General features: G+C 44.0%; 1 long non-coding RNA gene across 1 annotated transcript; it reads left to right on the forward strand.

Annotated features, from left to right (window-relative positions):
- Window positions 1–44,633: 44,633 nt before the first annotated feature.
- On the forward strand, window positions 44,634–52,906 carry LOC134474806 (uncharacterized). Its single transcript, XR_010045659.1, has 4 exons — window positions 44,634–44,744; window positions 45,889–46,518; window positions 51,412–51,463; window positions 52,110–52,906. It is a non-coding gene; the product is annotated as an uncharacterized LOC134474806 (long non-coding RNA).
- The last annotated feature ends 11,247 nt before the right edge of the window (window positions 52,907–64,153 follow it).

The raw sequence follows: 64,153 nt of genomic DNA on the forward strand, positions 1-64,153 counted from the left end.
TCAGAGGAAGAAGAAAATTAAGAATTCCAGCTTCTCCCTGTGCCTCACACTGAACCTTTGCAAACTTTGTCTGACTCACAAGCAAGGTATCAGGGAGAAGATGAGGGTTATAGAGTGCTACACGGCAATCAAGCAGGAAATTTCTTGTCATTAAGAGAAATGTTCCTGAGTGTCCACGGAAAAACATAGCTCAAAGGTGTTTAAATTCAAACTAGTCCTGAAGGAGAGAGATCTATGCGACCTCATTTTGAATTTGACACTAAAGTAAGATGTTCTGGAAGATTTGGGACTAGGTTGGAAAGTCTGAACTAGAGCACTGCTGATGGTCTGAGCTGCATGGACTCCGCATCATGGCCCATCTGAAGGGCGTCAGCGCCACCCCTCAAAGTGCAAATCACACTTACGGGTAATTTGGGTGTTTTATAAATGATAAAGTTGGCGGTGCAAGGTATTGGATCTGATAAAGATTATTTTATAAATTTTGCTCAGAAGATTGGCAGCCTTTGTGAAAAACTTAAATCCCTCCTTGTTCTTTACATCAAAATGAGTCCAAAGGCATCACAGGAAGGGAAGCCACAGGTAGTGCGCAATTCATCTGTGCAGATAAAAACTTAGATTGCTGAAGACAGCACTAAGCATGGCATCAAAAACCCCAAATTTAAATACAAAATTGAATCAGTGATGACTTAAATCACTAAAAGCACCATTAAAAAGTCAAAAGGCGAATGACAAATGGAAAACTAATGTGGACCTTGGATGATAAAACATTAACATAGTAAGCACAACATATTAACATTACAAGAATACTGTGTGAATTATTACAAAACTGTTACAAAACCAAGCATTGGGATATATTTTGCCAATCCTGCTGCTGGCAGCAATAGAAGAAATTTCTCAATTTGAAAAGTGGCTTTTTGCTAATAAGAGTCTCTGCTCCTCTAAGTCAGAGTCTGCCTCTTTCAGCATCTGAAAGATTTTTCTGCACCAGGTGACATTCAAAATGGAGCTGTCCTGTCACCAAACTAGGCAGGGTGAGTTGATGTATCTGTCTCACGAGGCGTCATCAGCCAGAGAGACAGGTACATACAAATCAGCACATACTAAGAACACACATGGAAAGTCCTAACCAGGAATCTCTAATCATCATTTCTATGATGTATTAAAGTATGAACAATTGAGTCATTGTTGCCAATCTGAACAAATGTTTCTGAATCTCAGATTTGGAGATTCTTAAAAATGACATGCTCAAGCATTTGAAAATACTAGAGTCTTGAGGACTTGTTCATATGCAGCTATAGAGCACCACACATTAGAAACATTGCGCTGAAATCTCCATGACTTGTATCGCACTGAATGGTGCTCTGAACTTGGAATCAGATACATGCATATTGCTTATAGAATGAAAATAAGACAAAAGGACAAGTTTTTAAATTCATAAAACTACTTTGCAATCTGTACAGCTCTGAACAGAGCACTGGCAGTAGGGGGCTCAGGAAGGGTAAGAGCCATCAGTGTACCCGAGGCAATGAACATTCTTTGGATTCGTGGGTTTGTTATCGGGCCTGTAAGGTGTGGGAGACGGGCGACAGCACCTCCTATTCTCCCATTTCTAAGCGATGACAGGTAAAAGAAGACTGCTCCTCACAAAACATTGCAGGGCAGTGCTGACAACTTCCAGGTTCTGTGCCTCGCCATCACGAGGCATGGAGTCCTGGAGGAGAAAATCAGACCACTCACCTCCCACAGTGCCAGTTCACAAACAAAGGAAGTGATGCGGGTGACTGTCTGCTCCGCTTTCTCTAGGGAGGTATGAGGAGCACAATGCACCTGGATGCCCCAGGGTGCTGGCCTGGGAGGCGGGGAGGCGTGGGGATAGGCTGCGTGGGGAATGCAGAGTGAGCTCCTGAATTACTCTGTCCTTCGTGTAAGAAAGCCTACATTTCCTTCTCGATCAAGGGAGTTGGATGTGGGGTTTTCTGAAATTTATGGCTGCAGGCAATTTAACTGTGAACCTTGCCCAACTTTTCATCTGCTGCTTCATGGACAGGTAAAGGCAGCTGAGGTAAAATCAGCAAGTACTTAGCATCAGTAATAGTGTTTGATATCTGTAAAGTTATGAATCATAAGTCAACAGCAAGCTCATTTTAGAAGAGCATTAATTGGTTAGTTTAACTAAGATCCTGAGATTTTATTTGTCATTTGGAAAAGCAAAACTGGCTTAATCCTAAGCCCTCTCAGGGTGAATAAACTTATCATTTAATGATTTAGTAAGTAGCTGTGAGGATAATTCGGTTCCTACCATTGCTGAGGACAGAACTGTAGAATCACCTCTGCCCACACATTTGCCAATGGTCCTTTACAAGTGCCCAGAGTATGGCGCTGGGGATTTAGTTCAGCGGCATAAGCGCCTGCCTTGCAAGCGGGCAGTTGTGAGTTTGATCCCTGGTACCGCCCAGGGTGGTGTAAGTTGTCTAAGGTGGGCCAGTCCTCTGGCGAGGGCAGGGATAAAGCTTTCTCAGAGCGATGTCTCTCTTGCCTTCTGCTGGTGACAGGAAACAGTTTCTTGAGAACCGGCACAGGGCTGGGTAGATTCTTTGGTAGAATTCTTGCAAAGATATTTTTAAAAGAAGTGTTCATTTGTCATTTCCTTCCCTTCATTTTCATTCTTCTTGTCATTATCATTCTTAATTCATGCTTCTGAGATGTAGTGTTTACGTTCATTCCGGGTATTCCGTACCTATCCATAACACATCCAAAGACAGGGGGAGGAAGGCAGGTGGGAGGGGAAGAGGCTCAAAAAGAATTAAGCTTGTTATGGATGTGCCTCTTCTCCCTGAGGTGACAGTAAACTCCATGTGCTGCAAACATATGTTAATAAAATAAAATAAAATTAATAATTGGCAGCACATAGTGCTGATTTAACTGTACTAGGTCAGCTATAGTATTACTCCATTTTATAAATCCACAATGTATTTCAAGGAATTCCAATAAAATTAAATGTACAAATAGAGCTATATGTACAGAAGGATTTTGTTGCGATTTACTAATGTTTTTGCATTTTTCAATCTGTCAGTCTGTCGTCTTCAAAGTGAAAGCTGAAGTGTCATTGCATCATGAAACGGTGTAAGGACCCGGAGAGTGACAGTGCCGCAGCCCCCACCCCCTCCTACCTGGTCTGGCATTTTCAGTATCAGTCAGTGCAGCGTTCAAGGATGGCTCACAGCCTCCTGGAAAACGAAGACAAGCCTGAACGTGTTCACTCGAATACAAGCTTATGTCATGGAAATCCGTGTTTGCCTGGCTGCTTGCAGTATGGGTACAGGCCACAGCTGAGGAAGAGTGGGATAGCCAGTGCCTTCCTGTTATCTCTGCAGAATTATGAGCTCGTGGCTGAGCTGACAACGGATGACTCCGCAGTGGTCACTGGGTAATGAATGACACATTGCCCAAGGCGAGGCTGGCCACCACAAAGTTTGAATTAAAGATCTGGTTTCATTGCTGCTACTGAGAATGTTGCCTAGTCCCCCTCATCACCTAGAGACAGCATCATAAGAATTCTCCCATTTTCCATTTTCCACAAGAACATTTTTAGGGGACCTAATCACCTACAGCATCAGGCAGCCTGCCACGTGGAGAGCACTGTGCAAGATGCCTTGGTGTGCACAGTTCTGAGATGAACGGCACCATGTGCCAGGCCGGCTAATGAATTTCTAGGACACAAAAAGACACCAGGGCGGTGGAAGCTGTGGGTGAGCACAGAGCCTGTCCTTGGGAGCAGTTCTTCCTGGGAGGCCTTGTGGGAGTTGGGTAGACGAATTCCTGAACCAGCCCTGAGTATTACTTCACACATCGCCCTTCCTATCCAAGGTCTTGCCGAAGTCCCATCCTGTGAATTTATGCAAGAAAAGAAAAAACTCAGATTGGAAGAAAAGGGAAGTTGTTTTTATTCACATATGACATGAGCATCTATGTGGAACGTGCAATGAAATAGACCAAAAAAAAAATATGGAGGACCACCTGGAAACCCCCCTTGAACAAAGAGCAGTCCCCCGACTTTGGCTAAACCCAGCCCCATCTCCACGTACTGATGTGCGCACAACTGGCTAGGTTACTGCCTTTTCCCTTCATTGGGCTCCAAGCAATGTAAACAGGGCCGGCTGAGGTCTCCCTAAATGTGGTAGAGCAGGTGGAAAGGCAGGGCCACCACCCCAGTGCCGTCAGCTGGGTTCAGCCTTAGATAAGAGGCTATGGCTTCCCGGGCACGGAGGTTTACACATCAGAAGCGGAAGCACCAGCCCACGAGACATTAAATGCTCTCTCCATTGTGTTAGGCAGCTTGGCCTTTCTGCACATCATCCTCTCCGCACACTGCAGAGGTGCTTTCGGGACTCCTACGTAGCCCAGCTCATAGCACTTTGTAATTTCCACCATTCTCAGTCGCTCATCCTCTAAACACTGCCCTCTTCATGAATTGATAAACTCTGGGGTAGGCCCTAGGTCGAGGTCTTTGTTCCAAGAACCTTCATCCGGGCCACACTCAGGATCCCTGAGTGTGATCCTGACCCCCCATAAATACAAATACGCATTAGTGCCTTTATTCTTGTCCTGGGTTGTGCTTCCAGTGTCAGGTAGCAACTAACTTGCTAGAATTTCAATAACTTCTCCATGAGATCACAAATATAAACTTTCTAAACCGCGATGAGGGCAGGAAAAGAGAGGTCTATACTCATAGAATGAGTTAATTAAACTTTAGGACTAAAACTCAATATATAAAACATGCTGGACTTTGTACACAAACACTGAAATATCAAAATCCTAAATAAAACTTAAATACTATCACCAAAACTGTAATCGAATATACATTTGACAAACGGCATAGAAACTCTGTATGCTGGTAACTTCAGAACACCACTGGGAGCTCTTTTAACAAAACTGTACAGGTGCAGATTTATTTATATTTATAATTTGAAAACTAAATAATGTAAAAACATAATGTTTTACAAATAAATTCATAGGATCAATACAATTTCAATGAAACACACGGTAGGATTTTTATTTAATAGAAACGGAACGGCTGATGCTACAATTCTGACAGGAATGCAGAGGCCCTGCGAGAGCACGTCAGTTCTCAGAAGGACTGAACCCTATTTCATTTGAAATCTTACTATAAAACTAAAACGGTGAAGGCAGCTGATATTTATGCACAGACAGAAGCGTTACCAGAATGGAAGAGAAGGTCCAGAGATAGACCCACGCGTATCTGGGTAACTTTTTTTCCATGAAGGTACAAAGGCAGTTCATGGGGAAACAGTTTCTTTTCCCAAGAAATCTTAAAACTAGGAGGGAAAAAATTTCAATCTGTATATATCATTATGTACAAAAATTAATTCGAAATGGATTTTGCATCTTAATTTATAAACTAAAACCAAACTTTTAGATGAAGACAAAGAAGAAAACACTGCATTCTGCACATCACCATTGTCACACATTATACCAAATCGGGTTTCATAAAAGGAAACGCAGCAGGTCCAGGCCAATGCAGAGGCCCACCCGTGCCCTGTGCCCAAAGGGGCAGGAGCTGGCGCCCACCCCGGCCTCTGGGGTCTCCACAGTTCGGAGGATAGAGGAGACAGCTTCCTGATGGAAGAAGAGACCAGCAGTGGGGAGCAGAGTCTCACCTGAAGTGATCCCTTTCACAGAGGTCGCAGACAGCCTTGGGTGACAGTGAGGAGGCACGGAGTTAACAGGGGACGCCTGGACCCCAGGCTCAAACCAGGATCCTGGGCCTGTATCCTCAGAGGAACCGTGGGTTCAGGGGGAGTAATGGTGAGAGGCGGTGGTCCTGAGGAAGGAGGCTTTTAGTCCACTGGTGCGACTGAACCCCAGCACGGCTCTCTACGTCCAGCAGAGGCCAGCCTTCTGGACTATTATAGGTCACCGTGAGGGTGGCCTGTGCTCTGAGACCACAGTCCACTTGAATTGGATAGGGACTGGACGTAAGCAGTTCCCAGGGTTTGTCAGTACCCACCTGACAGTTCATGTCATTGTTGCTGCTGAATTTACTGCAGACAAGGTAACATTTCAGTGACAGACAACAGTTTTTCTTGGAGAAAAACTTAATATCTGGAGAGCCTGGGGAGTTACAAACAACATCGCAGCACTCTATCAAAGAGTGGGGCACCAGGCCAAAGAGTTTACAAGTGCCAGCACAAAAAAAACAACCAAACAAACGTGAAAATACAAGGTAACAAAATGCCTCCAGAATTTCCCAACTTCTGCAAAACTGGTTGAGGTGGAGGAAATGAACTGTAAGCTACACAACGGGTATGCCTGGAAGGTAAGAGCAGAGACAAAATAGCTCAGCAAGAGGGCTGGCTAATTTAAAGAATATATAACTAACCAGATAATGACTCTAATGGGACGGATCATCAGCGAGTCCGGACAAGACACTGTAACAGCTAGTGGAGCTAAAGAAAGAGACACACACTGAACATCCAGCACAGGGAAGAGGGGGACTCCACAGGAGAGTTCCAAGCAGAAATCCAGGAGACTAAAACGTGAGTTGAAGAATAGGTAACAGACTGACCCATCTAAGACAGGGTCAGACCTGGAGGGCAGGCTGTAATCAGTGATCAATTGATGAGAGGTAAAAGCAGCAAGGGACCATGAACCCAGCAGCTCCTGGGTGACTTAAAGAGGATTAATAAGAGAAAAATTGGAATTAGTGAAAAATTAGAAGGCAACACAATAGCAGAAAACTTGGTAGGCATAGAAAAAGGCAAAAATAGCGGAAAACTTTGTAGGCATAGAAAAAGAATTCAACACACAGATAAGAGAAAATAGGTATAGAAGATCTTCACTTTGATATGACAAAAGCTGTTTATAATCACCCTGATGCCAATCACATAATACAAGTGAAAAAACATTAATTGTTTTTCTAAAATCAGGACCAAGAAGAGGATGTCCATTATCAGCTCTCCCGTTCAACAGAGTCCTTGAGATATCAGCCAGATATCAGCCAGATATCAATCAGGAGAGAAAAAACAAAAGAATACACACAGGAAAGGACAGTCAAAGTATTATTATTGGCAGGTGACATGGTCATTTACTTTAAAAATCCAAAAATTTCCTCCAGAAGACTCCTCTAGCTGGTAACCAGATTCAGCAGCGTAGCAGGACACAAAATAAGTACACAAAATCAATAGCATTCCTACACACTAATGACGAATTCACTGGAAAAGGTACTATAAAAACAATACCACCTACAGTAGCATCGAAATAATTGAATACTTAGGCATTAACCTAAGGAAATGCAATGGAATGAGGTCACTCTGGGAAAGAACATTGCGGAAGACATCGGAAAATGGAAGCTTAGCCCTGTTCTTGGATAGGCAGAACCAACACGGTCGAAAGGGCTTGCTTCCAAAATTAATTTACAGATTTAATGCAATCCAATCAAAATATCAACATCATTTCTCACAGAACTAGCAAAAACAATCCTAAAATCTACATGGAGCCAGAAGAGATCCAAATAGCAAAAGCAATCCAGGGGACCAAAGCAACAAGTGCCATCACATCCCGGGCTTGAAGTCACACAGCTACACTGTTGAGATCCCCAAAGAGGCACACACATGAGTGGACCTGAGTGGATGGGCAGAAACAACCCCAGGCCCACGCAGCTGTTTGATCTTTCACAGCAGCCAGAAACGTATGCTGGAGGAAAGGCAGCTTCTTCACTAAACTACTCTGGGAAATGTGGGCAGCCACAGGCAAGAGATGGCGTCCAGATCCTTTTACCTCCCCACATTCCACACTGTGACATTGGCACAGTGATGCCTGATCAGCGCGCCTGGCCAGGTTTCTGTTTGTTCATATCCTAACTCAGAGTCCCCTAAATACAAGCTCAGTCTGGAGAGGAACCAGGCCCAAGCTGAGGTCCTCCTGCCTGTTTAATTTAGTACAAACATCCCGTGTTAATTAATTACAATCCAAGACTGAAGGCTTCGATTTTCAAAAACAAGGCATAAAGCACAGCGGAGCTAACAAGGACTTTGAAACTGCAGAACCCAAAGCACAATCTCCAGGTGAAACCGTGCAGACACTATGAGTTCAGATGACTTGGCACAGCACCAGCAATCTAGTTCTTGGGTTGTAACAACATCTCCATGCCCTTGCTGGGTCTGACTTACAGAAGTGGCTGAAAGTCCTTTGTGACCTTCAGGGCCTAGCGGGGATAACAGTGCCCTTCCTGCGCTGACCTGCTCAGTTCCAGCAGCAGTGTTGGCCCTCTCCCTCCTAAGCTCAGTGCTGGCGCTCAGTGGCGATCTCCACTGTCTGGTCCCGCTCATGGAGAGAGCAGTACTTGGTGAGGTGCACAGTTACAAACTGTGATGGCCTCAGAAGGGAGAACCTGGGGCCGTGGTTAGGAGGTAAGAGAGCCTGAGGACTGTCCACTGTTTCTACATGTGTAAGCTGGAACTCGTAGCCGCAGGCCGAAGAAATCTACCCCAGCATCACCCAGGACAGAAGGACCCTAGCACAGGACAGAGGGACACAGTTTAGAGAGAGCACAGCCACGGCAGCCAGGTGGAGCGTGCAGGGCCGACAGCCCTGATCTTTGTGTTCGCCACGCTCCGCTGGCATTCTGTGTGCCAACTCCTCATCCTTCTGCCACAGGACCCCATTTCCCTTCTGGTACCTTCCAGACTGTCTGGTGATCTCACCAGCTGTGCAGGACCGTGGCCTGCCTGGGTAGCTCTGCCTTCTCAACAGAAAAGCCTTCCTGAGGGCTTTCTCATGGAAGCTTCACCTCCCAGGGACCCAGGGCAGGATGGATTGGCACCACCAGGAGCGCAGCAGCCCGCTGCAGGAAGGGCCAGGCAGGAACCATGCTGGTCGCCCCAAGGAGCGGCTGTGTGCCCCGCATGTGCTGTGCACAGGCTCTTCCAGCCCGCGGAGAAGGGTGTTTCCAGCTCCGCACTTGGGAGTGAACGGGCCTGGGGCTCTTTAAAAATTTTCCTCCGTATAACATTTAAAGTCTTCTGATTCTCCGAGGATTGGCCAAGGAGGCCTTTCCTGTTTTTTCAAGCTGCCCCGCAGAACACATTATACTGTCCAGGAGTGATATTAAAGTTTCCACAGCTTCTGGTTCCCTGGGCCACATCACCTTGCAGTTGCCCCCAAATTGTTTCTGAATCACGTTTCCTCTGGCACAAAGCAGGAGCCCTCGCTTCCCATTACGCCTTACAATGCACAGCACTCTCACCCCGCTGCAGAGGCGCTTTAATGTCAGAATGAAAAATGATAAAGCATAAATAAAATCGCAACCACATGTTCCCTGCAGTGTGGCCCTGGTCTGCAGGGCCTTTCAAGGCGGAGAGGAGTCATCTTTGCAGCACTCCGGGACTGAGAGGGGCCTGCTGGGAGGGGAGGCCATGCTTTCTGGGTCCCCAGCCTGGGGTGATCTGGGGACATGAGGAATGCCCAGCGGGCCCGAGTCACAGCAGGAGAGGCCACCATGTGCGTGGCTGCATGTGAGAGGAGAGGAGGCAGGAGAGGGTGAGAGGTCCGAGCCTGGCTCGAGCTTTCCGTACGAACTCCAGTGGATCCTGAGCTCCGGTGACCAGAGGCTTCTCCTGCTTCCGTCCTCTGCTTCAGGTTCTCAGCTGGGTTCCTGCAGAAGCCTGCTGACTGCCTTTCACTACAAGTTCTATGGCTTTTGAATCTGTCCACACATCTCCAGGCAAAGTAACAGATTTTTAACCATGCGAACCAAAACATAAAACTCCTCTATGTTCCGCTGTGATAATGGGAGACCGGACTTCCCGGCACAATCTAAGAGTTCCTTTATGGTTTTCCATCCCCAGAGACTATCCCTGACACAGCACCCGTTACATTTTCCGGGACTCGAAGTGGGTTCCGCGTGCCCAGCCGTGCCCAGCCATGCAGCCCGCACCCCACGCTGGTGGCCAAGGTTACTACTCAGTCTTCAAGGCGCAGCTGAGATAGTCTTCCACTAGACATGGATCCGTAAGCTGCTCTGGGAAAATCAGTGTTTTCCTCTTAGATCTCCAGATACATAAGTGTTTATCGAAAGATACAATGAATATTTATAATTTTTTAAAGTATCTCAGTGGAAGACACAGTGCCAAGAACAACGGGAAAAGTGAGCTCAGAGCAAGGTGGAATATTTACAGGGAGGTTAACGGCAACATAGCTTTTACTGTAATGCTTTTGACTTAAACCTTTACCATATTTCAGGTTCATTCTTCTTGATCACAATTTGAGTGGCAATTTCTGTCAAACAAAAACCTGACCATGTGTCTCCATCTCCTTCTTCACCTGACCTGGAAGCTTGTGACCTCCGGTTCCGCCAGAGCCAAAACTACAAAACCACCTGAAAGGTAAATACTTTCATCAATGCAGCCGTAAAAGTGTAACTGAAGACAGCCGGGGAGGCGGACTTCCAGAGCCACTGCAGAAAGGGCATGATAAGATGAGCGTATTTGTGACGGGGGAGGGTGACCCCGAAGGGATCCATGGAAATGTATCTTTCAGTGAATATTTTTTTAAAAGGCAAATTTTCCTGTACTGTTTTATTACACCTGTTACATTTTTTTTTTTTTTTTGGTACCAGGATTGACTTCACGACCTCACACTTGCCATGCATACACTTATGCCATTGAACTAAACCTCCAGTCCAACACCTGTTACCTTTATAGCACTGTTAATCTAATTTTCTACTGTAAACAATTATTTTCATGCCATTGTGACACTCACTGTAACACTATGGGCTAATCAAACACAGGGACCTTGTTTTCGCTATACCTTGTTTTGAAGTGGAGGTTGAGGACCAGTTTTACACTTCTCTGCTGACCACGAATGCAGGGGCATCACAACAGTGGTTAGAACCCAGTCATGGTGAGCTGATTGTACTATCCATACAGGCAAACATCACAAATAGAGTCCCTCCCAATGCTATGTACCCGCACATCTTGCTTATGTGCATTCCTAGACCTTAGTGAAGATTCCAGAATGCAGTTTCCACAAATGAGCAGAACGCACAGACGCATGAGTGAATCCATGGTACCACTTCTAAGTTTGCACCACTCTCTAATGACTTGCACTGTAGATTTTCATCTAGAAGAAGAGGGCGTTCTAACCACACAGTATTGATAAAGACAGGAAAGTGTCAAAATGCATAAATCACCTCATGTGCAAATCACAAGGTGTTCACATCTGTTTCTTAATACCAGAACCTGCCTACAAATGTTGGAGAAAGGGAGTGATTAGTGCTGGGCAGAAGGGCAGTCCAGGGGCCACAGATGCTCCTTCTTCCTGTGCATAAATGTCAGGAGCTCTTCCCGGCAATGCCACATCCCTCCACTGAGATGCATCTAATTGTGGAACAAGCCGTATCCACCTCCAATGACTGAGCACCCACTAGGGCATGCTGTCATGTCCGGTCTGAAGTGTCCTCTGGTAGTCGGTCATGAACCCTATTTCTCACTGTTTGCCAGCCCTGATTTTGATGCACTACCTCCAACAATTTTCACTTGCACATTGACTTCAAAAGCTAGGACTGATGCTTAACCTGTTACCAAAGTCTGCAAGGAGCTGGGCTTGCTTTGGGCCTACAAGTGGCTTTCAGGAGACTGTTTTGCATCTCTGCTATGTTTCTGAACCACACTGAGTTTGCTGACTTGAAAAGAGTAAAATGATTTTTTGTTCTGTCACTAGTACTTGCAACTTGGTACAACTTGGTACAAAAATGGAATCTCTGGATAATACGGGCACTGTCCCTTTACAGTGATAGCTATTTTTTTACCCCAACAGATCCTTTCTACTTCTCCATCACCATCGTTGGAAGTTTTCTCCAAAATCATCTGGAGATTGCAATTACATTCATACAGTCAGTACTGAACCTACAGACTGTGGAAGTGTGGAGATCTAAACACAAATAAAGCCTGCAAGTGGGGATTCTACATATACAGAGAGTTTAATTGATTTTTTAAAAAAAATATTTTAAAAGAAAGAACGGAAGGAAATGTCATAGCTTAACAACATTCTGAGCAGAATTACTGCTTTCTTCTTTAAACTTTCATTTCACAGTTTCTCTCATGGTTGATATGTAAGTTGCATTCTTTGAACTTGGGAAACAGACGCTGGTAACTGAGATGTGGGAGGAGATTCTGGTAGATCCGGCAGGGGAGGGCTTACCGTTGTCCATCACCCTGGAGAGGAGTTCTGGGCTGATCTTCACAGTAGAGAGAAGCCGTGGCTGCCTTTCAAGAGCAGGAAGCTCACTTCTCAGCGAGCCTTCAGGGGACCCAGCTCACCCCGGAAAAGCTTGCGGCTGAGCAACCTCAGTCTCTCAGCCTCCAGGATGTGTGGTTCCCAGACGAGTGAAGAAGAAGCCAGCTGCCCCAGAGGCCTTGAGCTAACACCCTGGTCCAGCATGGATCCATCTGTGTGCTCAAAGCAGGCACAGGGTTGCGTAGGTCAAAGGAATCTGCCGTGTGATAAGCAGCACAGACACTGTCAAGCATTTTTTCCTAAGGTAAAAGAAGGTGTCAGAGTCTGTCCTTTAATACAGCACGAAGCACACTTCTAGGCATCTGGTAGTTCCAAAATCAAGACACAAAAATTTATGTTCTGTTGCGTTAAGAGCGAACAGACTAAAGTCTGGGTGTGCCACTTTGGCACTCCTGGGATTTATGAGCTGAAGGATTCAGTGAGCCACATTGCCCGGGCTGGACCTGTGAGCAGCAGGCTGGGTGCCTGGTGGGAAAGTCCCGTCCTGACTACACCCACTACAGCATGGACAGGCAACCTGGACTCAGCCCGTTCACCCAAGACCAGGGCCAGCATGGATGGCCTCGGCTGGTGACTGTCAGTGACGTTCTTGGCCTTGTCACTAGTAAAAAATGCTATTAACATTCTAACGAGGGAAGAAAGTTCTATCATTTTGCAGGAAAGCTATTAGCTCTGACTAACCAGACAGGCGGGCAGATAGGTGGGCAGATGTACTTCCTTACCTCTTGCTCCATTTGATCCCTGGCTCTAGTGTCCTGCTCAGAGAATCTGTGATGCATGTATTCGAAGTTGGCATTTACACCTAGCGCCTCAGAGTGGATGACAATACGCATTTCTATGACACAGCTCTGCTCTCATGAGATTCTGTGTGGGGCTAGACCTGACAGTCCTTCCAAGTGTATTCTGGGACTGAACATTCCCAGACTATGTGCTGGGGTGTTCCAGAATTCTGTATCATATGCATGTGGGTGCTGCGAGCTTTGAAAATATTTTCAACTATAAGATGTCAGCAGCAGCACAGCTCCGCTGGACATCTGTCCTGCTTCACATGAAGGGCCCCAAAGTAGGGTGCAGTGTGCGTGTCGGATTGCATCAAATTTCCACCAAAATTGATTTCTGTGACGGTGGATACAGGGGAAGAGCCACCTCAAAACCCACATGGGACACAGAGTGAGAGGGACAGCGTGCCATCTGACTGCAGACTGTGAGAAGTCTCGCGGGACTCACCAACTAGGCAGGCTACCTCAGTGAGCAATAGAGATTCTTAAAGAATGCAGTGGAAGTGCCATTCCTCCTAAATTGTGTACCAAATGCAATTTTTCTTTAAATGTCTACTGAATTGCTAACTGAAGTTTAGGGAAAGAATAGAACCATTGAAAGGTAAGGTGATTCATGGAAATTTGGGACTCTGTCCTAGGCTACCCTGTCTAGTAATCCTACAGAGGGCCACATTTGGGGTTTGTATTCCAGTTTGGCACTCATTAGCCTGGGGTCATGGAGGACGTAACACCTCCTGATCACACCAACATTTGTTGGCAAGTATTTTCCCCAAGCACTTTTTTGGAGCCCGACATGAATTAAAGAAATTTCAGTTCAACACATCATACAATTCTTCCAACTCTGAAAACATTGTTTTACAGATGAAGAAACCAAGATTCAGAGAGACTAAGTAAGTTACCCAAGACACACGGATTATAAATGTCATGGGGACACAAAATCGTTCGGCTCACAGCAGCAAGTGCTCTGTGCCTGACACTGCGCTCTTCCCAGGGAAACGAAGGCTGGGCAGAGACCAAAGGCCCAGGCTTCCCGAATAGACTGGGCAGGGAGCAAACTCCCGCACAGTGGGGCTTGCAGGGAACTGGCCAGCATGTTCGCTTAGAAGAAATTACACTTCTCAGTGTTTGTTCTCTGGAGCACAAGAAAAACCAGCCTCAGAAGCCTGCTGCACACACACCCAGTTCGGCAGAGTTTTCTCTTCCTTAGCTCTTCTGAAGCCCCCTATACCTCTGCTCTCTGTTACCCCACAGTTAAGTCTGAAGGCCTAAGTAAAGTCCCAGGCTTCTCCCAGTTCAAAGAGGACAATCCCTGCAGCTCTGCGGCAGCTTCGCCCAGCTAATGTGCCCACAAACCACCAGTCGGAATACTTGGGATGTCTGAGATATTTCTGACTCAATCAGGCACATCTATTTGCATAAAATATTTAGATATTACATTTCTAAAGCTTTTAAAGAGAAAAAACTGTGGAGGATAAATATGTCTCTCTTAACCTCGGGTTTTTAATGAAAGAGAATGAGAAAGAAAAGAAATACGTCATGTTTTACATGGCAAACCTCGCTAAATAGTTTAATGGTTTAGACATTCGTTTTCACAAGTTTTCTTTAATTTTCTTAAATTCATTCCTTTTGAACTGGCTCAACCTTCTTGTTTAATCCTTGGAGCTTTCAAGGAACAGCTCACGGAAAGTTATAAACATAAATGTAACAAGCATTTCACAGAGGGCAAAGCGTCCTGCAGAGCACAGGAGAACCCTGACCACGGCTGCCGGAGTCAGTGTAATAGCTCTGAACGGTTCTGGCTGGAAGGTTAAGAGCATCTTATGACAGTAAGCAGGCTTTGTGTATAATGTCAACAGTCCTATTGCAACATGTCCAGTTTTAATTTATTATTTTTCATTTGTGTAAGACAAATAATATAATTATGGATGTCTGGTTCCTGACATTCAGTTTAAAAAGTCCCAAATCAATCATGTTTTTAAGAAATAACAACTTAGGAACCTCTGGCCTATATGTCTTGTAATAGCTACAATTTGGGCTAATCAAGGTAACGTGCTTCCAGTCTGTGCATTAATTTTATTCAGATGAGTGTTGCATTGGGTCTTGAGCATGCGTGTGCATGACGCAACTTTCTCCTCCATTTCTTTTGGAGAGGGTGTCACAACAGATACTGGGCCTGGGATGAGAGAGGTACGCGCAAGGACATTGCTCCCGCCCCTGAGTGCACAGGAGAGGTGCCTCAGGCAGAGCAGAGAGGGGTTCACATACACACACTTATGTGCAAAGAACAGACGGATGCACACACGTCTGATTTGGTGAGCAATGCCTTTTGTCTTTTACTGCATACGATGCCGGGTCCAGAACCCAGGCTCTGCAAAAGGAGGCCGAGCTCCACAAGGATGACACAGCTGACAGAGGTGCTGGCCAGGTGGCCATGTGTGATGCAGACAGGGCGGGGCAAGCACTGGGGATGTGTCTCCTTTCTAGAATGCACAGAGAGCAGGGAGCGGTGGCACATGCCTGCAATCTCAGCACTCGGGGAGGCTCAGGCAGGGGGATTGCAAGCATGGGAGTGGCCTGGGCAATTTAAAAAGACCAAAAAACAAAACAAAACAAAACAACATTTTTTAAAAAAGGCTGAAGATACAGATGTGTGTGAAGGAATGGCTTCGTCACTAGTACTTGAAGAATAGAAGAGGAAGAGGAGGACATAAGTCAACAGCAAATGTCTCAGCAGGCGGCACAGGTGTCCGGGTCTAACGCCACCCTTTATGTAAGGGTCCCCAGCCTTGTCTGCACACTTGGGAGGGTTGTGCAGTAGACGTGGTTTCTGCATGCAATGCCTGGGTTTAGTGAGAGACCGATCAAGCTTGCTCCTCCTGAGAGAGTGCTGGCCCCGGTGTTATTCTCCAAGAAATTTCCACAGTTAAAGTAACAATAACCCTATTCCCTCACTGATTTCTCTCTACTCCACAGCCCCCTGAAATCAAATCTTATTATCTCTCATTTTCATGTAAAAATTGAATTAACGAATTTTCCTAAATGCAAGGCTACATGGGGCTGACACTCAGATTTTTCCCCTTAAAGAATTTACAGCAATCCTCTACCTTCCTTTCCAGCAAGAAAGTGCTGGAGATCAGATCTGTGGGCTGGCTCTCGGTGGCATGATACTTTTCTTGGCCACAGTGGCCTGCTATGGGCACAAGAACTCACTTTCCCTCATGACTTTCCTTGGTGACCTTTTAGGTGGGATTTACAAGTATCTCCATTGGTTAAGCCTCAAACATTTGCACATTGCTAATTCATAGCAGGTACCTTTCAGTTAATTAAGCCCCAACCACACGGGAGCACACATGCACAATGAACACACACACACACGCACGCACGCACGCACGCACGCACGCACCATGGGCCAGCCTGTGGTAAATCCCAGAATCTCTCTTCCTAAGCTCTGATACTCATTTCCCATTTGGTCCAAGACTTCTGGCTTGCCGTGCTGTGGTTTTAGCTTTTACTCCAGATAACTAACAAATAGCAGTCCGAACCTTATACCCGAAGTCTGCAGTGAAATATCTTGCTTTTTAATAATTTTTGCCTCACTCTAGTACATCAGTTGTCTTTGGAAGCAAAAACACCATTTTATCTGTAGCATTTTGTCTTTAGTAATTGTGTTTCCGCTTATACATTATGGTGATTCTCTGGCCAACAACTCATGAAATGTGCCACACCTGTCTGGATGGGAACTTGGATAGATGAGTGAATGTCAGTCCTGAACACCAGGAGAAACTCAGACACTGGACCACTCCATCGCCTCGATGGACTGAAAAGGACCCTGAAACCCGGGGGCTGATCAAGGGGGTAGTTTATGCCCAGGTTCAGAACTGAGAGAGTAAATGCGAATCCACACACTCCTGGAAGTGATGGGGAGAAGGAAGGGGGTGCACCGAGAGTGCCCCTCCGTGGGACCAGGATTGGTCGTCCGAGCACCACATCTCAGGGCCGGGGAGCAGGACCCTTGTGGCCCAGTCGAACCCTGTTACGCATCTCCTGCTCCCATTTTTATTTAGGTAAAAATGATGTATAAGCCACTTCGGCTTTGCAGAAACTGGTTTACTGTGGTTTGTATTTCCCCAGCAAAGATGAGAAAGAGAACATCTACAGATCAGAATTGAGATGTGTAGTCTGTCTGCTTCTGCCACACCGAGAGACTGCCGTGGGCCAGGGGCTTCCTTTATGGTCCTTACTTTGTAAGGGTCCGATCATTTCTTTCCTCTGCATATGCGGTTCTAGCACAGGCCCGACACCTGCCAAATATTTCCTATAAGCATAGCGAGTGAGCAAAGGTCACACTTAAGAGACTCCCTATCCTGGAGCGTTGTGTCAGCTCTCTGCATGGCCTGCAGCTGCCTGCACTATCTTGCACTGCAGGGTCTCACCAAGTCTGCCTTTCTCCCGCCTCACAGCCCAGGGACAGAGTGGGTCTCTGCAGAGCATGCTGCATCCAGGAGAGACATTCTGGGGCAGGGTGGTGTGAGTGCCATGGCACCCTGACACTCGGTTATTGGTTCGTGTGCGTCTCTACCCCTCGATGGCCAAGATCAGCATGACGAAGAAAGTGTGTGGGAGACGGTGTCCGAACGCCTCTCTCCAACGTGTGCTGGCTTCCTGGTAGACACACCACCCGTGTCAGCTATTTGAAGATACATAGTAGTATGAAAACCCACAAAAGACCCACAAGTTTCTCCCTGAGCCGGATGGCTGAGGAGGTGCACAGAGATGGTTCGGTGCGTGGGTGCAGGGGACGGTTCCCTTGCTGGAGACCTTGCACCCCTCTGGGAAGCACCACACTGGCTGAGGTGCGAGGGTCACCCCGGAGGAGGCTGTGAGACGTGTGTGCACTCAGCTGTGAGCAGGCAGCTGGTACATGGGCTAGCCTGCCTCTCCCCGGAAGCTTTCTCACCAGGTTCCCCTCGGCTGCAGAGCTGAGTGTGGGCTCCAGAGCAGGCACGTCACAGCCCACAGAGTGTGCAATGCCAGGCTGTGCGAGCCCCTGACAAAAACGGAGGGAAGTTGTGTGAGTAGTCAGGAGCGTGGTCTCTGGAGTTGGACCATCATGAGTGAGAGTCCCAGAAATTTTAGATGCTTTGTGAAAGTGTATCCTAATAATGTTTGTTGACTGCATCATTTCCTGGAAGACCTAAATCCCATGGGTGACACATTCCTCTGGGGACAGTCATGGTGTAACGCATTGCTAGGAAATTGCCATCCTGCAGCTCCTCCCATTACCTTACTGCCAGAGGCCGTCAAAGCCTCAGGCAGTGTGTGACTCCTTCAGGATACCCAGAAGGGAAGGCGGGATTTTGCCTCTGTGCAGATTCTACACCTGTGTCTATCTTTCCAAGTTCTCTCAAGTGTGGTCTTGTATTTCTGACGACCTAACTGATGATTAATGTTATACTTACCAGGTCACACACTCACTACTGGTGGCTGCTATGGCGCGTGGTCATTTGTCCCCCCTGTTTGTACACTTGGAGGCTCAGTCTCCAGGGTGCTGGCATCGGGTGGTGGGGGGACCCATAGGGGCCAGGGCTCCAGCAGGCCTCTGTCACCTGAAGGCATTGCTCTTGGGAAAGAACTAGAGCGGCTCTTGTGGGACCACTTAGCACCCCTGCACGGAGTCCGGGCTCCACCCTGCCGTCGCCCTTCTTGTCTGGCAAAGTGAGCACTCTTCTCTCTGTGCTGCGGCCACCACCAGCCACCACAGGGAGCTGGGAGGACCCTCACAAAAGCCAAGCCGACACAGGCTCAGTGTCCTGGCCCTCAGCACTATGGATTAAGTGAGCGCTCTTTCCGTGTAAGTAGCTCGTCTCAGCTATCTAACTACACCCTGAAAAGCTGAATAGTACAACTGCATGCTACCATCAGATTTAAAAACAAAACAAATCAGAAGACAAAGTTCAAATATATGGAAGTAACAGAAAAAACTAAAAATCATATTTAACGTGTAACCTACTTTCCGGGACCCCTTCTGTCCCTCTCAATAAATTCTTCCTACCCTTAAAAAAATAAATTTATATCATGTTTTTCTAAGTAGTATCATCAGTTCAACCTTTAAGCTATTCAATATATTGAGATAAAATTATATAGCATAAAATGTAACATCTTTGCATAAGATAAAATGGATTCACAAATATTTTGCAACTGTTAAATAAAATTATGCCTGAGAGAGAGAGAGAGAGAGAGAGAGAGAGAGAGAGAGAGAGAGATTTGAGACAGAGTCTCACTTTCTAGTTCAGGGGGCCTTGAACTCACTATGTACCTAGGCTGGCCTTGAATTTATAGGAACCCTCCTAACTCAGCATCCTGATTGCTGGGGATTATAGGCATGCACCACCATGCCTGGTTTGCCAAGTATATTTTTAAAGGACTCCACTGCGTGTCAAATTGTGAGTTATTAAGTTCCAATGGACAAGATTCCTTTGCTGACTAAACGCCTAATGTTCAAATTTTATCATATGCTGTCAATTACATTTTTTGCATGATCTAAATTTATGAAGAAACGTTTTAGAACATCGCCAGAAAATATATGAGAGTATAAAAACGTTGTGACAATTTATAAACATTCAAAGGCATTAAAACAGTTCAGAGACACTGCTGTTGACGCAGTTTTGCATTTGGACTTTGGGGCTTCAAGGCACTCTGCCTGTTCTAGGCAGATTTTCACATCTCACAACTCACCGACACCACCACAGTCCCTTGAAATGGAACCGCTCCTTTTCACACCCATTAATGTGCTGGTCAGTGAGCTTCCTGAGCACAAAAGTGGCCAACGAGGGTCTCAGTGTTGCTTTAATACCCTTTCCTTGTGAAGATAGGTGTGTGTTCACAAAGAGAATGGAAGAGAAACCGTAAAGGAAAGCCAGGGGCGGGGCCCTCAGCCCCACACCCTCCCTCCATGCTTGGCTGGTTGTCTTTTTTTTTTTTTTAAAGAGAAAAAAAAAACCAATAAAAACAAAGATACAGAATTTCACAACAGTATAATAGGGAATTAACAGTGGTTAATATGTTGTCTATTTTATCTTCAAAGTACTTGCTCAGATTACAAGAGAGAGGCATGCAAAATTGATCAGACATTAAGCATACACCATTCTCTTCAAGAGAAATTAATAGTATAAAATTAATAGTATAATTAGCTGTTTTATATATTTTTCCCTTCTTTCTTTTCTCCTTTCTCCCATCCCAATTGCTATTTCCTTTTGAGCAGTTTCTTTCCCTTTCACAAAAATCTATTGAAATTTTGGATCTTATTTATTTCAGTTTTGACACCATGGAGACAATATGTTGTTTACACATGTGAGTCTGATTTATTTCACTTATGATGATGGTCTCAAATTGCATTCATTTACCTGTAAAAGCCTTGAGTTTATCCTTCTTTATAGTAGAGTAGGACTCCATTGAAAAAAAATACCATATCTTTTTTACTCATTCCTTGATTGATGGACATGTGACTTGTTTCCAAGATTTAGCTGTCACAAACTGTGCTGCTATAAACATAGGTGTGCGTCTATCGCTGTGGTGTGATGCTTTTAACTGTCCTGCGAAAATACCCAGGAAGGAATAGCTGGGTTGAATGGGACTCCTAATCCTGGTTTTCTGAGGAGTCTCCACACTTATTTCCACAGTGATTGTACCAGTCTACACTCCCACCAACAGTGGAGAAGAGTTCCTTTACCGATGTGGCCCTGCCAGCCTTTGTTATTGGTTGATTTCTTGATGATAGCCATTACTTCTGGGGTGAAATGGGATCTCCTATACTCTTAATTTGTATTTCTCAAAGAACTAATGATGTTGAACATTTTGGTATATTTATTTGTCATTTGTATTTCTTCACCTGAGAACTCTGTGTTCATCTCAGATGCCCATTTTGGGGTTGGGTCTTTGAATTTCGGGATCTGAGTTTTCTCAGTTCTTCATATGTTCTAGGTGTAAGTCCTTTAAGGCACAATTGGCTAATATTTTTTCCAGTGTATGTATTTATTAAAGAGGCTATCCTTCTTCTAGCAAACATGTTTGGCCCCTTTGTCAAAGATAAGGTGGCTGAGTCTGTCTGGAATTGTGTCAACATCTTCCAATGTATTCCATTGATCCTCAGATCAGATTTTTTGCCAGTACCATACTGATTTTATTATAGCAACTTTGTAGTACAATTTCAAGTCAGGGACTGTGGCAGTGTTCACAGCGTTGATTCTTCGTATCCATGAGCAACGAATATCTTTCCAATTTCTGACATTCTCTTTGAACTCTTTTTTTCAGAGTAATGTAGTTTTCAATGTATAGATCTTTTATTTTCTTTGTTAGATTGATTCCTAAGTATTTCATTTGTGTGTGTGTGTGCCATTGTGAAGGGTGTTGTTTCCTTAACTTCTCTCTCTGAGTTTTTTGTTCATGTACAGGAAGGTGATTGATTTCCAAGTATTGATGCTGTATCCAGTTATGCCACTGAATTTGGGTTAATTCTAGAAGTCTTCTGGTGGGTTTTGGGGTCTTTTTTGTAGCATATCATATCACCTGCAAATAATGCCATTTAACTTCTTCCTTTCCTGTCCTTATTCCTTTTATTTCTCTCTCTCTCTTACCTAATTGCTCTGGCTAATATTTGGCTGGTTGTCTTGATGTCGGCTTAGGGGCAGATGTTTTAGTCATCAAATAGTTATCACTGCTAGTAGTTATCACTGCTAGGTTGGTAACATCACCTCATGTTGAAGTTTTATCAGAGATGAAAAGGAATTTTCTCCCTTGATGCGTTTAACAGAACCTTGGGGAAGCAGCTCTGAGCGCTGCAGGTTGGGTTATTTATACTCATGCCAGCAGAGGGATGGAACACTGTTATTGTCTGAGTCTTAGCCACGTGCTCAGATATATCCTGAGGAAGGGAAAGGAATTGACAGCAGGTAGAAACTCACAGTGAGTGAGAGAGAGGCAGCTCTCCCCAAAATGTGTTTCAGAATAAGAAAATAAAGAATGTTGAACATATAGAAACAATAACTACATATCACTCATAATGATGATTTTTAGTATATTTCAGGTAGCTGTTATCACCAGTATATGCTCACAATAGAGATACTGAGATTAAAGTATTCGGTGGTGGAAATGGTACCTTAACTAGGGAAACATGTTGTAGTGTCACTGCGTTCTGAATGTCTTATATATAGTAATAATTATAGTAGAATTACGCATTACCTAGACTTCAGAAAGGAAAGACAGAGATAAATAGGTTTGGAAGTCTGACACAGAAAGAACATTTAGGGCTCAAAAGTTCTAGACCTACGCATGAAGTGGGACTAGCCCTCAAGCAGCCATGCTAATGAAAATGTTAAGACTAAAGAATTACTCAATTTAAACATGACAACTCATTAAATGGAACCCTAATTTCAATACATTCTTTAGTTCTATGGCGTATGAACCTTTTAGCTGTTATCTAGGGAAACCAACAAAATACTTATAAAAGAGATGAAGAAGGAATATTGGGTATAAAGATGATAAAACATTTAGAAAAAAACAGTGTACTATTCCAAAGCAAACAGTTATTATATTATTTAATAGATTTTAACATATTAATGTGTGATCAATATTTCATAACACAAAGTAAAAAATGTGCAAGGAACTGATGTGTATTTTGAAACCTGACCAAAAATTATTTGCAAATCTCTGTAGAACAAAAGTAAATAGGTCATAATAAAATCAAGTTTATAAATATAGTGTCCTAAGGGACGTTTTTGTAGCCTCGATCATAATAGATATATGCAGTGTTACCTCTGTTCACAAACTTAATATTTTTCCCTGATTCTGGCACAAACCAGATTAAATGGAAACTGAGTGAGATTTTTCTCCTAAGTCAACACTAACCCTAACCGCTGAATTTAATTTGCCTCTTGCCAAATTCACTCTGTGACCAGAATCATAAAAAGAATTTACTTCATGAACAGAAGCACCACTGTATTATTAATATCTCAGACAGAAATATTTGATTTGAAATAATCCAGTTTAATTATACACACCGAGAAGATGATAAATCATATGTGAACAACAGAACTGATGTTAAAAGAAATTCTGTACTTTCTGAGCTAGCACATGAGTACACGTTTAATTAAAAGTATTCAGAAATGTGTGAGCTTCCCTCACAAAACAACTTAGCAGAGTCATTATGTATGTAGTGACACTTCTCTCAAAAGAACAGTAACACAGGGAAGACGTATGGAGAGTTGAAAGCAAGCGGGTGTAAATGAGATTACCAGCCTGCAGGAGTGAGGAAAATACAAGCAATGGTCATGATAATGCAGATGCCAATCACTGATTTGGAAACTAGAAGAATAATTTGCACACCAGTTTTTCAGAGTTTTATGATATGTAGTGTAATGTACGTGGATAAAAGATTTTAATATTTTGGCTTCGCATATTGATTTTTTTTGTATTGTTACTAGGAAAATAGCTCACCATTTATGGACAAGGAGATGGACAGGACATTCTCAAGTCAGAGGCGGCACAGACTGTCGCCAAAGAAGGGATCATTCGGAGGAGAGAGAGATGGATCTTTACAGCATACAGAATCAGAAGAGGGAATATTCCAGATGGACACGATGGTAGCATTTGGAACACAGAATCTGTGTGACGAGTGTTACCAGTCCCGGTAAGCTGGTATCCGAAGGCCTCCAAGGTACAGAGGGAAAGGAGATAAGCACTGGCCTGGGGTGTGTTGGGCACCTCTAGAAATCGCCAAGTCTTCTGAGTTTGCTTACCACTGGCAGAACAGCACACTGAAGCCTGAATCTCCTTCTCTGTGAAACAGATCAACGGTTCGCCTCCTGCAGATGAATGAAAAGGGAACTTTGCCTTAAAAAGAACTCTGACTGTGTAGAAGAAGATACTCAAAATTCTAAACTCACTGCAAACATTAGGTGAAGAGTTCAGTAAAAATAATATAACTTCTCCAAAAAGGATGCACTCTGTTTTAAATTTGTTTATTGAACTGTTCTTTAGCATTTAAAAATGGTAGTTACCCGGACGTTTCCCAAGTGTATCACATTGGATTTTATTAATAAGGATGCAGATGGCTACATTCACCTCGTTTTGCATGACATGGCACACATGGTTTGCTTCCATGCCTAGTCAGGAAAACCTGCGGAGGTTCAGAGCACTTAGCTCCTTGTATATTTTTTGGCTCATATGAAATCCAAGGTAATGAGTTTTAACACTACAAAGACTCTGGAATGCTTTCAAAAACATTTGCTTCCCACAAGACAAATTAGCTGAACCGAGCAATAAAATGTGACATTAAGCATTCAATACTCCCATTTTTATGTAGTCTCAGGTCAACAAGAAATGACCCATGGGGGGCATTTCTCTAATGCCCTCGTTCAGAGTTCTACTAAAATCCTGTCTGTAAGAAACTAATCAATAGTTATTTATGCCTCTTAGATGCCCAAAGAAAGGCTGCCTCATAAATTGGACTCCAGGCATTCTGGAAGCTTGGGGACCGAGCGTGGTTTGTAAGGACTTTCTGTCAATGGACCACCCTGTGTGCACGCACATTTCTCCCTGTGCATGTGCACATTTGCCATTTGTCACTTGTACTTAATAGCGATGGGGTCCTAAAGTCTTGAAGAAAATTCCAAGTTGTCTAACATCGTGGAAGCCCTACTGCTTTGAGTCAGAGAACACGCACGTGTAGCCGGTTCACTCGTGCATCTCAGTTTTACGGCACAGGCTCTGCCCACCTCGGGAGGACTGTTGTGTTCTATCAGAGGCAAAACATTTCTTTTGGCAAAATGCCGTGGGGATCTAAAGAACTGAGGTCAGGAGAGTAAAGAAAGGTTAAACACTGTCTTTGTCTTTTTTTTCTGCTGCTGCCACAGGGCATGGCAAGATAATTTAGGAATGATAAGGGTCCATTTGGCTTGTGGGAGTGCAGGATGGGGAGTCCCAGGGAACGCTCGGTCATGCGAGGACGGCTGCTGCCCAGCTGCCCAGCTGCCCAGGGTGAGAGAACACACCAGGGGAGCTGTCCTCTGCACCCTGTGGGGACCCCCATCTGTTAACTCAGGCAGGGCTCTCACCTCGTTCTCTCTTGGTCCACCTGGAAGTTAAACAAGGCCTGGGCATGCAGAAAGATTGACTGGGCTGCCACTTCCCTGAGTCCACGGGGGGACGTTCGAGCCACAGCGGGCAGAATCCTGGGCAGAGGCAGACAGTGTGGGCACCTGGAGCGGGGAGGAGGGCAGAGAGGCCGAGGGAGGCACAGGCAGGCTGCACGTCCCTCAGAGGCTGTCAGAGAGACGTGACCCTGGCAGCTTCACAGGAGGAGCAGAGAACGGCGTGAGGAGGACGGAGGGCAGGCAGCGTGAGAAAGGATGGGGCCAATGGTGGTGCGAAGGAGCAGGCGTCTGGGGAACGGGAAGCCGCAATGTTTCCGTCTTTCTGCTCCGGACTGACGCTGCAGGGCTGCTCACAGCTCGCCTCTCCCTGCGCACTGCGTCTCGGTGTCCGCATGAGGCCTGTGTGTCCGCCTCAGGCCGGATGGACTGAGTGGTTTTTTGGCTTTGTTTTGTTGCCAAGACCTTGTTTAAAAATTGTTCTAAAAGATAAAGTAGAAAAGAAAGTGCATTTATTTTTGCTCAAATTAATTTTAAGAAATTTTACTTTATTTATTTATTAATTTTTTTTTTTTGCAAAGTAAAAAAACTTCTTCAAGGAAAACTAAGAGACATGCTGGGGGGTTTGGCCTCCCACCTCCTCTTTCCTGGTCTCTCACTAAGGTGGGTCCTCTCCCCTGTGTGCCGCTCTGTACTGTGATCCTACAGCAAGCACAGGAAACCGGGAGACACAGGAAGAGACTGACCGACCGTCAGCTGTGTGTCATTGTTTGCAACCTAATAGCCTAATGATTGACAGATGGTCTCTGATACTTCAGCCCTGTTTGAAGAGGTCCAAACAGTCCCCAGCTCAAGGGGGCCTCTGGCACTTGGTGTCTGGCAGCACAAACAACAGGAGGTGGTCAGGTTCCAGTGGAGAATGTTGGGACCGCCCTTGGGTCAAAGACACTGCACATCCTTCTCCATTACAGTCCGGAGAGCTGCAGGGCTGTTATTCTCCTGCGGAAACTCGATAATGACTTCCTTTCATTTGGTAGACCTATTACGGTCCGCTTTTCTTTTAAGTGCTTCAAAGAGACATATTTCCTTCACAGACTTGGGGTACCTCTGAGGGTTCTGCATATATTGGTCACCTTGCCTAAGCATGGTCAATACAGTGTCTTAAGACCGGCAAGCATGACCTTCCTCGCTTTGAGGGATACAAGGGTAATGCTCTGGAGTATGGCATCCTTTTACACAGTGCTCTAGAGCTTGTTTTTGAAGAAATGTAATGGTCATGGTCAGAATCAGGCCAAAGATAAAAGAGCAAGAGGGAATTGCAAAAGGCTGGTAGAATGCGGGGTAACAGCCGCACAGAGGTGGCCCTGGGGGACAGGGAGGTCAGCCCTGGCTTTGGGCTTCTCCTAAGTGAAGGGATATCTGAAAGTTTGTGCCCAGGCACGGTTCTTCTTTCTCCAGTGCTTCAGGTTCTGAACCATCCTGCTGCAGCTCTGATTCCACAAATCCATGCACCCACCAAGCACCGAACACAGTCTCCCTGGTCCTCACCAGAGAACCTCTGGTGTGAAGCCCCCCCCCCTCCCTGGCCCAGCCTGGAAGTTAAACAAGACCTGTGCACGCAGCAGGAATTGGGCTGACGCTCGCCCTAGCCGGATGAAGGAAATCCCCAGTGTAGACAGTGAACAGGTCCACTTCACTCAGGTTTTTGGCAGAGTGGTTTGGAAGGACCATGATGTGAACTGAATTTTAATAGGCCAGTGGTTCTCAGGTCTGTTTAGCTAGAGTGGCAGACAATCCTAATGATACTATTTAAACTATTAGAGAACGCTGATGTATGTGTGTATATATATGAAATAACTCATTTTATAATGTATATTACTCTATGTGGTATTATGCTAGGTTAAAAGGTAGCGGCTACTCCCAAAAGTGTAAGAAAAAATATATACTGAAAAACAGACTTAAAAATATGACCATCCTGTCAGTGGCTATCCCGTACAGGCTATCACAATGAAGGCCAGTGTTGATTTTCTGCAGCCACGCATTTAAGAATCAATGATTGTTTTGAGTCAATGTCTCACTAGGCGTGCAGGCTAACCTTGCCCTCACTTGTGTAGCTTAGGCTGTCCTCAACCTCACTGGTGATCCGCCTGCTTCAGCCTCCCAAGTGCTGGCGTGTGCCACCATGCCAGGTTTAAGAATCAATGATCAAGCCAAATGCTGACAGTTAAGGGAAAACAGCACCCAAAATGATACGCTCTGATTCTGCCAAAAGAAGTCACTTTTGAGAAATTTACGAACATATCAAACTTCACCCCTTTCTACTTCTGTGAGAGTAAGTTTCCCGAGGTCACAGGGCACACACTAGCGTGTGCGGCTGTAAGTGTGCTACTGCTGGCTTACTGTCTCCCGGGAGCCCCCTCACCCTGGTGGAGCAGACCCTCCCCTCAGGCCCACGTGGTGCTAACATGACGAGGGGTAATGACCTGTCCCCTCCTCCTGGCAGCCCTCGACTTGCGGCCATTCAGAATGAGCAGGGGCTTTGAGGGTAAGGGTGGAGGCTTTCCTCAAGCTGTGCTGGTCATGGAAAGGGGCCGGAGGGGCAGCGGTCTGTGTGAGCACGTCAGCTCTCTCTCTCTCCTCAGGCACTGGAGGCAGCGCTGGCCGCGCATCCTGCGGATGGCCCTTACGTTCCCTCCCATGCCCCTGAAGTCACCTAGTGACACTGTACCCACCAACACTAAATTTCATCGGGCTCACAAAAATGTTGGTTGATTTGGTCCAGTGAGTATCACCCAGCTGTGAAGTGTCCTCACTGTAAAGCATAACTACTTCCAAAATGTATTCTGAGAAAATTCAGAGTGTGCTAAAGGCTGAAAACTTGTGCATCCTCCAAATTCCTGAGTTGAAATCCTACCTTCAAGGTGTTGATGTTAGAAGGCGGGGTTCTTTGGAAATGATTAGGGTTAGTACCTACCCAGAAGTACCGTTCACATGAATGTAATTAGTGCTCCAACCAGAGAAACCACAGAGAGCCTCGCTCAGCCCTTCTGGAAGTTCTGTCCAAGAGACAGAAAGGAAGCCCTCTCTAGGACTGAGCTTCCATGCCCTGACCTCGAGCTCTTGGTCTTCAGAACTGTGAGATACGTCTTCTCCTCGTTCGTGGGCAGCTTGGCTTAGAATTTGTTTCACAGCTCAAATGGAATAAGTCAGTTTGAAGCTCTAGTTTCCATTACCTTTAATGTGTGTTCGTATTTTCATTCAAAGAAAGTAAGCTCACACAATATATAAAACTAATAATTATATTCGTTAAATTTTCATTATGTGGATTTCTTTCATTATAGTGATAGTACACATTAAATGTATTTAAAATGATTTTGTCATGTTTTGTCTCGTGATACTTTTGTTAAGATAACACTGCAAGTGTTTATAAGAATGTTTTCTTCACTGAAAATAATATAGCTTAAATTCTATGAGATATGGTCATATTCCTACTTTGGTAAATATGGGTGCCTGGTTAATTTCTTTTAAGAATAAACAAAATACAAGTATATACTTTTATAGCATTTATTACTTCAAGCCAGGTTTAACTGTTCCATTACAATGATTGTAATTCCAAGAAATGTACATCCCATCTTGCTTTTCATCCTTTGGCCTTTTACTAGTCTCTTGCATAACAATGAAAAAATCTGTCTGCAGGGAATAAAATACACTTCACAAATATACCTAATATACTTCAAGGATAACCTAACGCGAAGGTATTGGAAAGCACCCTTCAGAAAATCCAAAACGCTCCACAAATGTCCTTGGAAGGATTACCTCAGCCTTCGCTCCTCTGAAGCTCAGTGACTACATCACAGAAGTGAAAGAATTGGGAGAAATAAGTAAGTCCCTTCCAAACCTGGTACCCTATGTTCTTTAACTTCTTCCTCTCGTGCTGGAGGTACCACTTGGCTTATTGTCACTGGGTTCCTGTCCCTGCCTGGGAAAGCCACAGTGAGATGTCCTGGCCCTACGTCAGAGGCTCCTGATAGACGGGGAGGGCTCTAGGTTTACCGGGCAGCACAAGGTGACCAGTCAGGCTTTCGCATGCTGCCACCCTGTGTAGTTTCCCCTGGCAGACTTCCTCATCAGTGCCCAGCTCTGTGCCCTAGGGCTGAGCCATGAGCTGTTTCCAGGATGCCAGGTGCTGCAGGGATGACAGCCAGAGAAGCAGGAGATGCAGCCTCAGCCATCCAGAGGCTGAGTGGGCGGAAACCAAGATCCGGATGCTTTTCTACATGTACCCAGAAAAGTTGGCCCTGCAAGCCCTGCTTCACGGCCCAGAGACAGATCTTTTATCAGAGAAACTCTTCACTGTCCTTGTATCTCTCCTTCTGGTTTACATTGTCTTCATCTCACAAGGTGGGTTTTTGCATTCACTTTGTGTTTCCACAGATCTCCAGAAATGTTCACTCCACTACACAGTTGGGTAAGTCTTTGGGTCTGGACAGGCATCCCTTACCTATTCAGGACAGAGGGAGGTCAGTATTCTAAATAGAACCGAGTTCTAGTCTCAGGGAAGGATGGTATACCTAGAAATGCAGAAAGACAGCCTGCAATTCCCTGGTCGCTGGCTCTGGTATATAAAACAAAGGCATTTCCACACCTACAGAGCACGCAATGGATTTACAGGCACCACCTGCTCAGCTCCGTCTTGCTCTGCGGCCTCCACCACTCGGAGCACAGCTTTGCTGGTCTGCGTCCCACATGTGCCCTGTACCAGGAGGCAAAGCTCAGAGCATTCAGCAATGTCTTATAAGGCTTTGTCTAAAGACCTTCCACATCCCAGAAATTAGCCCAGGCAAATCTGCTTCTCGTTATTCTGATCGTCAATGATTTATACACTCATGCTTGGGGGAGGGCAGTATACGGGGAAGGTGAACCATTTGGCACAGTGTTAACCCTTCCAGGAGAATGTGCTCGGCTTTTCTCTGGAGCCCCAGCGAACTGCTGCCTTCCCTGGGTAACGCACTTGCATCATATTCTTGGACTCTTGACATTTTAACTATCGGTGAACATAAAAACAAACCTCTCAGCCCACATTTATACAAACAGGGTCACCTTCCACTGTGGAATACACATGTGAGTTCTGCTTTCTTCCAATTACCCTAAAATCTCTGGGTCAAGTTAGACACGTAGGTTGGGGATTGTTTGATGAGAAAGACTTCCTATAAAAGAATCTTCCACTTAAAAGTTTCACTTTTTTACATATTAAAATATTTCCTGTTTTTCAATGGCTTTACATTATGTAGACACAAAGCTGAATTTCTGTGTGAGGTAAGTGCGTGTGTGTGTGTGTGTGTGTGTGTGTGTGTGCATGTGTGTACACGTGAGCACTGAAGAGAGGAGACAGGGAGACAGAAGCTAGAGGAATGAGACAGTTTTGCAAAGATTGCTTCCTCCTTTGTGCATTAATTGGAACAGAGTCTAAAGAGGATTTCTGTATTATGAACTCAAAGTCTTGAAGAAACCAGGAAGATTCTTTCCAAGAGACGGGATGGTGTGGATTATGAACAATTAGATCCTTGGAAAAGAAAGTCACTCTGAATATGTCCTGCCCCTGGCTCCTGCTCTGACATGGGGAGAGGTAGGAGGAGCATTTACCCGGAATGCTGGATCTTGGTCTGGAGGCCTGCATCCAGCAAGTGGACCCTTAAGCCACTGCTGGGGAAGGGGTCAGTGGTCCAGCCTGACTCAGCTGACCTAGGGTTGGGAGTGAGCCTTCCGTAGACACTTTGGAGAGCAGTGAGGTGGGAAAGAGATCTGGAGGATCATCCCCAGCCGCAGGGCTGCAGGTAGGCCCCGTGCTGATGCTGCTGTTTCCCCTGGAGGCCTCATGGTTGAGGAGAGTGAAGCAGGATGCGTCTGGAAGTCTCCGTCTTCAGTTAAATGTGAACCTGGAAAGGAGAGGCTGACTGCTCCTAAAGAATCATGGGGACCAGAAAGTTGCCCACTCCAACATGCATGATCATGCCAAGAACAAGTGCTAGCCTGGCTACAGCACTTCAGACCCAGAAGTCTGAGTCGAGTCTGCACCCGAAATCAGAATGAACGCAGCCCCTCGGAGACTCTCAGGCACAAATGATCTCCTCACCGCTCCTGTTTCCGGTTTCTAGGTATGGCTATGCTCCGCTGCCTGTGGCTCCTTCCCTTTGAGTTCAGAGGCAGCAGGGTCCACCCCGTACCCCACTGCAGCATTCCAAGCCTCTGCTTCTTTCTCTGCTTTCAGGACGCTTGTGATCATACTGGGTGCCCCCAGACCATCCAGGATATTCACACTGATTTAAGGTCAGAGGATTGGCAATCTTAATTCCATCACTACCTTAAATCCCCTTTTTTGTGAAACTCAATAACTCACAGGACTAAGACCTGGACATCTTGGATATTATTCTTTCTGGAGCAGTTAAACATTTACTTTGTGCCAGCCATTCAGCTGGTATTGGGTTTACCGAGAGGAAAGGATTTCAGGGCTTCCCAGTCTAGAAGACAGGGAAAAACAGTAAAACGATGTGGGCTGGAAGGGTAGTAGCAACCCCCGAGGACTGCATCAGAGTTCCCACCCCAGCGTTTCCCAGGAGCAGGTGGCGGATGGAAAAGGCGGTCTGGAGAGACAGAAGCCATCAGTTTGTTCCTAACGCATTAAAAAGGAGCTGCTAGATAAAGTAGAAAGCAATCAAGCCCACAACTCTGCGAACTTGCCTAAATATGGCAACTTTCCTTCCTCTATAATTTAGCAAATAAAATTTACTGATAACCTTAAGGCTGATGGCAGCTACATGGTGGAACTTATCCATTTTTCAAATATATGCTGAGGGGCTAGGATACATCAAGATATATGCTAGGATTCGATCTGCAGCGGTGAACAAGGTACACAAAATCCCTGCCTTTCTGGTGCTTCCAGGTCTGCAGAGGAATTATGAAGCATGCATGTGAAAAATTACTCATGAACTAGGCTTGTGAATCTGTCCAGAGAGGTGATGCTTTTCAGATCCCAAGCACTACAGGAAGAGAACAAATCTTCCGTCTCCCCAAATTCCTGATGAACAACAGATGCTACCCCTGAAGTTTGTCATCACAAACCAAGCAGTGGAAAATCTGCAGCTCAGTGGCCTGGGTGCAGCTCTGGCGGAAGAACACCCCTGCTGCGGAGGGGCTGCTGGGTCTCCCGTTCCACCCTCGCCAGCACCCACATCCTCCCGTGGCGCCACCCCATGAAGGGGCGTGCCGCTGGTCCAGCAGCCAGTCTCAGTACTGTTCCTTCTCCCAGAGTTACGGAGTGCGTCAAGTGCCGGTGGGTTATCATCCAAGCTGGGGCATCATTCTGTGCTATTTTTCTTGAGAAATCTTTTACAAACTACTCTTAAATAAATTATAATGGTATTCTAGAACATGACCATCCACAAGTTAGAGAAGCCCCATAGGTGCATAAAGCATATTTTCTTTTAATAAAGTTCCAAAGTAAAATATGTCAAGACAAAAATATTTTAAAAAATCATTAAAGTGTAATGAAAGCTTTATTCTTCAGGAGGATATTTATATTTCTTAGTTCATCTGATCTACAGCAATCTTGCAAGGAGGACATCAGGTTTCTCTCTGTTTAAAAGGTGACAGTGATGAGGCCCAGACAAACAAAGTGACTGGGCCCACATGGCATCACTGGGAAGCAGGCATGGTACCCCCAAACCCACCGTCGCCTTCTGCTTAAGGAGGCCCAGCTGCTTTCCTTCCATACACGTCATCACTGTTCGCGAAATGAGATTAGATACAACTCCTGCCCCAAAACACCTACTTAATTCTAGAACGGGGGCCAACTTCATTTCTACCGACTTGCAGGACTTGTTATTCTCCTTCTAAGCCTGGAGAGTTTACTCAGCCCTCTCCATCTGGCTCATTTGTGCCCCCGGCCTGTGTGCCATTTTTATAGCCATTGTCTCTGTATTTCTGCCAAGAACCTTGCATTTCCAATTGGATTCTCTGCATGAAGACGGAGGTCACCGCCGCCTTGTCATCCTCTGGAACATCATGGAGTCTTGTCGTAGTTATTTTTTTGCTGCTGAGACAAAATATCTGAAACCAAAAGTTAAAGGAGGAAAAGTTTGTTTAGCTCACACTTCTGGTGGTTTCAGGGCACAATCAGCTGGGTCCAAGGCAGGGTGGCTTGGCAAAGGGGCAATCACCATGGCAATGGGAGACACAAAAAGCAACAAGAGAAAGGATGGGAGGGGACCTCTTTTACTTTTATAGTGTGAGCAGGCTACCCGCCCTAGGGTGGAACACTCACAGTCTTAATCCCAGCATTGGACCATGAATCAATCACAGACTCTAGATTCAACCACCTCTGAAAAGTGCACCCTCCATGGCTGCATGAGGCTTTGGGGGGACATCTAGACAGAAATCGTATCAGCACTTAATGTGCATGAGTGATTCCTTAAAGACAGCAGTTGCACCTTCCATGTAACTGTAATTCCTCAGGGCCTCGGATGATGGTTCCATGTTATTCACACAGGGGTGCCGATATAGACCATTTTGAATGAACAAATTAATCGGTGAGTGTATGAGGAAGCAAGTGAATCTACAAACAGGAGAAGAAGACAGAAAGAACGAGGCATGCAACTTCTGTTGGAATTTCCAGCTAGCCACAAACATTTTCCATGAGCAAAGAATCGGGTATAGCCAAAGCAAGGAGTCTTAGAGTTCACTAAAATGTGATCTTAATCATGCCTCTGAATTTGTCCTCGGAGACCTTTAATCATCTACTATTCTGGAATTTCAAGATTCACATCTGTATTATTGTAAAAATTCTGGAGACAAATGGAAGATCTATCTATCAAAAAAAGCCTTCAAGCCCTTCGCTTGAAAACTGTGTATAATTAAGATCCCTTTAATCATGCTTGAGCATTATTCAAGTGTCTGCATCACTCTTATTAATTTATAACCGATACCAAATACTTCTTGCAGCAAGAAAAACGGCAAATGGAAATATGCACACTTTGAAGTCGACAGAACCTGTTCCTGCTGCGTTGCTCCCATTTACTAGCTGGGTGCTTTTCGAAGAGTATTTGACTCGTCTCCCCCAATCTCAGCATCTTAGCTATTAACTAAGTTCCATGCCATCAGCCTCAAAGAATCATCAAGGACTGCCACCCTGAGCACGGAAGGAAGGGTGCACAGCTGTGCTCACTGTAGCAGTACATGTTAGGAATATGTGTTTCTCTGTAATCATAGTCACAAAAGCACCACGTCCAGTAGTCTGTGCTAAGCAGAAGTCTTCTTTTCTCCACCATGGGGGTTCAAGTTGCCCCAGTGACCAAGAGAGCACGGCCACTGGCAGATGTGGGAACTGGCACTGTCTTTAAGGCGGATTGACAGCAGGGCCTCCAGCTCCAGGACAAAGGGCGCTCGGGGCACAGGATGCAGAGCTGTTCTAGATCTCGTGTCCAGGACACAGAGCCCCCGGTCTCTGCTCTGTTTTCTGTTCTTTGCCCTTCAGAGCCTCTTAGAGCAAAATCTCTAAGTTGGTACAGGAGTCCTTCTTTGGCATCAGATAGCTCTTATGAAACAGCATGCTGATGAGTTAAATGAAACGATTCAGAAAAATACCGATTAAATTTCCCTCTAAATACTCAGGGGTTTAGAAATTAAGCAAAACTGCTTGGCATGACTCAGCCTGGATTGTAACAAACCCAGAATGTTTGAAAAATTGTTCAAGATGTTTTGACAAACAGGGAATGCCACTCCATCCTGCACTGTTTCCTGACATCTCTCCCCCTGCCAGACAGAAAGCAGAGCTTGGGTGACCAGCTAGTGTCCCAGCGAGGGCAGATCCCCCAAAGGGAGTGACCTGTAGTTCTTGTTTTAATGCTCACTAGCTGTTTGTGCACATGACCCAGTTATGTGCATCGGGTCTGTACTGCTTCGTGGCTTGAACAGCGAGCGCGGTAAACATGAAACACCTACGACGCTAGCTGCCCTGCTTCCCCAGCGGGGCTCACTCCCAGCACCACCAAGCACAGCCGGAACCCTGCCCCTCACTTCCTGCCTCAGGAGGCTGTGCTGCTCGGTAAAGAGATTACAAGGTGGGGCAAAGGAGCCCGGGACCAGGACCACAGGTCTCAGCTTCCACCCTGAACCCTGCTGCTGTGTGGATTACAACCAGGAACAAGTCGGCGTTTATGCAGGGAGCAGCTGCCCTCAGTGACCTCCTTAAAATCCGTGTGAGAATTGAGGTTCACTGGGGAAACGCCAGTTCTGAGTGTCCTAAGCTGTAATCAGACACTGGTCCTTGTATCGCCTCGAAGATTAGTTTTAGAACTTGTGTTGATGGACAAATTTGAGTCATTAATTTTCCAATTCAACATACTTTTTACAACAAATGTTATTAATTTCCAAGTGAGAACCATGCATGTTAGGGGTGAGTACATATGCACAGGGTACGTGGGTACAAAAATATATATTTATATTTTTAAAATAGTTTCTCTGTTTCATGGAAATACTATTAGTATTAATCAATCCATTCATCATCTGCCTACTTTTCTTAATTTACAAATATATATTTAAGACATCTTCTTCCTTTCATATCTCTGAAATGGGTGCATTAATTTCATCCTCAAATCAAGCTCAAGGAAAGAGATCCCTCTAGAGGTGAATCCTGTTGATAAGCAGCAAAGCTGGGGCTGGGTCAGCTGGTCCCTCTGAGTTCTGGTCCCAAAGTATTTTCTTTGTAAACATGGGCTGGGCTCATCCAATCATCACTCCATTCACTAGAACTACAAAGGGGTTTTAAAAAGGTCATCACTTTGGAACCACAGAGGAAGAGCCCGCCAGTAGGTTTTTTCCTGTGGCCTGGAGCCATCTGGATAATTACCATGCTGAGACTGGTAAGACTTAGCCACTCTTTGGCAACTCAGTTAAACAAGCCAGGAGAAAGTTTCCATTGTCTACTCCCAATTCCCCAAGCCTGGCAGCAGTACTCTGGACTGGTCCGGATTTTCTCATGGCCGTGAGAGTAAATTTCAAGACTGAGATGCTCGGTTCATGTCAGAGAATGAGGAGCTACACCTTTTCTCCTGTCACTTTAAACACCATGTAAATTCTCTTTAACTGTAAAAGCAGGAATCTGTAATCCTCCCAGGGACATCAGAGAGCACAGTAGGTGTATCTCAGCATATAGAAACTAATAACAAAGCCATACAGATGAACATTTTACAATGAAAGTTGTGAAGGACACCTTTACAGAATGCATATTTATCATGCTTTATAGGCTTACATGAAATACAAACAATTTTTGTGTCCTCAAAATCACACTCCAATGTAAGAAGGGTGGAAAGATTCTTCCCATTGTACAGATGAGCACAGTGAGCCATCAGCACCTTAGGAACGGCTCCAAGTCAGTGGCTTGGCTGGGAAAGGTGATGGGCCCTGGTCTCCTCTGTCACTGCTCATGCATCGTGGGTCTCTGGCCTTCTCTCCACCCCAGAATGTGTTAAAGCCACTGTTTCTGCACAGTCTCTGCCCCAAACACCACCTGCCCAGCTCAGGACACTTGTAGCAATGTCCTAACTGGTCTTTCTTGTTCTCAGCTTTCAGAAACCGGAGCCGGACCCCTGGGCAGTGTGGCCCTGAGCTCAGTGTGAGTCCAGCTGGGCCATGCTGCCACCTTCCAAGGCACCTCCCCCCACCTGCCCCGCCCAGTCTTTTTCTTCGCCCCTTGTGTCAGGCCACAGAGCTCTCTTTCCAGTTCAGTCTCCGCCCCACCTGCCTCACATGCGCTGAGCTCCCCTGACTGTCATTCCTTTTGTTGGCATGTCCTTCTGGGCACTGTCTCGTATCTCTTCCATTTTCTAATAACCTGTCTCCCTGTCCCATTTGATTGTCCCTTTCTCTCTGATTTCCCTCGTGGGTTGTTACCTGCACAGCCCCAACCTTACTAAGTCACTTATACAAATGCAATTAGTATTCAGAAACACTTTTGAGTGAATAAATAAGCTAAATAAATTTCACCGAAGGCTGTAAAGACAGTTGTTTATACCACCAGCTTAAGGTTTACCATTGCAAACATCTATTGACTTAAAGGAGCTCTGTACTAACTCGTGGTGTGAAACACTCAGGTCACTCCCTCCGGTAGTGGGCACAGCAGTGCACCTTTCCACCGTGGCCTCCCTGCAGAGGAGCTGCCCCACCAGAAGTGCCCTCCTTCCCAGGAAAGAGCTGAGTGGCTCCCGTTCCTCCGTTCAGCAGTCCAGGGTCAAGGACCCGTTGAAAGGAAACAGCTTTGTAGCTATTCCTCAAGTCAGGATCTCCTTCAGCAGGATAGCGCTGAGTCCTGAGGGTGCAGCTCCTCGGGCTCCTGGGGTAGAGATGTTCTCTGACGTGGAGTTCTGCAGGGATGCCTGGGCGGCGGCAGCATCACAGCTCAAGACAGTGGGCATTCTGGATACCTGGCCAGCGGGCAGGGAGGAGTCTGACACTGAACTGCCAACTCCAGGAGAGCGCAGCCAGAAACTCTGGCTCACAGCTGAAATATACAGCCTCAACCACAGATATCACCCGGTCCGAAGCGGCTGAGTAACCCAGGACATCTCACTCTGCACTCCTGACGCTTCGGCTGGTTAATTCTCCCTTGTGGGAGGCTGGCCTGTGGACTGTAGGATTTTCAGCACTATCTTTGGCCTCTGCCTATAGATGCCAGTAGAAATCCTGTCCCTCCCTCCTCCTGACCTAAACACCCAAAGTGTCACCAACTATTGCCTAATACCCAGGGAGAAGGGGAGTTAAACTCTCTCCTCACTGAAAACCTCTAGTCCAGGATAGCACACGGCCTGGGAAATTTGCTGATTTCTTAAAATCTAATTTCTTTCATCATTGAAAGTTTTGAAAAGTAATATATTTGAGAATTAGTGAAGGGATTACATATGTTTTGTCTATTCTAGCGCTGGTGTACGGTAGGTGATCAGAGAAACGTGGCTGAGGAAACAAATCTTTGCCTAAGAAGGATGAGAGCTGAGGAGGCAGAGGGGAGCAGGGTTGGGGTGAGCGCCTCTGACCCCGCTCTGGCTGCTCGGATCTTGTCTTCAGGGGCAGGGACGTTTGCTGAAGGCCAGGGCTCTGGCGATTTATTTTGCACCACAGCCACAGCCAGGTCTGTTCAGAGCGCCTTTTGCTCTCTGGACTCCCTATAAGGCAGTTTTCATGTGTATATCCGTCTGTTGGGGGGGGTAGCTGCTATGGACCATGTTTTAGGTGAAGCTGACCCAAAGGGAGGTCCAGGGGGACTCACACAAGGAGACAGACCACGGACACAGGAAGGGTGAAGGGTAGGGGGCTCCATGGCAGGGAAGGCAGGTGGGTCAGAGCCCAGATACGGTGGTGCCTGAGTGACCACTCACTGGAATGTCACCAAGATGCACTTACTTCTCTCAATAAGGAGGAACCGAGTCGTGCAGCTAAGCCCCTTGTCGTGCTGTCGGTGCAGACATGTGCAGACATGCCGGTCACGACCCGTGCAGACATTAATGACACTGACTGGGACCCTGCTTATTCCATATCGTCACTGCCTTCACCAGCCCGAGTAGATTACAGACCATTTGCTACTCTTACCAACTTCAAATCTGTCACCTCCTGGAGCCAGCGGGGCTCATCTTCTAGACACGCCAGAGGCTGTGAAGCAGACAGGCTGTTTCAGCCCCAGTTCTCTCTGTAAAGAAATGACTTTAAGGCCAACTGAGTAAGAATCTGTGTAGTCTTTGGTCTCTGGACTTCAAAGTGACTTTATCTCTTTTGGCAGGTTAGGCTACCAGGGATGTTGAACATTTTTCTGTCACACCCGTTGCCAAAGATGCAATTTGGGAAAACAAATAGGGATTTACAGATAGCGACCCTCCTCTTCTTCTTCTATTGATAGCCCGGGATAATTCGTGGCTAGGGTTGGACAAACGCAAAAATGTGCATTTAGTTTGAATTTGGATCCGTCCTGTGTGAATATTACTCATCTTAGTCTAAAACGCCAGCGCTCGTGTGTTCCGAAGGGAGGGTGTGCCGTGAATTCATACTACAGCACAGTGAGAGAACAAGGAGGCTACAGTGAATTTAAGGATAAGCCTGGCCCAGCGGGGAGGTGCGCACCACACGTATCTTCCTACAAAATAAGGAATGTGCTTCTAGTGTGGCTCGCATTCTTGCAAAAACAAGGGTGGGAATATTTAAAAATCCCGCTTACTTTATTTAAATCACTGTGGCAGGGATTTTTTCAGATTATTTTTCATGTAAAATTGTCTTTTACAGAACACTCAAGTGAGACCCAGACGCAGGTAGGACTTGTTCACTGTGACGATGGAAATAGGGCGGCTCTGGGTGCTGCCACCTGCACATCTTCTCCCAGCTGCTGGCATCACAGTTTTCACAGGCCAGCCTGGCAGAGAATCGGCCAGTCCTGCGCCAGCTAGTGGTGCCAGGTGGGAGGGAGAAACAGTATAGAAATAGGAAAAAAAAAGAAGAAAAGAGTTGGATAAAGAGAACTTCAGATTCTTGTTTCTCCTGTTATGGCACCTCAATCAATGTAATCAATAAGAAACACTTGTTAGTTGTGCCATAAACTTCTGCTGTGCCTGCTGGTTAAAAGGTACCATGATGGGTACTGGAGCACACGTAAACTTTCATGATAGTGAAGCCAGAATCCACCTAACACTGAATGAATTATAAATTCTAGTTCCTCCATTCATAATGTCATAAGACACCATTCAGAAATTAATTCTGCTCCTAGAAGAAAACCAAAAGATTATACCAGATCTTGAAATTCCTTGTATATCAAATAAAGAATAGCTTTCACCATAGTTAAACTCAGTGTATTTCTAGCAACATTAGAATTCACTGAATGTGCACAAATCCTGTGAACAAAACTAATTAATCTCTTAAGATAATATTATTGTTGAGGAATTCCCACTTACTTTTCACTGACAAATACAGCTTCACAGAAGTAATCCTGGTTAACTAGAGATCACACAGAAAACCTAAAAACTAATAAAAAGAGACTCAACTCTTTAAGAGATTCTAGAGATGATTTTGACTGTGGATTACAAAAAGAGGAACTGAAGGATTAACTGAAGAACAATTCATTGCAAACAGTTCTAGCAGTAGATGAATGTAACCAGATTTCAGTGAGTACATGTTCGTGTGCCTGAGTCAGTCACAGAAAGAGTCATCCCATCTTCCCAGCACCCTGAAGAGCAGATACACTGTTCCCATTTGACAGGTGAAGACCCAGAAAGAAACTGTGCCACCCAAATTCTTCAAGTTTCTTATAAATCTCATAAAATAACTTAGTTTGCTACTTGACTTCTTATGCTGGAAAGAACTGAAAGATCGTGTTTTATGGTGCAGCATTTCTCAGATTTTAAAAGATTTATTTAATTGTCAAAATTAAATAAATATTACAGAATAACTCTAAAGAAAAAAATTGTCAGGAAACACAGGAGCAAAAACACAGGTATTTTAACAGCTCCTAAAAGGAAGGATCAAAGTTTCTATAACCTTGGCTTAAGACTAACTTGGTTGAGTAATTAGGCTTGATAACAGGATCCCACTGCCCGATGCATCTGTGGAAGAAAAACGTTGTACCCAAATGATTCCTCTACTCTGGGGCAGATGCCTCACTGTTACTGGAAGCAAGATATTAAATACAAATTCTTACTCCTACTCACAGGGATTTTTAATTCAGCAGATTTAGAGTGGCTCAAAAACTCTTTGTTTTGTTTATAACTTCCTTAGAGATTCTCTTGTTCAAGTATGTAGGCTCGCTGATTGTGTTAAGCACATTCTATTTGTACCAGAGCCTCATTCTTTCCAGCTCTGAACCTGATTGTATTAGTTATGGAAGTTTGGGCAAATTAAGTCAGATTTCTGAGCTTCACATTATATGCTCTAGGTTGAGGGAGAATTAAAGCTTGATTACATCTTGGCCACCGAACGGGGTCCTGGTTCACATGAGATCCAGTGTCTCACACCCGAAAGCGTTCGTGAATGCCTGTGACTTCACCACGGCAGCAGCTCTGAGGTGGGAGACAGGTTCTGAGCGCCCGTGCTCTGCAGAGCTCCGGGACCTCCGCCGCTGTCACCTGCATGGCTGGCTGGGCCGGGGATGTGCAGAACTGTCCCTCAGCTGCACCTGCCAGCCTCACAAGTCCCTCATTCAAACTCATTGCCTGTTTCACCTTTCCTTGTCTGCAGACCTCAGGATTCAGATCCTGCGATCTGCGTGCCTCCTTGGACTGGTATTTTCCTTGGACATTTGGGTACACCTTCACTCCTTCTCTTTCTCTTCAACCCCTCCATTTTTCTACATGTTTCCTGGGGTTCCATTTTGAACACTCATTTTAGCATTCTGCTTCCTTAGAATGAGCAGTCAGACCACAATCGTTCTATGAGTAAAGTGTTATTGTCATATGTACAATAGTAATAAAGGAAATACATCTTGGTGATCAAGCAGTCAGTGACCACGTTCCCTGGCCTGTAGACAGCACACCTGGGGTTTGCACCAGAGGCCATGAAGTCCCGAGTCCTGGGGTTATTCAGCTTGACCACTGAGCTCCCGGACACCCCAACAGATGGGAGCACAGAGGAAGGGTAGTTTTAGTTTATTATCTTTTTAATTTTTCCAGACATACGGTCATCAGAAGTAGGTGATGGCACTTTGTTTTTGAGATGGGTCCTCACTCAGAAAAGACCCTTCCATTGCTCAGATAACCACATCTCTCCCTGTCTACGCAGCCTCCAGTCTTGGGAGGAGGGCACATTTTTCTGGCTACTGATGTACTGCAAATCACAGCACTTACTCAGAATGATTTGTCTGTTCTTTCTCTAGGTCTTTTTCCAAGTCAACTTTTGGTATATCTTACAAGAATAAACCATGCTCAGGCCAGTGGAGCTGAAGGAAAAGCCCAAGGGTAAAATAAATCATTTTCTTTCTTAATCTTTATACCAATTTTTATGGTTACTGTGAGATTCCTTGAGTATCTATGTTGCTTACATTTGTCTAATTTGTCCCCAAAACTTAGGACAGACACTGCGATGACAAAATGCTCATCCAGGGAATACCTGGGGTTCTTTGGGATTTTTATACCAATGATGCACTGAATTTATATGAGTAAACAACTTGGAAATTACACTGAAAAACCATTTGTAATGTGCCTTATTATTGCATACATAATTTTTCCTGCAGCCCATTGATGTACAAAACAAAATGTTTGGGAGCTTCTGCTGCTTGCAAGGTTCACTGTTCCACACTACATGAAGGCAGGGCCACTAAATACGGTGTTTGCAGGACAAATCCATCATTGGTAGTGAAACCTGGGAGGTTCCTAAGGACCACAGAGTCCAGCAGCTGTGTGAACTGAGTCCTGGATGACAAGGGAAGAAGGAGCTGAGGGGGGTGGAGGACTTTGGAATCTGGACTTATCTCTTCCCCAGAGAGAATGCGTCCTCCTGACTCACCGTACTGGGGCCAAGCTGACTGAGCCACATGCACCCATTCTGTGTTCGTAGGCCTCCATGTCTCCTTCCACTGTTACGTTTCAAAGGGTGGGGAAAAGCATGTTTAGCTGCTTAATATTTCTGTGTATCTTACGGGCCGCCCCATATTTATCATCAGAGACACACCAAAGCACTTTACAAATAATGCAAGCCAGCTGGGACCTAGCAGGCCAAACTCAGTTGATGGTTTAATAGGAAAAAACATCTTTTTGTTAACATTTTTCTGCAGCATATCGCCAAAGAATGCACTGCCCCTTTCTGCATTTTTCAGAAAAGAACGGTCTTGCTAGCTCTGTGTTCGGGTTTCTGAACGCTAGGTGGATGCACCCTGTTGGCATGGTTTCTTTCGAGAACACATTCAGAGCTGTCTGAAGCATCTTCTACGCATCCTTGAGACTCTTTACTGTGGGTTTGAGGAATCTCCAGATCTTCCCACTAGCGCACCTCTAACGAACTTGCTTAGGGTCAGAATATATTCCCCTTTGGGGACAGAAGCTAACCTGTGTCCTCTGCTCTGGGGCAAGCACTGGCAAAGAATAAAGTAACTGGGAATGACTAACAAGAGGTTTGGTGTTTTTGCTCTTTCCTTTTGTGTTGATTCTGAGTCACAATTGATGGGTCAGTTCATCAGGAGTGGCTGCTGAATTTCAAAGAACAGGCCACATAGGAAAATTCCGTCTGTGCCCCCACACTCACTGATTTCCCCAAAACTCATAATCCTTTCTGCGTGTGAATCTTCACACAGGCTGCCCCAAAACCGAGGCTTGTGTCAAAATGTCCTCCTCCAGGGAGCCTGTTCTGTGGGCTTCACTTCGCCCCACCACCACTACCGACTAGTTTTTAGGGATACTCACAACATTTCATTGTCACAGTATTATCAGACAGCGAGATGCTTAAAATTCAAGGGCCATTCTTAATTACTCATTGCCACGGAGCCATCATGGAAGCTGGATGTAGTTCTATAACACGACTGTGGCTGCGCTTGTGACATCTTGGGAAGTTACTATATGCTTGCATAAGGTAATAAATGAGGCTCTAAAGTCAAAATTTTGTGGACTACACATTGCTTTAGAGCAACATATTATAAAAATAATTGTACTACCATGTACACAGCAGCTGGGTTCAGTGTGTTGTGAAATTTTCCCAGCAATGTCTTTCTGGAGGTGACTCTTGGTTGAAAGTTTTGGAGCTAAAAGGGCTTGCCTCCAGAAGAACTGTGGTGGGAAAACTTTATATGCACTTAGCTCAATTAGCTAATTTCGTCTTCTCAACAATCCTGAGGAAGTGGTTACTATTCACATATTACGAATGCATAAACTGAAACTCAAAACAGTTCAAATTCTGACTTGGAACTTTATCAGCATGCCTGAATTTAACAGCTATGTTTTTCTCTCTGCTATAAGGGAAAAAAAATTGGAGAGAAAGAGGGTGAACTTCATGAGTGACTACGCCAGGGAAGGAACTCCCCGCCAGGACCTGCCTGCTCCTGGCCCCAAATTGTCCTACCGCTGGGGAGAAGTCGTAGGACCCTGCCTGACCTCTAAGGACCAAGCCTGAGAGGTTTTCTTTGAGCTTGGCCCATCCCTTCGTAAACTCCAAGGGTCCCTCTTGCTCTTGGTCTCTGGGCATGTCTTTGAGCAGAAAAGCTGGTGCACAAGATCCCAGAGGCAAAGGAAAAGGATGATTCACTGTAACACGATGACTGCCGTTGGTGCAGCTGGGGAGAGGCATGGTTCCTGCCAATGTCCTCTGACGTCGCTTCATGCCAACCCCCAAAATAGAAACCCCTGAGAAAAAACAGGAGCACCCCTCAGAAACACAAGAAGTCTGCCGGGATTCAGTTACACATAAAGACCGGCTTCTGCTGCCTTCGCCCAGGCTGGATTCCCACCCAGTCGCCTCCTGCTGCCTGAGTCACACAGCAGCCAGCTCTGCTGTTCCAGTGAGTTTTTTCTTAGAAGTGCTTCCTGTTTCTTTCCCTTCCATCTATTACTTTCAATTTTCTTATTCTTCAATTTTTAATTGGCAAAAAGTAATTGTAATGTGTGTATTTTAATGCATGTGTATACCATAGCATGATGAAATCAGGGCATTGACATCCCCAGTCCCTCAAACACCATTACGTTGAGGTGGGAATATTCAAATTCCTCTCCTCTACTGTATTTTGAAAAATATGATTAATTGTTCTTTTATGGCAAATAAGTAAGCATCATGCATATAAGATTCAACTTGGCCAAAGTAGTATCATTTTCCACCTTTCATTTCCCACAATTTCATTGAAATAAAGTCTTTCCGGGACTTAGGAATACTTGCCCTCCAAAGTGAACTCACCAGCTAAAGGCAAAACCTCGGATACTGCGAGCTTGCTTGCTATTCCAAGTGACATTTCCTCAGATGTTCGCTGCCGTGCTCTGCAAACATAGTTATGCATGAAATAAAGTCAAAACAAAAAAAATTAAATAGCAGTTAGTGGTTGGATGCTATTTCCAGTTTGGAACCACTGACCAGGCAGATATAGAAAACTCTTTCCTCTGTTATTACAAAATAACAGTTTGTGGATGGTGCAAAGAAAACACAAGTGAATTTTCTTTTAACTTAAAATACAGAAGCTGTGTATCTATCATTACCTCCACGGTACAATACATTATGGGAGAAGGTCATTGTAACTTTAGAGGGGTTATTTCCATCCACATCTCTCATCCTCTCGAGATTATTATACCAGGCTGATGTCAAAGGCCATGCTAAAGAAAACACACCAAATTGGAGTAAGCTAATTAAAGAGAATGAGGCAGAATCAAAAGGTCAGAGCATGGGCCCGAGCCCAGCAGTGCAGCAGGTTGTTACAATGCGCCGAGGCAATAGTAGCTCGTCTTCTGCCTTCTGTGCTCGCCTTTGTGCTCAATCCTGCTTTACTGGTGGCCATCCTTTACTCAGAGAGCACACCTGTGGCCCTTGTTAAGCTCTACACAATCAATCTCACAACGAAAAATGCTCCCCCACCTTTATCCTTTGTGGAATGGGCTCATTACCTCTTTGTGCAGACAACGATGATATAAACAATAGCGTCTGTATTTACTGCTTCCTAGGTAACATTCTTTAAGCCACAGTGATCCTGTGACATGGTGCAGAAGTGCATTGGGTGTTCACGCTGTGTCTCACTCACCATCTCTACGTGGACTTGTGTAAGGGGAAGACTGCGTTTGCACAATCAGGGCCTAGGCATCCCGGGCTCTGGCTCACCTTAGTTCGTGGGGAATGAAGCAGCTGCCTGTGAAAGACCACGAGTCTCAGAGGGCTCAGCCGTGCAGCGATTGTGTCTGCTCTAAACACCAATCCAGAGCAGAACAGCGCGGTGGGCCTGTGGAAGTGAAAGACAGGCAGTGTGCCGAGGTCCTCCTCTGACTTGGTTTGGCGGCTTCAAGGGAAAACAAAGAGACCAGTTCAAATAGGTGTATCTCCACCAGTGGCACTAACTTGGCAAATGCATTTCCCAGACTTGTGAATACTGACTGCACTGTGAGGGGCAAAGTTCAAAGAGCTCCTCACTGGAAGATCGTGGCCATGCAGGACACCTTGGAAGCTGAAGACAGGACCTCAGTTGAGCCGCAAAGTTGGCATCATACAATTACTGAATGAGTCCTGCACCCACAGGGACACTCTGCTGTGAGCATACCGCTCAGGAGACCTCTGGATTCCTCTGGCTTTGGGCTGGAAAAGTGAGTAACTCTTTCTTTTTTTACCCCCTGAAAATCGACTAAAGGCAAGGAGAAGATATGCAAAGAAGCCGCACTATCCCTCACGGAACACCTCTAACCCAGAGTCACTATGCAAAAAGAAGGCTACCAAGGGAAACGAAGTGAAACCAAATTTGTAACCAGTAAATCCTAGAAACAGTACACATTCCCATCAGCTTATGAGTTGATAAAAATAGATGTGGGTTTTTAAAATACAACAGGATACTACTCAGCCATAAAGGAGGATAAACGAGACATTCTTAGGTTAATGCGTGTGCATTGAGAACATATTCATAAATGAAATATGTAAGAACAATGTAAATATCACACTGTTTCTTTGGTGTGAGAAACTGAACAGTAAACAGGGACCAAAGTGTATAAAAGTGTATAAAAGTGAAACAGGAAAAAAAGGTTCAAAAGGAAGGAGCCCTTGGGAGGAAGGGGGGGAAGGAAGAGGAGAACATTAATAAAAGAAGGACAAAATAGACTTTGGAAATGAGCAGAGGAAGAGTGGTGGATGGGGAGGTGGGACTGGAAAGAAAAAGAGAATACAGGATAGGTCCTGATAAGCACAGATTCCCTCCACGAATGGAATCGTTGTGTATATCTAAATTGTACTCATAAACTTAGCAAAAAAAAAAAATTTAAAAAGCAATAGAAGGTGCAGTAAAAGAGAACACTGGGCAATTGTGCTTGCTTTTAAAGGTCTTGGATCAGGGAAAGGTGGGCCCGTTGCCCCTCCTCTGGGAAGCCTCAGGACGCCCCTCTGGACACGGAGGAGCTGGCTGACACGCATCATCTCTGTGTGATGTCACTGTATGTGATGTCAGGCGATGGGCTGAGCAGCGAGGAGCTTCTCTCTGAAGAAGTGATGCCACTTACGGCAATGGCAAAAGCTGAGATGACGCCACCCAAAGGCCGCTTGGCTCTCCTCCGCTCACTGACACGTCCACACTTGTACCACAGGGACCCTGCAGTTTTGCTGTAGGTAGAGAGGGCTGGTTGTCCCGCTGTAAGTACAAAGCACTGAAGCGTCTGCATTCTCTAGCACTAAACTTGCCACACAATTCTTGCATCTCAGCTCATTCCACCAACCTCTTCTCCATGCAACCCATTCATAAATGTCTGGTGCATGAAGACTTCCTTCCACTCAAAGATGATGCTGAGAAAGATTATCTGTGCTACTATTCCTAATATTACTAGCAAGAAAGAAAAACAGTAAAACTTACTGTTAAATATTTTCAAACTATGTATATATTTTAAATTTTTTAAAAAATAAGAAAGTGGCTTTTAAATCAAAATAGCATACCATAATGCCAGAAATTTTGCCAAGAACTTTCCACAAAATTTAAAAAATTTAAATGAGGGCCAGGAATTTAGCTCAGTGGCATAAATGTCTGCCTTGCAAGTGTGAGGTCACCAGTTTGATCCAGGTACCAAAACAAAGAAACAAAACAATTAAATGAAATGTGGTCTCCAGGCCCATGTGAAGCTAGAGAGAATCAATAAAAGTGTGATATACCAAACTTGTAGCGCTGCTTAAAAAATATAAACCTTAGGGAAGATCATCAGAGAAAAGCTGATACAGAGATAACAGACAAATGTTTCTGAAAAATATTAGAGATAAGGACAGGCTAGAGCAATCTGAACCAAATAAGTTTTAAATGAGTTCAAAAAGTTAATGGGGAGGTGTTAGATCACAAGACTTACAAATTAGCACACATATATGGTGTCCCTGAAGAAAAAGCATAGGCCAAATAGAGCAGAAAGAAAATATTCAAAGACATATTTCAAGAAAACTTTCTCGAATTTAGACATACTAAAATTGTTAGGGAGAAATAATACAGATCAATTAACATCAGTAAGTATCCTAGTATCTTCATGTTATAGAGTATGTAAAAAAATCACCCTGCACCCACACCCAGCAAAGTAAGTGAAATAATCTACAAATTGGTGGAAGCATTTGCTCTTCATTTTGTCCGTTTCCCCTCCGAATACCTGATGCATCTGAACACACCTAAGAGACTCTTCCCCACGTGGGTATTCGAGGGGAGGGCAGTGCTGGGGAGATGACAGCCCTCTTTCCCAGCTGAACTTGTGCAAAAGGTTCACAGTTTCACCCCAGACTGGTAAAGCAGGGGAGAAGTGGAGAGAAAAGAGAGACCCTCCTTTGGCCCTGGCCACACTTGCGAGGTAAAGGTCACGTTTCCGACACTAAGAGCTGACAGAGGTCAGGAAGCAGCAGCGCTGAAACCTGTAGCATCTGCTGGTTGGCAGCAGTAGCTACGGGTTCTATTTTTGGTTTGTTTTAATTGCTTTTGTTTTTATCATCATGTGCAGGTAGTTGAGTTAATTACACCCCCAAGATTATAGCAGTTGATTCAAATGTAGTCACTCTTATTTAAATTATGCACTTATTCCCTTTATTCACCCCAATTTTTTTTTAATTTTATTTAAAAGGAAAAAGAGAAAAACACAGAACAAAACAAAGCAGTGTAAGGGTACAAGTAATACAGAACTACAAAAAAAAAAAAAAAAGACAGTAAGAAATCACCAGTTAATAGATTACATATTATCATGTTAGAAATAGTTGCTCAAGTCACAGTATCAAAGAATACAAAGTGGACATTCAAACAGTGAGACTGCAAACAGTTGTGTTCAATGATCCAAACAAAAACATTAATATGGTCAGCTATTTAACACCCCTAAACACACTTGCTGTTGTATCCTTTAGAGCTCTTTTTTTCCCTCTCTTTTTTACAACAAAATTTACACATTTTGGGTTTTATTACTCCTTAGTTCTTATTACTTTTTTGGGGGGGAGAGAATAAAGTCAAATATGGCAAAACAAAGCTGTCAGTCAAAACCAAGGATAGACATAGCACATGATGTAAAACAGAGTACAAGGTTATCAACAATGGTTATCAACGATGTCTCTTGTTTCCTTAAAAAGAATTGTCTATCTCATTAGACATTATAAAGTTGAACAAAACAGTAGAGAACAAGACCAATAAAACTTAGGCATTGTAAACATCACAGGACATCCAAAGGAGACAATAGTCAAACCAGAATGGGCGTCTTAGTGAATCTTATTGCCTTCAAAGTAGTTGCCTATACCCTCAAACTTGATACTATCATACAGAATGGAACAGAGTCTAATCAGTCAAAACCAGATCATGGGAACATTACAGGACTTCAAAACAAGTTAATAGGAAATCAAAAAAAGTTACTATTATACCTCCTGCTAATTTTTAAAATTTTTCCCCTTAATTAAAACTAACATAAGAAATAACTAAATAATTTTTTTTAAAGAATAAGGGAGAGATTGAGATAAAACAGGACATAACAATATAACAATACAGGTCAAAGCATGACTGTTTCAGCAACCTAGTGCTTCACCACCAAATAACCCGACTTAATAGTAGTTACCATAGTGTCTGTCTTTTTCCTTGAAATATTTGAATAAAACTTCATACACTATAGCTTCAAATATTTCCATATCAAGAAGCCCAGAATAAAGACTTTCCAATTAATAAGTGAAAACTTTATAAGGCTTCAAGGCCACATAATGGGGAATCATGATTACCACATATTTTTATATATTTGAATCATTACTTACATTAGGGAAACTATTCGGTATTCACACATGCGAGATTGATTTATTTCACTTATGAGTATGGTCTCAAGCTGCACCCATTTATTGATAAATATCTCAATGTGATCCTTCTTTATAGCTGAATAATACTCCATTGTATAGAAATAGCACAACTTTTTTATCCATTCCTCAGTTGATGGACACTTGGGTTGTTTCCAAGATCTGGCGATTACAAATTGTGCTGCTATAAACATAGGTGCACATATATCACCGTGGTATGATGCTTTCAGTTCTTCTGGGAATATGCCTAGAAGTGGAATAGCTGGAATAAACGGGATTTCCAATCCCAACTTTTTGAGAAATCTCCAGACTGACCTCCACAAAGGCTGTACCAGTCTACACTCCCACCAACAGTGCAGGAGAGTTCCTTTTTCCCCACATCCTCTCCAGCATTTGTTGTTGTTGGTTTTCTTGATCCTGGCCATTCTTTCAGGAGTGAGATGGTATCTCAGTGTGGTTTTAATTTGCATTTCTCTAATGACCAAAGATGATGAACATTTTTTCATGTATTTATTTGCCATTTGTATTTCTTCATCTGAGAAGTGCATATTCATCTCAGATGCCCATTTTTGGATTGGATCTTTGAATTTTGGGGGTCTGAGTTTTTTTTAATTCTTTATATGTTTTAGACAAGAGTCCCTTGTCTGAGAGAGAGTTCACTAAAATCTTTTCCCAGTTTGTGGGTTTTCTTTTCACTATGCTGGAGATTTCTTTTGACATGCAGAAACTTTTTAATAAGAAGTGGTCCCAGTTATTGATTCTGGGAAGTATTTCCTGTGCAGTTTGAGTCCTGTTCATGAATTCTCTACCTACTCCTATGTCTCCAAGGTTTCTACCCAATTTGTCTTCCAATAGATTTAGTGTTTCTGTTTTAATATTCAGATCTTTGACCCATTTAGATTTTAATTTAGTACATGGTGATAGACATGGGTCTAGCTTTAGTTTTCGGCAAATGGAGAGCCAGTTTTTCCAGCACCATTTATTAAAGAGACTGTCGTTCTTCCAGTGAACCTGCTTGGCTCCTTTATCAAAGATAAGGTGGTTGAGTGTGTTTGTAGTTGTGGTTGTATCTTCTAATCTATTCCATTGATCTTCGGCTCTGTTTTGATTCCAATACCATGTTGATTTTACTACTGTTGCTTTGTAGTATAACTTCAAGTCAGGTATTGTGATGCCTCCTGCTTTGTCTTTGCTGCTTAGAATTGCCTTTGCTATTGTAGGTCTCTTCTGGTTCCAGATGAAATTTAGGAGTGATTTCTCTAGATCTCTAAGGTATGTTGATGGTATTTTTATTGGGATTGCATTGAATCTGTACAACAGTTTTGGGAGAATGGCCATCTTCACAATGTTTGTTCTTCCTATCCATGAGCAAGGGATGTCTTTCCATTTTCTGAGATCATCCTCAATTTCCTTTTTCAGTGTATTATAATTTTCACTGTATAGGTCTTTCACTTCTTTTGTAAGAGTAATTCCTAAATATTTCATTTTTTTGCTTGCTAATGTGAAGAGTGCAGTTTCTCTTATTTCCCTCTCTGTGATTTTGTTGTTCGTGTATAGGAATGCTATTGATTTCTGAGTATTGATTTTTTATCCAGCCACATTATTGAATTTATTTATTGTATCTAAGAGTCTTTCAATGGAGTTTAGGGGATCTTCTATGTAGAGTATCATGTCATCCGCAAACAATGATAATTTAAACCCCAATTTTCTGCCTTCACTCTGCTCTGTGAGTAACATTATCTACATGAGCAGGGGTCTGTGCCTGGGTGGTGTGTTTACTTTGTTTGGAGGTGTGTGATTTTAATGAACAGGCGCTTTCTGCTTCTTATTACTACACGTCGGTATCAAGCTCTGCATTGCTCTCTACAGTGCTGTCCACACGTCTAGTCCTACTTCTGCTTTCTCTCCTTTTCCACAGCGTGCATCCCTTCACCCCAGAAGAGGAAAAGCCCACCCTCTCCTCTCCTCCATCCACAGCGCTTCAGCCCCCGTGGCTCTGCATCCTCTCCCGAAGTTTCCCGGGCTCCTGCCCTGGCATAGGCACCCACAGAGCTCCTGAGAGAGCTCTGAGAGAGCTCCCACAGAACTGAGAACCGACGAGCACTGCCCAGAACAGCAGCTGCAATGGGGTTCGTACAGACAGTGCATAACGTTTCTCTATGCTTTGGGCCAAAACTGGCAATCATGAGGGTTCTAGCTGGTTGGTACTCATGACATGAGATTGGATTCATGACCCTGCTCTTGCCAGGCAGGTGCTCGTGCCACTGAGCTACATCCCCAGCCCAAGTTTTCTAGTTTTTGACAATACAACATTAATTTCCTACTTTAATTTGCATTTCTTACAAAACCAATAATATTGGCCCTCTATACAAGGGTCATTTTCTATTGGACTATCTCTTTCTGCCATTAGGTTGAGAACTTCTTCATATACCCTAGATATTCATTTCTTGTGTTGGTGATGGGCAGTATATCTCCTCCCATTGTCTGAGTCTTGTCTGTAGTGTTTCTCTTCTAATCAAAAATATTTAGTCAGATCTGTCTCTTTTACTGATTGTACTATTGGGCTTTGCTAACCAACACTTCCGAAGGTCTGTAAATAGTATGCTTATATTCTTTTTTAACTTCATTGTTTTACTTCTAACATAAAGATTTTAAACTCATCTCTGTACACATTAGTAAATAAAGAACAACTTACAGTTTTGTTCATAAAGTAGGTCAATTTCTTTCTGCAGTTTTTTCTCATTAGTTTTTAAAATATTTATTATATTAATTCACCATATTTATATAAGTCTAATTATGAATTCTGTTATATGATAAGTTTGTCTAGTATGTTAGTATTCATTTTTGTTCATGTTACACATTTTAGTATGTTTTACTATGAATGAGTACAATTTCCCTTACTTTATTTAGTATAAAATTTAATCCAGATATTTATTGATCTTGATTTTTTACGTATTATTTCTATACAACTTATGCAAAAAGAATAGTTTATTTTAAAACGCTATTTTTAATTAGCATCACATTGTCTTGCATGTTAATTTGGAGAATATTAACTTTGATGAAATCTCATTTCACATGAAAACACTGAATATTTTTCTGTTATATATTTTTATATGCTTTAAGAGGTAAACATTTTCTCCATAGTGTGGTGAATTTTTAAATTTAGATCACAGACAGTTTACTGCATTCTTACTATAAAGTATACTGTTTTTAATTATATTTTCTAGTAATTGAGGCATAGAGAAATTTAATGTATTAAGTATAATAAATGATGACATTAAGAGTGATCAACACTATATTTTCTAAATATTAACAATATACATAAAGTATTTTTTAATATAACAGTAGATATTGGGCTAAGGTTTTTAAAGCTTTCACAATGCATCCTTAACAAATGTATGTATATTTTATTGCATGAATATTGTGAATTATATTAATAGACATTCTTAGAATAGACAGTGACTAACCTTGCTCTGTTATTTTTAACTGTACCATTAGATCTGATTAGTTGTATTTTAATGATCACATTGAGATGTAATTGACACAGAGTGAAATTCACTTACTTACAATATGCACTAATCAACCTTGTGCTTGTGAACAAATCCATCAGCACACTCAAGATAGCAAATATGCATCCTCCAGAGACTCCTCAGACTGCCCCAGGAGCCCTGCACCCTACCCCACCTGATGCCCACCCCTGGCCACCCACTGGCTCTTTTTTACTGAATTGAGTTATCATCTACCAGCTTGGGGAGTTTAAAAATATATTCTGTATAAAATTATTATTTGACATATGACTGAAAAATATTTTTTTCTCAGATTGTGGTCTGATTTTTAGAAATCACATCTTTCATGGAGCAGAAGATTTTAATTTGAATGAGGTTCAGTTTATCATTATTTTTGCTTATGGGCTTTTCAGTAAGAATGTTTGCCTTATGTAAGTAATTAAACTTTCCAAGTTTTTTTTTAGAACTGTTATAGTTTTAGATTTTACATATAGATTTGGCATCCATTTGTAGGTAATTTTATATATAAAGTATTAATTGCAGTTTATTTCATGTTTTGAGCATGGATATCCCATAAATTCTGCATCATTAATTAAAGAAAAAATTGATCTTTATACTCCTATGAAAAAGTTGTTGGTAATGTAAGTGTGATTTTATTCTTGGGCCGTTTATTCCATGTTAAGTTGTTCTATCGCCTATCATTATACAGTGCTACAGTCCATGATTAAGAAGCTTCATAGTAGGCCCTGAAATAAGGTAGCTTTACTTCTCCAATTAGGCTCTTCTTTATAAAAATCGTACTACTTCAGGCCTTTTGAATTTACATTATGTGCATCAGAATCACTTGGTCGGTTTGAGAAAAATGTCTGCTGGGATTTTGACTGAATTTGTCTTGGAACTAGTTCAATTTACAGAAGACTAACATTCTAATGAGTTATGTCTTCTGACCAATCACACAGCTTATTGGATAATTCACTTAGGGTTTAATTTCAATTAACAAAGTTTGGCAGTTTTCCACAAATATGGTTTGCATATTTTCATAAGATTTATTTCTTGGGATTCGTCTACGAAGGTAATCATGGTGTCAATACATAAAAATAAGATTCTGATTCTTTTCTCTCATTTGAATGTCTTCTTATTTCTTATTCATTGTGCTGGCTGGAGCCTCCGTGAGCAGCGAGAGGGTGAGCACAGGTGCCCTCTCTTGTTACTGGCTTCCGCTTTGAGTCACTGGCCATACGGAATTAAGAGGTGCTAAGTACCTGCACCCACTCTCCATGATGAATGCAATCTACAAGGACTGCAAATATTTACAATAAAAAGATTTTAAAAGCAGAGTTTGATGCATACAAAAAAGTTAAGGTGCTGACAGTTTTTCTCAGGGCCCTTTATCAAGCTGAAGCAGCCTGTTCCATTACTTGTTTTGTTGAGGGATTTTTGTTTGCTTATTTGTTTTTAATTAGGGATGGTTGTTGGATTTTGTCAAAAGCATTCTCCACATTCTTCAAAACTAGAGATTTTTGTTCAGTAAAAGTAAAATTTTCATGTCAATGTGTCAGAAACGTCAGTTTTCGTCAGAACATCGTGCTGTGAGGCAGTCCGCACCTGTGTGTACCTGTCAGTTCAGGCTCTCCGGACCGCTGCCAATTTCTCAAAGCAGTATTTCACATTCCCAGATTTCTGCATTTTCTCTTTGCCTTGTCTCCCTTTCTAAACTCCTGTGAATACTGAAATTATATTCTCTGCATTTAAATTTTTCACATATTCTGTTTTCATTCTAATGGTTATTGACCGTTCACATGCATATATTCTATTGTATGTTTTCATTGTCTTAGTTTATGAAAACCTTTTTTCTCCAATGAAAAAGAAAAGTCTTACCTTTTTTCAGTTATCCTAGGCCTATATATCTAAACAATTTCCTAACATACTGCAATAAAATAGTAAAACTACCATTGCAAACCAATAAATAATGATATGTTTAATAAATAGCAGTGGCATATTTACCCAGTGGGAGAAATATGGGTTTAAATAATTATATTTCTTTTAAAAATATTTTTTCTATGGTTTAGAAATCTAAATTTAAGGAAGATAATAATACAAGAGTTGAACTAAAAACACTTAGAGGAATATTGATTTTATGTCAGCTTTCAGCTAAATAAGAAAACAGAAACTTATTTCTGCCATGAAATTATGGCAGATTTCTTGCATTCCATGAAATTTCCTGAAAAAAAAATCACACAATTCGTTTACTGTGTATCTGTCATAATGAATAAGACGTTGCTAATTGCGTTTCTTTTATTTTCCTGACACATCATGTAACTTTTACCACATAACTAAAACCTTGTTTACTTCATCTGTCAATTTTTAAATTTCTGTTTTTTCTTTAATTTTTTCACCCACTGACATGGTAGAGTTCACGGTGCTGCTCCACCTGCCCCAGAGCACCCTGCTCCTCCTACTTCATTTTTCTTGCTCGTCTTTATCATTCACTTTTTGGAGCATACCATCTGGAAATCTCCCGAGAGCGCTGCCTGAGAGGTTTCTGTGTTGTTTTTATGTGTTCCGATAACTTAGTTGTATGTGGAATTTTAGACTTGGGCTGTTTTAGTCCCAGATCTTGGAAACAGTGCTTTCAGGCCTCAAGCATTCATTTCTGGTGCTGAGTTTTATTTTCATCTTCCAGAATTAACATACTTTTGACTTTTAAAGATTTTTTCTCCTTACTAGGTTCACTTTCATAGTATACGTACGAAAGCACACGGATAATACATAAATTAGTGAATCATTCTGTACTTCGGTTAAAGGTTTAGTCATTATCTGCTGTGTTCTAAAATACTAACAACTGTGGCAGGAAGGGGAAAAGGAAGGAATGTGTGTATCTGCAAGACAGTTAAGGCACTGAAAAGGAAGGCCGTGCTAATGTTGTCTGGACACTATTTCAAGCCTGTATCTTGCGCTCTAAGCACTACTATAAAGATAAAAATACACAATGTATTGATTATTGTTAGTCTCCTATTAGCCTATTTTGAAACTTTTATTTTATTCTTATTTTTATTTTTTCTCTCTTTAAAATAAAAAAAATAAAGTACTAAAAAGGAAGGAAAGAATTCAGGTGTGTGTGTGTGTGTTATTGTGTGTTATTGATGATTCTTTTGGATTGAAAAATCTGATCTTTCTATAATTCTGGTCAGTTATTTTTCATTATATACTTTTAAAATTTCCTTGTAATTTTGTGTGCCTTTTACAGAATTTTGTTAAACAGCAAATTCTATTATTTCTCTAGATAGCTTTTCTACATTGTTTCATATATAATTTGTGCTCCTATCTAGGAATATTTTCCTCAAATTTGCTTTTAGCCTTTCCACTGAATTTTAAGTTCCAGCAAATTATTTTTAATTTCCCAGATTCTGTTTTATTTTCAATTTTTCCCTTTGTTACTATGGTCTTATTTTGTATACTCAACAACGTTCGCACACCCACCCAGTGTTTGTGACTGCTTGGAAGCTCACTGTGCTCCATAAATTACCATTTTCTGGGGTTAACAGGTCTGCAGTTTTTCAGGGTTCACCTCCATTGCTCCTCCTCATCCTTGTTTGTATTTCCGGTGAAATGCTGTTTGTCTGTGTTACTTAGGAACAAGGGCATTGCTGATGTTTCAGTGTGGCCGGAGTGTGGTTTTCCTGGGTGCCTTGTTCCCGGGCCCCCTGGGAGCTGGCATCTAAGGAAGCACTTGTCAGCCAGGTGGTTCCCCCAGGAGCGGGGAGCAGTGAGCGACTGGCATCTGAGGCAGAAAGCCATTTCGGGGGCACATGGTTCCCTCAGCAGTCCTGAAGGCCAGTGCTGGTGTCCATACTGACACTGCTTATGTTGGCCAGGCAGCCCCTTGCGCCAGGTGGGCACTGAGATCCCCAGAGCCAACAGCATCACTGAGCAGGAGACCACGGTTCACCGGACCCTCCCTTCTGGGCCTCTAGCTTGTACCTGCCAATTCTGAGCTGGTCCCCCTTCTGTTCTCATACAGATTAGACCTTACGGTGTTCTGTGAATTTAGAAGCCAGTGTGGAGGATATATAAATAAAATACACAAGTAACCAAGCCGACTGGCACTGTAATTTCAAATAATGGTTATTACATGGCAGAAATAAAGTAAGGTGATGACTGAGGATGGGACTCTGCTTTGCTTTGGTCTCAGGATGAAGTTCAGTTTTACAGGAATTCCCCCAAGGAGGAGGAGGACGGAGACCCCAGGGCTTGCTCTCGCCTGGGGTGCCACAGCTCTTGCAGCTGTGATGGTGGAAATGCCAGGGAGCAGCCTCCTCGCTGAGGTCAGCTGATGTGAATGGCTGCTCTTTAAGCAGAGTTTAGAATAAAGTGTGCTTTCCCCAGAAGAAAATGTTTTTAAACAAATTGAAGTGGTTCTATAATCTCCGTAAATGGGAGGGACGTTTAAACTTAATATAAAACCTTAAGTTCAATTCTTACAAATCACTCGTGTCTGTCTATAAAACAGAAACTCTATATATGTCCAAAACCATAGTTTCTGGCACCATGGGCTTTTGAAAATGTAAAACTAAAACTGCACTCCTTTTAAAATATCCTTTAAAGCCGACTTCTTATCCAATTAGACTGACTTAAAAGTCCTCGTTAGTTCAAGTGGTTGGGGTTGGACTGAATACCTGGAAACACATACAGAAAGAACCAGATGTCAAAAGTCAGGAAACTAGAAGGACTCCAAGTTTCACATAATTTCTAGCTCAATCGAGGGGAGCAGCAATCTTCTCGTGCGTGTCTGGAGGACGGCTGGAAAACACAGGAGGGAGGACAGAGCGGAGAGGGTGCTCTGCAGCGCCTCGGCGGGCCGGGCAGGGCCGGGGGGAGCAGCGCGGTCCGCGGGCTGCCCTTTCCAAGTGTGAGCGCTTCGTGACCCTCAGCATTCCCCATTGCTGCTGCCAAGTTCTCTTTCTTTTCAACTCATTTATATCTCTAGTTATGAGTAGACAAATATTTTCCCTTTTATGTTACAAGGAATATTAACTTCTTAGATTAATACGTGTTAGACACCCACGAACTATAAGAGAGTCTTTGACTAAATAAGTTTGAAAACTGCTAATATTAGATGCACACAAAACTGCTTATTTCAATATCTTTTAATCATCTTCAGTTTGCCAAGTACACTTTGAATCTCTGAAGTGACCGTAATGTGTGCAGTACCTGGAACACGCGTGGCAGGAATACTTTTTGCATACCTACTTTTAGGGTCAATGTCCTACTTTCTGGCATACTCCTTACAGCATTCAGCGATCAGGGAAGCTGGAGACCTGCGATTAAACTGGGGAAAATAAGCCCAAACAGCAGCAGAGCCATCAGTCCGATTCAAAGACAGCCGCAGCGTATCAGTGGGGACTACACATCTTACACTGCGATGGAGGAAAGGCTTGTTCTGTTTGTTTAAATTACCAGTTCACTTCTCAGTCAAATTTCATAGAATGCAATGGAAATACATGATTTAGAAAATGAGAAAGCAAAGATGAAAAATACCTTTTTAGAAATTTGATTCAAAAATGTAAAAGTAGTCTATTGTTTCTATTGAAGTTTCCAAATCTAGGTTGTCAATTTATGTCTTTTATCATTGCAAACCAGCAAAGAACTTGCCAACTTTGCTCTGTCCACTGGGGGCAACCCACACTGCGAGCAGCCTGCAGCTAGCTGCACGATGCACAGGCAAACTACAGACGTGGGGTCCCTCTTGGATGCACCGCACAATCCCTCTCACAACGTGACACACAGTACATGAGGTTACAGCCAGGCCCTGGGCACGGGATGCATTTCCATCTGCAAATTGCACCCAGTAAGCAAGTGCTTCTGTCCCCCACTGCCGCCCTCCGCCACGCTAGGCACCACGGAGACGCACAGCAGCCTCAGGTTGAGACCACATCTTGTCTTCAGGCTGTGCCAGTCCCAGGATTCCTGTCTCTGGCTGCTCCAGTCCACTGTGTCCTCACCATTGATTTCCAGATCTCCCAATATCCAAGTGAGAATCACTACCAGTTATGTGATGTGGCCACCCTGAAATACCTCTGGCTAAATATGAGCAGTTGGCATCTAAATTTGCAGTCTGATTTTTTTCAAAAATAAATTAATGTTGGCGTATTGGAGGGAAAGTGGGAGAAACAGACATTCATTCTCTTTTGGGAAATTCTTCTTTGCCTGTAAGCTCACTTCCCGAGACCTCTCCCATGTCTCTTTCTCTTGTGTTTAGTTTTTCAGGAGTCTGTGTGTTCACCAGCACCCCAAGTCACAGACCAGGACCTCCCTGCCGGTCTTTGAGAGCGCAGGGCTTAGGTGCATCCACAGAGCTCACAGACCTCTTCCAAAACCTTTTCTGTTTTCTTGATTAGGTGACCAACAATTGGATGTGACCCTCGACCTCTCTTACACTTCTTTCGTACTGTTTCCTCCTTCTATAGCTCTTTATTTTTTAAAGTATTTTTACATTTTTTTCAGCTTTCCTGAGGTATAGTTAATCTACGTTAATTTAAGAAGTACGACATGATTTTTTGATTACATCTATTATGGGTGTGAGGCGGGTACAACAATCAAGCAGGTGAACACAGTTCTATCACCCAGCGTGATTATGCTCTTGTTCTGCCTTGTCTTATTTGTGGCGAGAACATTTAAGTAAATCTCAGATACACAATTCAGGTAGACAGAGCGTGTTGTATGTTAGAGCCACTGAACTGATTCACATTGTAGGTGAAAGATTTTACCCTTTCACCAAAGCTTACCTTCCCCTGCACGCCCATTGCGGTGACCACCCTAACTCTGCTTCTAAATTCAGCCTAATTTAGATTCTACATCGTGTACTGCATAGCGTTCATATCTCTATATTCTTAATTCAAATTATCTTCAGGTGCAGATTTAATTTCTGTGCCACAGAGACAAGAGAAGGTAAAAAGTCCTTACAGTGATGTTCAACTAACGGCTTTTGGTGGAGCAATCTATAAATTTCCAGATAAAATTTCAGTCTAAGACCAGGACTATTTCCTATACTTTCCCAAAGTCAGATTTCTATGATTCCTAAAACTAATACGAAATTGGTGATTTTCCTCTTGGCTTTTCCAATCTGTTTTCAGTTCTTCTCAGGATTTAAGGGAGTTTTAACGTGCCTGGGGGATGTCCACTCGCCGTTTCCTTATGTCACGAGTGGGGCACCATGTCAGTATTTCAAAACGCTATGATATGTGTTACCTCACGGCGTTGTTCCTGTCTTCACCACTTATTTGTGGAGAGAAAGAAACAATAAAATAATCATATGTCAAGTGCTAGGCTGAATCACTTTTGTCTGAAAACCTTCAGTGTGCCAGAAAAAACTGTAGAGCGATGTTCAGGAAGAAGGAATGATCAGCTCCTCCTGGCTCCTGCTTTGCTCCTTCCTTGTTAGGCTGGCGTGGCGCCCACCGGTCACTCCCCGACGATCGCAGTGGTCAGCAGGGGACACTGCATGAGGAGGAGGAGGGGAGATGAAAACACAGGGAAGACATCCTTGGCTTTGATGTATTTCTGTGGGGAGCACAGCACCTGGCCTCCTGAGAGGAGAACCCGGGAAGAGGCTGTCTTCTCTTCCGTTCACCAGAAGGTTTTCCTGGTCCTGAGAAGGTCACACAGTGACTTCATTGAAGACTCCCAAAACATCGGGAATCCAACTGTCATCTGCCCAAGGACACTGGGCTTTAGACTCCGCCTGCCTAATGCACAAGATGCAACTTCTGTGTAACCAAACAGAATGCCACTCCCAGCCATGGTGGACCTGTTTGGTTTCTCTCGGTCAGAGCAATGTTGATAGTCGCTGCTTCCGCTTGGCAAACACAGTAAACAAAGCGATATGACCAACTATTCCGTGCTGCTTGCACAGAACTCTTACCCTGCTCAGCTGGAGCCTCCCAGCAGCAGGGGAAAGCAATGCTCGGACCTTAGTCAAGTCATGGATTTCCAGCAGAGGCCGAGCTGCTCTTTGTAGCTGTTCTACTCTGCCCGAAGAACAAACGAGAGTCGTCTACTGCTTCAGCGGAGAAGAGAGTGACCGGCGGCCACTGGCTGGTCTCCCGCTCGGCCCACGTGTGCCCTGAGTGAGACGGGCCACTTCATTCACGATGGCGGTAAACCAGCACAGCCGGCACTTCACACTTGAGGATGACGTCCACGGAGCCGTAACCGCTTGCTGTTTGCACAGTGACAGCTCTGTGTGTGTGCGTGCGAGTCCATGAGCACACATACGCACAGGTGGGGTGGGGTCAGGTTCAGTAACGGAGTCACCAGGTTGGTTTGTGCGTCCTGGAGAATCTGGGCCAGCTCTCCAGCCGTCTGACCAGCTAGCGTGCATCCCATTTAATGTAATAATATACACGAAGACCCGACGGGCCCCACTGTGGAAAATGCAGGACTGTACCTCGCGCTCCTTGGTGTGGAAATCTACATATGGAACCCTTTAAGGCTTCTTAGGAGACCGCTGTGCTTTCTAATTATTGTGAAACATCTCCTGGAACCCAGGGAGAGACGGCTCGGGCAGGATTGCTTCTGCCATTTCAAATGTTCACTGTGAAAATAATTAGATGATGAGATTTAGACAGAAACCGCTAACGAATATTTTTTAAGTCTCTTTTTTTGCTTTTTAATGCACAGAAAATGAAAATCTGAACTCGGCAAGCACGAAAGGAAAACAGTATGGTACAGTTCCTTCTGCGGGGTGGGGGTTTTCTTTTCTGACTTTAATGCTCGGCTTCCTGTGGTTACAAGTGGGGGGGATTTTTTTCATTTTTTGAACATTATACAATCCTGTTGAAAATTGGACCAAGAGTTGTTTTTTTAAACTTCTGTTCTAACTTTGTAAGCTTGAGAACGCCTCCGTGGTCCCCCAGGATTGTGTGCGTCCTCAGAGGCAGCCCCGACATTAGAGAAACTCGCTTTAATCAAGCTTTAAAGTCCCCCCACCCCATCACATGCCACCAGGCCCAGCGAACCCGTCCTGTCCTCGGGTACCCCGAGCAGAGCCAGCGTGGATCCAATTAGGAGCCATCCCCAGGGCCCCTGCACGGAGCACATTTGTTCAATTCCGACAAATAAATGTGATTAGGAGTTCATGACACCATGCTCTGGGAAAAGGGGACATTTTGAAAGGGAGGCCTGGCTGAGAGGGACCGGCCGCAAGACAAAAAGCCACTGGAGCTGACAGAGATGACTGACCAGAGCGGGATGTGGACCCGGGCCTGGCCAGGCCAGCACAGGCCCAGCTGAGCACACGGCCCTGGCCCCGGCTCCCTGGGCACCACACCTGAGGACCTCCGCCCTCTCCTCTGCTCCCAGCACGCAGGTCACCTGTGTCTCTCACTTCGAGCTCCACGAACCTAAAGGTTCTGCATTTCTTCAGTGGCACCTTAGATGGAGGTGTCTTCCCTCCTTATTCTTAGGTCTGGTGGCACCAGACTGCTGGCTGGAGCAGTGGCTACCCCTGTGTGCCACGTGGCTCTGTCCTGCATGAAATTGCTCCAAGTCCCAGCCGGTATTTCACTGCGACTGAGACCGCTTTCCTGACCAATGTTTCCCACCTTTTGCCTTTTGGTACTATTGCAGTTCAGATTCTCCATTTTCCAGGCCATTTGTGGGTTCGTACGAAATCCACAACCATCGACTGATAAGATCTTTACCAGACGTCCAATAGGTAGTGCTTCAGGTGTAGTATTTCAGTAAAACAAAGAATATGACATATTTCTGTGCACATAGAATGACTGCCACTCCAGGGAGGCATTAAGACTTACATAGAAATTAACAAACTGTTATTAAAACTTACAAGCTGCACACTGATCACACAGTGCTTTGGAAGCAAGTGTTCTATCAGTCAAGTGTGCAAGCCCTGTACCACTGAGGTGTCCTTTCTGCTTTGTCTGTCTGTACACACGTGGGATGTGTCAAACCTAAGTTCCATCCTGTCTGCCACGCCTCCTTCTGGTCGCTGTCCAAAGATGCCACACATCATGGTTTTAATCGTCCCGCATTTCCTGGTCAGAGGTCTTCAGTGCCATGCTGCCTGCTGAGCTGGACAGCGCAACAGTAAGCAATCTGAGCACTCTCTGTGACAGGCTGTGACAGGCGCTGGGAAAGAGTAGTGAACAAAATAGGAGGCGTCCTCGCATTCATGGTGACTGTATTCTGCTAGGAAGAGGTGACAAGAAGCCATATACTTCTGTAAGCTCTAGGAGAGGAAAAACTCCAGGAGAGAGGCATGGGCATCTGGGAAATGCATTACAGATACCCCTGAAGACTGATCTCCAGACCTTTGCACTAAGATACATCCCTTGCATTTAAAAAAAAAAAAATTTTAAATTTGAATTAAGGTCTCACTACGTTGAAACTTTGGGTGTGGCCTGGATGATTTACAGGCTTTCAGTCCTCCTGGCTGCCT

Source organism: Cavia porcellus, unplaced genomic scaffold, assembly GCF_034190915.1.
Source record: "Cavia porcellus strain 051 isolate PalLab524CR breed Dunkin Hartley unplaced genomic scaffold, mCavPor4.1 scaffold_1, whole genome shotgun sequence".
NCBI lineage: Eukaryota > Metazoa > Chordata > Mammalia > Rodentia > Caviidae > Cavia > Cavia porcellus.